The sequence below is a fragment of the Carex rostrata genome, chromosome 9 (assembly GCF_964058835.1).
Source record: "Carex rostrata chromosome 9, lpCarRost1.2, whole genome shotgun sequence".
NCBI lineage: Eukaryota > Viridiplantae > Streptophyta > Magnoliopsida > Poales > Cyperaceae > Carex > Carex rostrata.
Genome location: NC_135926.1, coordinates 12,187,248 through 12,259,336, shown reverse-complemented (window position 1 = coordinate 12,259,336; position 72,089 = coordinate 12,187,248). Strand labels below are relative to the sequence as shown.

Genomic DNA, 72,089 nt, shown 5'->3' with positions numbered 1-72,089 from the left:
AAAGAATGTGATGGCCACAAAATGACACACACAAGCATTGCCGCAATAGATCAGGTTAGCGGGTGCAGGGTAAAGTTTTTGAATCGGCAAACTGTGGAGTGTGGACCCCCGTGGCAAATTGGTCATAATCCGCATGGAGCACTGTGGACCCGTTTTAAACTAGTAACGGGGACAGGACTCTGTAGAACAATTCGAATCTTATCCTATTCATAGTTATACTTAATATTTGAATAAGTGAGACCATGGTAATATACTAATATGTATATTATATATGGATCGAACTTTACTGTGGAACTGTATCTTAATTTTTAAAATTAAACAGTCGATCTTATTTTTAAAACATATTTTTCATGAATTCAGAGTACGTCCGATATTCACCGGACCTACTTTGGTTCGATGGGCTCAATCACCGTCTAGTTTGTATCAAGATACGTGAGTTATGCTTTATAATCCGTGCGTATTTGCTTCAATTTCTGTGCGCACAGATTTTAATGCATATCGGACGGTGTTGAATTTTATTGGACCCAAAAATAGATCCGATGCCCATCGAATCTACTCCGTTCTCAATATTCATATAGCAATGTATTTTGAAATTAAATTTTACATTAATTTTTTTAAATCTTTTTAGATAATGAAATCTGAGAACTTGACCTCCACATTTATTCTTCTTAAAAAAAAAATCTTTTTAGATAGGTAGAAAATCACTGTTATATGATGATTAATAATTTTTAAATCAAAGTGTTTTTCTACTTATCTAAAAAAATAGTAAAAAAGTTATTTAAAAAAATATAAAATTTTGTTTGCAAATATATTTTCAAATGGTGATCACTATTTTGAACAGTTTAGATTAACTGTTTGGACTTTCAAAAAGAAATATCAATTCATAGCACATGCCAAAAAACTTTTTCTAGTTTGAAGATATATACATATTTTGTGCAATTTCAGTGAAAGGCAAAAGGGTTCTGAAATTTTCTGGAGGAAAAAGGAAGATAAAAAAGTTTTTGTAGGTAAAACAATAACATGGCACTGTGCCACTGGGGTAAAGTAAAGCTTTTGTCGAGAAAAATAGCCTTTTAGAATGACTTTTATTATTTATTTTAATTTATTCTCAATTCTCTGTGTTTTTTTTTCTTTTGCACATCTAATTTATTATTTATTTTAATTTATTCTCAATTCTCTGTGTTTTTTTTTTCTTTGGCACATCTAATATAATTTAGGGAACGACTAACAGTATCACCATATCAGTCCCCTAAACGTCCCCTGCACTAAAAGACAAATAACTTTCGACAGGGGACCACTAACTGACTCTAACATATGATATGGGGGTATTTATACTCTGAGTTAATAGTCAAAACATATAGTATTCCTACCTACGAATGTATAGTATTCATACTTATTATCAGAATCATTCGTCATATGTAAACACAAGCTGGAGGAGACTAGTAACGACCAGGGGGATCGCTGACGTCTTGTGACAGTCTGGATTGGGGACCGCAACCGTCTGAAAGTGACATTTGCCAAGATTGGGGACCACTACAGCGAATCTATATATTATTTATATCTAACTAAAGAAGTATTTATATCTAAACAAATGAAGTATTCATATCTAAACAAATGAAGTATTCATATCTAAACAAATGAAGTATTCATACTGACGATTACAAAGTATTCATACATGTTTGAAATAATTTATACAATTTAATATTCAAATACAGACCCTTCTTCTTGAACACATCTTCTAAGAAATATTCATATCTAACTAATGAAATATTCATACATGTTTGAAATAATTTATACAATTCAAAGTCAGACCCTTCTTCTTGAACACCTCTTTTAAGAAATATTCATATCTAAATAACATGAATGCATATCTAACAAACGAAGTATTCATATCTAACAAATGAAGTATTCATACATGTTCGAAATAATTTATACAACTCAAAATTCAAAAGTCAGATCCATCTCTCTTACCCCACCTCTTCCAAGAAGTATTCATATCTAACATGAAGTATGCATATCTAACAAATGAAGTATTCATATGTTTCACTGTGACAACCTTCGCTGGGCTAGCATGGACCCCCTCCAATGGTGCACCACGCTCTCCCCGCTGAATCTTGACGGTGCACCACTCTCTCCTCGTCGGATCTCGACGGTGCACCACGCTCTCATTGCCAGATCTCGACAGTGCACCATGCTCTCCTTGTCGAATCTCGACGGTGCACCACGCTCTTCTCGCCGGATCTCGACGGTGCACCACGCCGAGAAAGAGAAGAGGCGGAGGTCGTGAAAGACGTGAAGAGGCGGAGGCCGTGAAGAGCGTGAATATGATTTTGCTTTTTTGTTGATCGGAAGAGAGAGAGGAGTCGAACACAGTTAACTTTGCATATTAATGACAATAGGTTGTTAGGGGACTAATCAGCGGTTTGCTCTATAATTTATATTTTCTCAAATAATAAAGAAAACATACTTAGGCAGGCCCACCATCGAATAGGAGAAATTATTGATGACAGCCTACCAATAGACTTGGGACACGTAGATTCTCTGTCCAGCATCTGGGTATGGTCACAGCTGTCCAGGGGCTATGTTGTTTAATAGACTAATTACTGGACCAATGTGCATATGTTTAAAACCATTTTTTCCCGGAATTTTTATCTATAATATGCTTTTGGAAGTCAGTTTGACAATTTATCGAATTATTTTGTTGACCATTTTGTGGAATAACTGAGTATGTAAATGGACTGCTGAATTATCCAGCCGTCCAAGTCATTCTAATCCATTGAATTATTCAACGGATGTGGTGTTTTGGAAATTTTTCGAAAAACGGATGTAGATTTTGTATTTAAAAAAACAACCTTGTCGTAGATAAAAAATAATTCGGCGTTTTTTTATGTAAATTTCTCAAATGTTTAAATCTTAAATTTTTTAAAAGAAACATATATACTCGATATATAAGAAAATGTAAATTTTATTTCGAGGACAGTAGAAATTAGCAAAATTGCTGGATTAATTTTATTGGTAGTGCTTAATTCTTCTTTTGTTTTAAAAAAATATATTTATAAAAAAGTCCAACTACAAATATTTGGTCTTCTTATTTTTTTTATGCGGAAATAGATTATATCTGTGCCCGCTTGCTGCAAAATTCCCGTAAAGAGGTAGAACTGTGACAAATGTGATCACTAATCACGTTTGGACACGTTATGTTTAGTCATAGCGTGACTAACATAATATGACTGTCTTTTCGAATATAATCATGTCACAACACATAAAAATCTAATTTATTCACAACATGACACGTCATATATTTACAGCTCTATCGTAGGAAACTACTTATAATATTTTTTTGCAATTAAAAGATTCGGTGCACTTAACATTTTTAATATAGATGCTACTTTCAAAAATTGAATCTGCGTCCTTTTGAAAAAGAGACGAGGGCTTTGATGACTTGTATTAGATAGCCTCTCGTTAGAATCTGAAACCACAAGAAAGGGAATGTTTTGTAGTTAGGAAACCTCAGTCTAAATGCAAAGTAATATACTTTGACGATGTTTGTTTGGTTCTTTCACTGTTAGTGACTAATTATCTATAGTTGCTGGTTTCAGCATTTTAATTATATATGGGTTATGGGCAGCTTTCGTGCTAACTATTTTTTTTCAAAGGAGACGAAAAAGTCATAGAATTTTCTAGGACAATGTTGCCATCACTGATCAGAATCGAAAATGATAACACCATTTTCATCATCCAAATTAATTATTCTAACCATTAGGGGTGAGTAAATCGCTCATAACTCGTGAGCCGCTCATAACTCGCTCATTAAAAGCTCGCTTAAACTCGCTCATTTATCTGCTCATTTAAACTCGCTCATTTACTTAATGAGCGAGCATGAGCATGACTCAACTCGCTCATAACTCGCTTATTAAGAATTTGCCACATCTAATCCCTGCCACATTTAATCATGTGTAATTCTATGTAACATCAACCTTGCCTCATTAAAATTGATAGATAGTGAGCATAATTTCATATTTAATCCTGTGTAATATAGTGAGCACAATGTAACATTTAATCTTATGTAATATACTAATATTCATGATTTCATATTCATTTTTTTGTAAATCGGCAGAACCAAGGTTGCTTGTTTAAGATGAAGGTTTAATTCTAAACTAGCAATTTAAAATTCCAACTGCTTGTTGCTTGTTTAAGATGAATTTTCATTATTGTTTTCATAATACAAATTTGTAGGTATGTGACAATGAAATATCTATCTGTATGTCACAAGTAGGACCGTCAAAATCGACAAGACGATAGTTGTTGAATTTTTATTAGTTTCTGTTGTTAGTTTATGTTGGATTATTTTATTTTTGTAATATAATTATATTTTTGTTGAATTTTTATTATATTTTATTTTAAATAAATTATGACAATTTATTATGATGACTTTTAACAAATTTTGTTATGCGTGAGCACACTATATAATTTTGTTATGAGTCATAAGTCATAACTCGTGAACCGCTCATAACTCGCTCATTAAAAACTCGCTCATTTACAACTCGCTCATTTATCCGCTCATTTAAACTCGCTCATTAACAACTCGCTCATTTACTTAATGAGCGAGCATGAGCATACCCTAACTCGCTCATGCTCGCTCATTAATCACCCCTACTAACCATAGTGACAAATGAATTATTTGGGTTCGGTTCGGCGAGATCAAAAATTCGTGATTCGGGTATAATTCGGGAATGATTCGGAATTATCCGGACCAGAAATCTCAGTCCTGCAAGGGAGCAAAAAAATAATTGTTCTTGGAAAAATTCAGGAAAAATTCGTGAATAATTCGTAAAATTCGGGAAAAGTTCGTAAAATTAGGAAATTATTCGGGTTTAATTCGGTCAACCGAATAATTCGGTGTTCGGTTCGGCATCACCCCAAAAAAGAATTAAACGGGTATAATTCGGGTATAATTCGGGTACCTTGTCACTATGATTCTAACTAGTACAACTAGGGGTGTAAGCGAATACGGATAATCCGCTCTGTATTCGTTTCGTATTCGGAGATTATCTTAATTCAGATTAAACGAATACGGATAATTGCGGATACTTATACGGATATTTTTTGTATATGGTGAAATAATGACGGATATGGATACAGATAATTTCATGAAGGTGAATATTCGTATTCGTATATGTATCCGCAATTATCCGGATCCGAAATTACTCCCAACCGACTTTGACTTTATTGCTCCGGATAGAAGTTGTTATATAATTATCTTATATCCATTTCAGTCTTGGTTGTGAGAAAATGATAATATGATATGGTTTCTAATTTAATATCTCTTTCGCTGGTGATGGTGCTACAATAGCGCTATTTTCTTTCTTTTTTACCTTTATTTCTTCACTCTTCATTCTTTTCAATTCAAGACATTAGCCCGTGAATAAAGTATGTTTTTAGTCTCTGTTAAATTGGTTTTAACTATTATTTCAAGACAACAACAAGGTACTTTTTTTATATCTTAAAGTGTATAACTCAATTATCCGATAATTATTCGTTTCGTATCCGTATTCATAGATTATTCGCTTCGTATCCGTATCCGTTTAAGACGGATTTGATTTAAAATTTTGATATTCATTTACTATCCGTACCCATATTCGCTCATTAAAAAACGGATATAATTAGCATTATCCGCTAGCTCTGAATCCGTTCGGTTTACACCCCTATCGGGAATACATTTCGGAAACTGAGACAAGAATAAAAAAATACTGATTTAGATTAGGTAATTTAAGTTTGATTGCTGATTAAAGGGATCAATTATAAGTTTATAACCACAAACATTTACATTTTAGCAACATCCCCAAAATAATATATATCCGTGACTGCCCGCCGCAAAACCCCGTATAGTTGTGACTCGATACGTCACGGTACGGTACAATCGATGATTATTTTTTAAAAACTTGGTGACACGTAATTAGTATTGTTAGATCTTGATTGAATAGTTAATTTTGAATAAATTAATTTAAATTATAAAAAAAAATTGTTAAATGTGACCAAACGTGGTCACCAATCGTGTTTGGACACATTATCTGTGATTACAATGTGACTAACATGCCATAACTGTCATTTCGAATGTAGTCATATCACAATTCATAAAAATCTAATCTAGTCATAATACGATACGTCATATATTTACATCTCTATCGCAGGACACTAGTTTTAATATTTTTTTGTAATTAAAAAATTCGGTACACTTAACATTTTTTAAATGCAGCATTCTTTTGAAAAAGAGACGAAGGCTTTAATAACTTGTATTAGATAGTCTCAGACTCCCGTTAGAATCTGAAACCACAAGAAAAAAGAATGTTTTGTAGCTAGCAAGCTCAGTCTAAATGCAAAGTAATATACTTGACGATCGATGTTTGTTTGGTTCTTTCGCTGTTAGTGACTAATTATTTATTGTTGCTGGTTTCAGCATTTGAATTATAAATGGGTTATGGGTAGCTTTCAATGCTAACTATTTTTTTTTCAAAGGAGAAGAAAAAATAATGGCATTTTCTACGACAATGTTGCCATCACTTCAGAATCTAAAATGATAACACCATTTTCATCATCCAAATTAATTATTCTAACTAGTACAAGCACAACTGCTGAAATACTATATCTACTTAGATAAATTGATAATTTTTGTCAGTTCAAAAAAAAGAGCAAAGCTAACTAACTAGTGTGTGATGTGCTCACCAAGAGGTTTTAGTGAGCACAACTCAAAAAGTATATCAAATCAGCTTAAAACAACAAATTCAAACTGTTAAAATCCATGTACTTTATGAGTGATATATGCACATGCAAAGTTTTGAAAGTTTTGAATTCATTTGTTACAAAGTCAAACGGTCAAAAGAATAAATGAAAAATGAATATATAAAACAACTTATAAAATGTTATTTTCTTTGACCGCTTGATCTTCTAGCAAATAAATTCGAAACTTTTAAAATTTTGCATGTACATGCATTACTCGTGAAGTACATGAATTTTAACGGTTTGAATTCCTCATTTGAAATCAATTCAATATACCTTTAAAGTTGTGCTCACCAAAATCTCTTGATGAGCACATTACACTCTAGTTTTGCTTAAAAAAAACAATATAAAGAGATAAGATAGAAAACGTGATGAATTGTCACATCAAAGAGAGAACAAGTCACAAGACATACAACGAATTAATTTCTGAATATAAAATTGTAAATTATTTATTATTAATATGGTCCGTACATATAACAATTGGAATGAAGCTTTTTAATTATTGAAGCATGTGTCTGCATGTACATTCATTTGTCAGGGATTCCAATCAATCTCTCTTCCAAGTACCAATACAAAAATGTTAACCAGTAGCTGTTTTATTTTGTTTTCATTGAAGGGAGCTGCATATGTTGTCACATAGCATGCACCACAGGAGATCTTCTCTCGAGGCTCGGAGCAACAATACTGAAGTTGGTGGCGAGTCTATTTCGCTGATCTGGAATGCGGCCGCTTTGCTTCATCCGTGGGAGAAATATTTTATTTATAGAAATTATTAAATTTAGATATAAAAAAATAAATAAAGTGTTTCATTTCAAACAAATATAGAAATATCTGACTTCAAAATATACGAATTTGATTCAATGGTCCATATTTAAATATTATACTTTTACTTGATTCTCCTCTAATCGGACGGTTCGGATTCAAACTCACAAAAAAAACGTAAATCAGAATCATTAAGTCCGATTTAAATCAGACTCAATAAAACAGATATTTCTATATTTGTTAAACATGCACTCTTTTTATTTCTGTACGACTAATTTTAATATTTTCCACGGATAAAAAAAAATCCTGGAACTTCATTTTTTTGTTCTTGCTTTTTGTTGTCTGTCATTTTCGGAATTTTATCTCATTGCTTACTTTCTGTTTTCTTTATGTAATATTTGAAAGCTAGAATTGTAAATACATACATGTCTGATCTAAAATTCACTTAAATATTGTTTTTTTTTATAAAAAAAATAAGATAGGGGTCAAGCCCCTAATCTTATATTTTATCACTTAAATATTGTTTAAACTAAAATATTATTTTTTGTTACTCTAAGAAAATAATATAAATAACGTCTAAAATAGTAGTTAAAGTCATATTCTCCATCTGAGGAATTGTAGGTTTCAAATTCAATGCTGGTTAAAATTTATAAAACAAAAAACAAACTTATATATGTGACCATATGCAATTATAGTTAATGTGGTCATTAAAAAGTAGGGAAAATTTCTAGTGTACCCATACAAATTTTTGAATTACCATTGAAGAATTTTATCAGAACATGCAGTGAGATTCTTTTATGTTATTTTTAATATAGGAAAAATTACTTGACAATAAATTATCTTAATATTTTTTTTTGACAATAATTAATAATGAAATCAACCTTTCAAACATAATATATTAGGCATGGCATATATAATGATATTTAATGCATGTTAATTGTTTTACTATTCTAATGATTTTCGCCTTTTTAATGGGTTGAAATAAATAGTATTTGGTACATCACGTTTCATCCTCAAAATGTATGAAATTTGTATAGAAAGATGATTATACTATCAACAATATAATTATAAATATAAAGCGTTTAACCTTCAATTAATTTGAAATTTTTCATCAACATTATTGACATGATAATGACATCAACATTCTTTTTAATACGGGCGTACTGTTCTAAGGAGTGAAGCCAAAAATAATTTGAGAATGGGAAACAAAAATAAAAGCAAGTACTTAATTTAATCATCGTTATATTTTTTACTGAATTTAATTATTCAAATATTGTTTTATTAATGTCAGGGGCGATCCCGTGTGGTCCCAAAGGGGGGCAGCTGCCCCCCCTAGATTTTGAGTTTTAGTAGAAATCAGATGTTTAAATCAACTCTATTCCCCCCCCCCCCCTTCCAGCCCCGAACTTTTTTTTTGCTCCCCTCTGAATGTTTAATTTGTAATTCAGGTTAAATTTAATGTTAAATTGAAAATATATTTTTTGAATTATGATTGATAATTAGAATTATAGATTAGAGAATCATAAATTACAAGTTAGAGTATTGAAAAGTATAAGTTAAAATATTATTTTTTATCGAGTGCCTAATTAGTTAATAGATTTAAATTCAATTAACTATTTAAATCTGATTCAATATTATTTTGCCCTCCCAAGAATCTCCTGATTAATGCTTCCACATCTTAAATTCATTTAAGAAAATTTCTAATATTCAAATAACAAAAAAGTGATGAGGATATGATGCTATTGATCATAACACTGACAGATGGATACTAAGGCTTCAAATCTCTTATATTGAGATTCATACGGTCGAGTCGAGTCCCATTCCAAAACAATTGTACAAAATCCAAAAAATAGAAAAATGTGAGAATTGATTTTGTTAATATTTTTAGTTTGTATGAATCGAGCGAATTTAATTGACCATTTGAATCTCAAAACTAGATATTGGCAGCTATAATACCAGCGAAGGACAGATCCAAGAATTTCGTTAGAAAGAGACAAAAAAAATATCGAATCAGATTTAAACAACTAATCGGATTTAAACTCATTAACTAATTGAGTACTCGACAAAAAAAAAAAATGTTTTGACTAATATTTTTCAGTACTCTGACTTATAATTTCTAATACTTTAATTTATAATTCTAATTACAATTAATTCTAAAAAATAATTTTGATTTTAACACTAAATTGAACTCAAATTACAAATCAAACATCACTCACTCAACAAAATAAAAATGTTAGTTAAAGGTTTGTATTACTTGTCAACATGCTCATAAAAAAAACACGTCATTTTGACACTGTTGTCATGGAAATAAAGAGTTTGAAAAAAAAAAAATCGAAGCAAAAACATATTTACAATTTTTTTAAGAGTTTTTTATGTTTATCAAAACAAAATTAAAATATCATAATTCATAAAAAGTGTTATACATCTTATATAATAGTTTTATTGCATGTTATTTAAGTTCTAAAATTTTATATTACTGAATCTTTAAAATATAGATAGTGGAGAAAAAAGTCGAAGTATATATTCTCTCGTTAATTTATTTATTTATAAATTTTACTTGAGATTATTAATCTCTGTCTTTTTATCACAAATTGGTCACTCAAGTTTAATTTAGGTTTTTTTAGTTATCAAATTTTTTATTTGTTCTAATTAAGTCATTTAGTTACTTTTTTCGTGTAAAGTACTAACAAAAAATAAAATAACATGGAGATGAATGAGTATATTCCGTTACTATTTTAGATTAAAATTACAAGCTCAATGACTACAAAGCTACAAATTAAACATGTGTGACCAATTCATAATAAATGACAAAATTTAGTGATTTCTCAGACCAAATTTACCCATTATTTATACATATACCCATAATATATTATTATTTCCTGACACACAATATATTGCGGGCTAATTTATTGGTATTTTACTGTTTTAAAACTATTTTGAATCTCATTTCAAATTAGATCATTACGAAACTAATAAATATTCCTTGTAAATTATGAGCAACAAGTTCATAAACTCATTTGTTTATAAAAAAGGAAAACAAAAATAATTTTTCTTGCTTGAGCGGTTGAACCGAGATCGCCTATGCCCCCCTCGCTCGTCAAGGGAAAAAAACACCCACATACGACAAAAACAAGCTCCTATATAACAACGGGCCTATGTACTAATTCCAGCCCAAGTTGGCCACCAACATTGGCAACCAAGCACTACTTTGAAATCCTCAAAATTGAGGTAAAGATATTAACAAAGCAGTTCTTGTTCCATGCAGCGCACAAATTATATGTACCTTTTTTTATTTTATTACTTGTGCGTTGCATGAAATAAAAATTACTTTGTTAATATCTTTACCCAAAAATTGCATCTGCTCAAGAACCAATACCTTGTAATTAAATTCAGGAAAAACTGGGCCACTGTATGGGCTTCTTTAGGTTTTTTTTTTTTTTTTTTGAGGAAAAGCTTCTTTAGGTTCAACATAGAGAAATTGTTTTAAAAAATAATAATACAAAATTATTTGAGATTTAATATGTAAACTGAATCAAATATAGCAAAACAATCACCATAATAAAATCACCTTTTAAAGTTCTTGAAGAAGATCCAGACTGCTAAAAATGCAAAAGCTAAACAACATAGTGAATGAATACAAACTTCAAAAAAATTCAACTTCCTTATTACAACTTACAAGTTAGATCCACACAATACCAAATTTAAATACAAGGAGCTAACCTCCTTTAATTTGTTCTTTATTTACTTCCTTTATAATTTTTTCGGAAAAAAAGAGATAGGAAACTCCCTTTAGAAATATATACAATAATACAAGTGGCACATGATGCCCAAATATCCCAAATATATATACAAGTATATAAAATTAACACTTCTTTGAAAAAAAATATCTCAAGTTGAAGCTCAGAAAAAAAAAATTGAAATGAATAATATGCTCTCGTTTCCAGCTGTCGTCAGAAAATGACAGTAAATCAGAGCTGATTTGTTTCTGCGCTTGAATGATTAATAAAAGCCTGAAAGTAAAATAAGATGAGACAGCAATCAGTAAAAATCCAAATTTCAGTACAAACCATGTTATCATAGTCATATTTGTTTTTCAAGAAATCATCATCGTGTAAAATTAAGAGCCTCACCAAAGATTGTCAGTAATTTGCCACCATTTATTGACGCATTTCGTACATTGCACAACAGTTCGATAAAAGGACAAACACAGCAAAAAGAAATAACCTACAGAAAAAGGCACTGCATTTTGTTAGATTTGAGATTTGAAGAACAATATCAAATTATTGGAGCTTAAGCAAGGGGTTTCTGTAGATTTTCTTTCTTTCTTTTTTGTTGAATAGTAAAGGTTACTTTTTTCAAATAAAATTAATTAAGCCCTAAAAATAGATTTCATATCCTCTTCATCTATTGATTAATAATGGCAATTCATGTATTTCATTCAAAATGAATATTCTACAACCACATATTTGGCACAAAAGGATCTGGCCTATAAAACCAGTCCATTTTCTCAGAAAAAAGGAAAAAAAAAAATGCATGATCTTTCATTTTGAGATTATTTATGAAATAGTGGCCTAATCTAGTCAATAGAAAAGCATGAATCCTTACTTGAAAATGACAGAGAACTCAGGAGGTCACTACAAAGTTGAAGTAGCAATTGGTATTTACAGCCTCTAACACCCATGCATTAAAAAACTCATGTTCTTGTTTCCTTTCTATCTGAACCCAATTTTGTGCAAGCAAATCAATAAATCATCCATTAACACACTAAACTTGATGACTTCAATATGATCTTATTAAAACCTGCAAACAAATAGGAGCAAAAGTTAAATTGAAGTATTAAGTATTGTGGATTAATTTTTCCTGTTATCAAATTGATACTTCAGATTTTAAATATGAAATTCAACGGCTATGATGGTTAGAAACACCATAAAAAAATTTACAAGAAAAATACCATAGCAAGACTCTAAATTAAAACAATTAAATGGAGCTGTTGCAATTCTCAAGTGCGAAAACTGTAGTAAATCTAAATCTTACCTTCTACTATGGAAAAGGAAAATCTCTCCAAATTTCACACCATGAAAAGGTAAATGGAGAAACACCAAGTTAAAAGAAGCTTCAGTTTGCCCCCTGTTTTTTTTTTTTTTGGTGGTTTTGAATTCAGCCTAAGAATATGAATGAAACAATTAAAAAAAAAGGTGTCTGATTTAGAAAGAAATGCCACTAGTTGCAGTTTGTTTTTTTACTTTGTTCAGAGAAAGTTTGGGACTTACCAGAAAACTTGTAGGAGAAATGCAACACAATACAGTAGAATAAGGTATTTCAAGCATATACTATATATGTTCAGTAACAACACATAACCTGCAGATAACATGGTTATTTGTTAGTAACAGGCATCGGATTCAATTAATGGAAGAAATAATGTATCAGATTACCAAATATTACCATATTATAAAACCTTCTGAAAATAGTTCAATATGCCCAGTTCCTGCGGTATGAAAAGCAGAGAGTCAGTCTTAGAGAAAATAAGCAAAATATAAATAAAACTAGCAAATAATAAACATAAACTAATACTGTAAAATGATCCGCTTACCAAATTAATCTCTCAGGGACATGGGCTATTTTAGGCCAATCCTCGCCATATGTTTCCTGACACCGACTCGTCAGTTCTGGCCATTGCTCTATTTGAATAGTCTCAAGCGACTCCGGCAGCTCCGGCAAAGCTGAAATTCCCCAACACTCGAAAAGTTCGAGTCGTTTGAGTGAACGGAGGCTCTTCAGAATTAGACCCAATGATGACATGTCACACCCTGACACTTTTAGCACTTCAAGGGAATCAAGCTGCACAATCCCAAATCCTTCATTCGTGAAAGATCCAGGTACGAGTTTCGGCAGGTACATCAATTCAACATGTTTAAGCATTGGCCGGTCTAGCAATCCCTCCAGTGAACATAAATTGGGGCATTTGTACAGCACAAGTTTCTCGAGTGAGCTTGAGTGGCTAATTGAGATGGATGCAAGGCCTCTGCAATACTCGAGAGTTATGCTTTTTAGGAAAGGGAATGGTCCAGAGATAAATCCGTCTGGAAGATAACTGTTTTTTACTGTGATTTCCTCTACTGATTTGGGCAGCACCGTATCGTTCCTTAAGCAAGGACAGAAGTTTATGTTGAGAGTTTTGAGTGAAGTAACAACCCCTATGCCTCCTAGTGATGTGAGACACCAGCATTTTTCAATGATTAGTTCCCTTAGGTTGATCAAGCTTTGCATTGCAATTTTCAGAGGAAGCGTTGTGATTGTCATTATCTCGGTTAGTTTCAGGTGTGTAAGCCATATGAGCTTTGCCATGCATTCATACAATGCATCGTCGGTTATGTTGCATGCTTCTAGTTCAAGCTTGGTGATATTGGATGGTAGAAGTAGATGCATTGGATTGCTTCTACTGTAGATGTAGTTTAGCCTTTGCAAATGGCCGCGCCACCACTCTTGCAAGGCATAATGTCGATTGTTTTCTGGGGGTTCATCGTATGAGTTGTCTAAAGAAGCCTGGTTAAGGTATTTAGCAAATTCCTCATCCTTGCATATTTCTTCAATAATTCGCCATTCCCTCAGCAACACCTTGTTCATATAAATGTCTCCATGTTGCATTGTTAGTATAATAGAATGCAATCGAGATATGACAAACTGTTTTAGCTCAAAACTTATCTGATTAACACTTACATCCAGTTCATCGGTGCCAACAAATACCAACAGAGGGCAACAATCAATTCTTACACAAGTAGTGTTTGTTGGAAGAGTAGGTAACTTCCTCAGGTTCCAGAGTTTCTCAAGGAGGAGCTCGAAACTAGATGCAGATAACCCGATATTATCGGGTATAGCTTCTATGGCATCACACTTGCAAAGATACAGAAATTCTAGATTCTCAATTACTGACTGATCAAGAACCCAACTTGGAAATTTTACATTCTTGTATTTTTTAATCGTGAGGCGTTTCAAATTAGGAGGCAATCGAAGGCTCTCAATCACTTCTGCCTCGTGGTCTAAATTTTCTTTGCCATCATTTCCCCACAACAAGTGCAATTCTTCAATATTCCTTTTGTTGTTAAAGTAGGCCTCCATCGCCTCTTCTTTACTTTCGACATTTTCAAGATTCTTTAATTTTAAAGTTCCTTGTAGGTCATTGAGTTTTCCAAGCTGCCCCAGATTGTACCCATCCACTTTTCTTACCTGAAATTCCTCTAGCTGCCTGAGTAATGTTAATTTGCCTATGTAAGGTATGGAAGGCGTTTGAATTGTGATTTCATTTGTACTATCGTAAGCTTCCAGAATCCGCAATTTCACCAAGTCGGTTATGTAATTTGGTAAATGATCAATGTAACTGTTCAGCTTTAACAATTGCAAATTGTAAAGCTTGCAGATAAAATGTGGCAATTCAGTGATAGTAGTACCAGCAAGGTTCAAGTATCGGAGATGTTTCAAATCACCCTCGATCTCTGTTAAAATGGCAATGTCACCATTCAGATGTAACACCCGCAATTTTTTAAGCTTTACTAATATCTCAGCAAAAAACCCATTAAGGTCACCAAAAGATTCCTTAAGGAAAATTAAGGTATGCAAGTTTTCCAACTTTGATATACTTGATTTATGCTCCTCGACATTTTCAACTAGAACTGACAAATAACGGGTCGTGGGTGGTATTACCATTACCTTCTCATCTTCTATCCTAAAACAGTCTCCTTTAGAGAGTGCTTCTGCCAAATCATGTACTAGATCATGCATCTTGTATGATTTACCAGCAGTTGAGCCATTTGAAACCTGGAAAAAGCAGGAAGAAAACAATTCGTAAAATACCAACTTTCCTATATCCTCATTCTTAACAAATCCTTCTGCTACCCACAATTGAATCAAATTTTCCATCACAAACTCATATCCTTTTGGGAATATGCTACAGTACAGAAAACACCTCTGCAATCTCTCATCTATTTGTTCAAAGCTCCACAACAGTGATTCTGCAGTGCTGCTAAAGTTTTTGTTGTCTGCAACACCTCCCCAGAAAATTGCATTTAGATTTTTGCCAAGTTGCTTACCTACAAATTTTGCTGACATAGGTGATCCACCAAACTTTACAATTATTTCATCACCAATGGTTTCAAGCAGCTCCTTGTTGTTTGGATCTATCCTTTCAGAACCATTAAAAGCATAATATGAAAAAATGGAGGAAAGTTTTTCCTTTTCGAGCCCGATTAATGATACAATTTGTGCAGGGAGCAATGGATGAGGAAGATCTTTTGATTGAGAAGTTAAAAGAACAGTGACATTATTTGCATGAGGTTTGAAAGGATCAAGCATGCATTTCCATTGGTTCTTATCAGACTGGTCCCACCAGATATTATCCAATACAAGCAGGATTTTGTCTCTTCTGTTCAACTTTTTTCTGAGTTCCTTTTGAAGATTTTCAAGACTGCCTTCTTGTTGCAACTTTCGTCCGAAAGCAGAATTGATCATCTCTTTGGTATATTGAACAATATCGAGTTTCTGATACATGTTAACCCACATCTTTATGTTGAAATGATTTTGCACACTTTCATCATCAAAGATGTGCTGTGCCAGAGTGGTTTTTCCGAATCCACCAGCACCAACTATACCAAAAACAGAGAACCTCTTAGTTGTAGAACTCTGTGGATCGGTACCAGTGGAACCCAATATATGGCTAACCATAGCCTCTTGTTCCATTTCCCTGACAAAAATTTCGTAATCAGATACCGAGGTTACAGTATCATGGTCAGTGATGCCACTGGTTCCACTGAATGTTGCATCACTCTCTACTTGATTTTTCAGTAGTTTGAAAAAGGTGCTTCCTTCAACGACGGTGTTTTTCAAAATTTTAAGTTGTTCTAGCAACTTCATGTTCTGGGGTACTTTTCTGGTTAGCGTGTCGAAGAGGTTCTGAAGGGTTTCAAAAAGGGGATGAGCTGGGAGACATTTGCTGCATTTATTCCCATTTATCTGTTAAAAATTCATTACATATCCTTAGATTATGGTGTTTCAATGCAATAACAAAAAATGTGTCATGCCAGAAAAATATTTAAATTTGTTCAGGAACTCAGAACTTTACACCCCAGGGCACCAAACCTATATATGTAGGCTACATTTGCAATTCCATATTGAATTTGAAAATATTTTTGGCAAATACTGTAATTTGGATCATGAAACTTATTTGGTGCTAAATTTCCATGGATGTTAGTCACCAAAGTAACTTTGAAAATCAGAAACTCTGGATTGCATTGATCCATTGCAGCAATTTCTTCAGATAACACAATTCGAGTGCTTTAAACATATGATCATGGTGAGGATTCAAATCCCAAAAGGCACCTAGGACTTGTAAACCCTTTCTGCTTACACAAATAAAAGGATCCAAATGATTTTATATGAAAATTCAGATAAGTCAGGAATCAAAGATACATTGAACCACTAAATTTCCTTTGATTAATATTTTATTTGGAGGCTGAAACAGAGGTTATGAGAGAAATTAGGATAGATGCGAGGACAAGACTAGGAAAAGAAAAAAAGAAAAAACCATGGAAAAAGCAGCAGAGCTCCAGCAATTGATGATAGGAATTTTAATTTCTTTTTAATTCCAAATTCACGTTGAAGGTTTAAACAACTGAATTTATAACACAATTATGTTTATTTAGTTATATTTATTCAATGTTTACAATTTTTTTAATTTAAACATATTTTTAAAAATTTCATGTCAGAATGTAAGTTATTTTTTTAATTTTTTTTTATAACTTTCTCAAATAAAAATAATATATTCATGTCGGGTCCAAATCGTGCATATCCATATTTTAGAGAAATAAGGCACGACACGGCATGGCAAGATATTATAGGCGTGTCATGCATAAAATGTAATTATCCATCTAATTTGAAGCCAAATAAATTTTGGTTTCCTTAAAACATTAATTAATACTCTTTTGGAAATAATAAATCAGAATTTTAATCTAACCTGATGTCTAATACGCTCGTACTCATGCTCGTCAAGAAGATCCTCGACTTCATAGAGAGCGGATTTGAGCTTCTCCAGCCATTTTTTTACCCTGATTTCTTCAGATGTATTTTCAGTTGCGGTAATCACCGATTTTAGCCTCGGTAATAAATTTGTCTCTAAGTCGTCTACTTGTTTCGGCACGTCCCTTTCGAGATACGCATATCCCTGCTTTATCGTATCACAGAGTATGGCTGAAGTGACCCATTTCAGCCCGGCGAGACCCATCTTGACTTCAGCCATGATATAAAGCTTCAAGTATTTGCACTACATGGTGAGGGAAGGGAGAGAGAAGAAAGGAAGAGGAAAGAAGATAGATTTTTGAATAATGTATGCGTGAGGTGCATTTTGTTTTGTTCAAATGGAAAAACAAAAGAGCAAATATGAGACCTGGTAAAACAATTAGTATACAGTTGTATTATTTAGAGCGGTAAACAAGCATTGTTTATTTGATGCCTTTTTCTTTGAAGAAGAAATTTGGAGGTTTATTTGATGCCTTTTTCTTTGAAGAAGAAATTTGGAGGTTTATTTGATGCCTTAATTGTAATTTGTAATGATTTGAATGTTACATTTAGTTTAAAGGAGATGCATAAAATAAGTCTGAAATCGAAAATCAGCTTTGAAACAGAGGAATGTTTCAACCTTTCTATGTGAATAAGAAATTAAGAAATCTGCTTTAATATTTTAACATAATCTTCCAGATAGAGAGGGACGATGATTCCAGTAAGATAGTTTATTTTATTGTCCTTGCTTTAAAATTTGCTATATTGAAAATGGTTAAAAAATTATACTATTTATTTATAGATGACGACCAGTACTGCATTACCAACATTGGTAAAAAAATTATATAATATTCGTATATTCAAATGATTCAGAAAGCTGTCATTCTATCACAAAAAATCTCTCATTAGTGCCTTAGTGGCTGCACACAACTTATATTAATCTCAAAATTAGTAGCGACTGAATGTAATGTGTTTTCTAGGCTCTAGCCCAATTGGATTGGACTTGGAATAATGGGCCTTGGAATTGATTTCTAAAATTGGGCCTAAATGATAGCTTCAATTGAAAATTAATATTCATCTTTTCTCTTTGAGAATTAATATTAACCTTTATTATTATATTCATATTTTCTCTTTAAAAATCCAATGTAAATTCCATTAAATTTGATTGTTAGATTTGAATCAAACTTTCATATGTATTCCATAAAGAGCTTCCAGTTTTCCTATGGATTAGGCCATTCAGGGAGCAGCAAGGCATTTGACCTTACATGAACCTTTTCCCATTAAGTTTATTTTGTGCTTGCCACAATTTATTGAAGCGTCTGAAAGAAGAAAATTTTTTTTTTTTTTTTTTGGAGAATAGCCTTTCCCAATGTACACTAAATTTATTACTCGGAGAGGTGAAACTAAACCTAAATGTGAAATCAATGAAGCTAACATATTTTCCTTGGTTCTCCATCAATGGCCTCCTAACACTGGCGATAGATGTTTCTAGACTGGGATTATTATTTAATAACTTAATAACCAAAAATGGAGAACCAAAAATTGAAAGAGTGGAGATAAAGGCAATTCCGCCTGTGGATCCATATTACTAATTTTGCTCCAGATTTTCTGATACGGGTAGATGTGCGTCACACGTGTGACAAGTCACTGTGATTCTGTTAACAAGCATAGTAACAATATACGCAAATAATTCGTGTTTTATTCGTTTTTTTTACGTTTTTGAACAGAACACGAATAAATACAAAAAAAAATGTATAATATGTTTTATTCGCGAATAAAACGCGAGACACAAATTATACGCAAGGAAAACGTGATTTTTTTTATTATTTTATGGTTTTTTTTTTGCTTCCTTGTTGTACCGAATCATTTCCGAATTATATCCGAATCACAAACTTTTGACCCCGCCGAACCAAATCCAAACTATTCGTTTATCACTATGTTCACAAGAGTTAAAAGAGTCAAGAAAAAGCTTCCAAAATACAAAATTTGTGTATTTGTTGAATCAACATGACTCAACATACCGAATGTGATTGGTAGTACGGACCACAAAGGATTTAAACACCGATTTATGCTCCTATTGCAATATCCTTTATGATTTGAACTATAACCTACACAATCTTTTTTTATGCCAATTCAAGTATAGCTTTCAAGTTTACTATGGTCTCTCTCACAATCCTTTTTGAAAATGAGATGAAGGTTCTTTCTTTCCATATAATAGAGTGGTCCAAGCCACAATTTATTTCAATATCTCAAAATTCATACTACATGTAAATGATAACCTAACATGAGAATGATAGAGAAGAAGCTAGATTCTTTTTTGTGATGTCAATTTGTAACTTACTTTTAGTATCATATTAAACTATGAGTGAACAAGAATCTTACGAGGTTTATAATTTTATGTGTATGTTCTTTAAGAAATAATTTCTACATTATTATTTCATATTCGAGACGTTATAATAAAGATAAAATCTCTATTGCAAATCATACTCAGGATGCTTTTTTATGTCTATTACCTTTTCAATTTAATTACGCAATTAATTTGTATATTAATCATTTAATTGTACACATGATGTATTAAATTTTATGATTTGTAGACTTTTTATACACATCAGGTCTTCATTATATAATTCTGATATGTAGTAGTGAGAAATCTTGCAGAACTTTCATTGGGGAACACTTGATCAACTTAGCTACAGGAAGTATCACACAAGCTAATGCACAAAGAAACCGGACTCAAATTTGGAAATCTATCTGCATAGGATCACAGAAATCCCAACTTTAGCATGATTATCTATGGCGGTCGGGTCCAAGCATGTATGGAAATTTTTTAAGTGCTGGTGGACCCACATGTCTGTTACTGTATAGCAGATTGTATTAAAACATTTTGAAATAGAGGATTTGAATTGCATACTGAATATCTAAATAGAAATTAACTAATTAAACGAGTTAATCTCTGATTTGATGCACAAATTAAATCTGTCAGGCTACCAAATTTAACATGCTTAAAATGCTTAATTATGGAAATAAATTAGTAGTAATCGACCAAGAAATAATAATAATAATATTATTAAAGAGGTTGGCTACTCTATTTATATAAGCATATGAAGAAATATACTTATTAGTAGTAATTGATAAAAAAAAAATGTAAATTTTGATCTCCAAACACATTCTAATGCGAAGAATATACTGAGCACTTCATATCGACTATTTAGATATTAAAAATGTAAAAATTACTTACAAGTACAAGTATATGTCCTCATACACTCAGTAAATATTTTAACAAAGCTGTTTTGGCTACATACAGCGTATAGACTATATAAACTAAGCAGCGCCGCACATAGTTAGTGCGCTACATGAAGTCATAATTGTTCTGTTGATATTTTTACCCTGTAACCTGAAGAACGTGACAATAACAATCAAAGCAGCTGCATAACACACAAGATTGCAAATGGAAAGGGAGTCTCCATTTTGTACGAAAAGGAGAGGAATGTGTGTACAGTCTGTACTCCACATAAATAGAGAGCTGAGTTGGAAATTGATACAAAGAGAGCAAGGTGGGCTCCAATCCATGTCAAGGTTGGTCTCCTCAGATTCAGAAAAAGGTTCTATTAATGTTTTCCATTCCAGTCTAAGTCCTGCCTTGAATTAATCCAGTACCAGTATCTTCTGAGTAAGATTATTCTTATAAAAAGAATCTGGCACTGAGATATTGTATGTTTAATCTGAGTGCACTCTCTCATTGGTTCTTTTTTCTATATTCATTTTTATCTTTTCAAAAACATAATTTCTTTTTTTTTTGAGATGAAAAAACATGATTTCTACTCACCTTCACCCCCATATTGACTAACTGGAAAAGATATAATTACAATTAAATTTATTTGATAATCAATTTCAAAAATTTATTATGAAAAATTCAAATTATGATTATATTATCTATTACATAAAATTATGTATCAACTTTAGTGTAATTAAGAGTTGTGTGGTTATTAACCAAATGCGGATAATATTCAACGTTTATCTTTTGCATTACTTCATAGATGACCAACATATATTCAAATTATATCAAATTTAAAGAATGAATTTACTCAATAAATTTAATTTTGATAATCAGTGTACCGTTATTATCAACGATCGTTAATTATGATTGTCAAATAAATTGTTGTAATTAATATAATATATCTATTTAAATAAAGGTACATTATCTAGTGGATATATATATACGAGTAAGGCTACCATACATTGTAATGGATAGGCATTTTTGTACATTAGGCTATAAATCACCGGATTCAAAGTCCAAATAACCGATCCAAACCGTTCATCTTGTGCTCCATATTAATATGTGTTTGGAGACCAAATTTTATATTTATTTTGAAATTTTTTACTATTTTTTTAGATTTATTGAAAATCGCTGTTTTTTATGGCCCAGATTTGTCTGGAAAACAATGATTTTCAATAAATCTAAAAAAATAGTAAAATTTTTTTTCAAAAAATGTAAAATTTGGTCTCCAAACACATATTAACATGGAGAACAAGATGAACGGTTTGGATCGGTTATTTGGACTTTGAATCTGGTGATTTATAGTTCAATGTACAAAAATGTCTATGCATTGCAATGTATGGCAGCCTTTATATATATATATATGTATAGAGAGAGAGAGAGAGAGAGAGGGGTTGGCTATTCTACTTCCATAAGCATATGTGGGCATATGCTTATAACTCGTTTTTGCGTTTCCAATGTCCAAGTGATTAATCCGAAGCGCTCAACATGTTCTCCATATTAATATGTGCTTGGAGACCAACTTTTATATTTTTTGAAATTTTTTTACTACTTTTGCAGAATTTTTCAAAACATGATTTTTCATATTTTATTATTATTATTTTTAATATTTTCTATGACTGTTTTGAAATTTTTTGAAAAAATAGTAAATTTTTTTTTTCAAAAAATGTAAAATTTGGTCTCCAAGCACATATTAATATGGAGAACATGTTGAACACTTCAGGTCGACCATTTAAATATTGGAAACGCAAAAACAAGTTATAAGCATATACCCACATATGCTTATGGAAGTAGAATAGCCAACCTCATATATATATATATATATATAGTTGGGCTATGGTGCATTGCAATGTATAGCCTCTTTTGTACATTGGACTATAAATCACTGGATTTAAAGTCCAAATAATTGATCCAAACCGTTCATCTTGTTCTCCATATTAATATGTGTTTGGAGACCAAATTTTATATTTTTTGGAAATTTTTTACTATTTGTTTAGATTTATTGAAAATCGTTGTTTTCAGACAAATCTAGACCATAAAAAATAGCGATTTTCAATAAATCTAAAAAAATAGTAAAAAATTTCCAAAAAATGTAAAATTTGGTATCCAAATACATATTAATATGAAGAACAAGATTAATGATTTGGATCGGTTATTTGGACTTTGAATCTGGTGATTTATAGTTTAATGTACAAAAGAGGGTATACATTTCAATGCACCATAGCCCAACTCTCTCTCTCTATATATATATATATATTTCACCTATCGTACATGTGTATGAGACAAATAATGTTACTTTTGACAAGGGCATCTTAACCTTTTTTTAGTCACTTTACTAAAAAAAAAATATTTTTTTAGTCACAGAAAATATTCAATCCGTCACTCAAAATACATGATTATAAAAATAATCACCTTTTTTAGAGTGGATTTCTTTATTGATGCACATCATATATGTTTCAATTCTTGAAGCATGTGTCCCTTTAGGAATCAGGATTAAGACCAAATGCCTACTTAATTACGAGTTAAGACTTCTTAAGTAGCCATCATCGTGGAAAGTGATTGCACCGAAAGTTTTATTTATACCATAATAAAAAACAAAATCGAAACACTCTGATTTTGAGAGAATTTCACATCTATCTGGACCATCAAGTCAATATGCGGCTCCATTTTTTAAGGGACGCATATTGGCTTGCCCCCCAAAGCCCTGGCAGATGTAGAATTCCTCATAATTTGAGATTTTTTTTTAAAATAGTATAAATAAAATTTTCGGGTGATTGCATTTGATATTGTAAAATTATACTCAAACAAGCTAATTATGTGCATATATTATATGTAGTGTTTACTTGGTATATTTTATGGTTTAAGATATGTAAAATTTATTCTTGCTAAAAAGCTTCAGTTTTTGAAATTCACTTTTATATAGATTTAATATAACTTTTAGTTAGTTTTCTTTTGCTTTTGTGGTCACTGTTTTATTCGTTAGACAAAGCAAAGTTATTATTCTGTCCGAAATTTTTATTAATATCCAAAAAAAAATATGAAATTTCAGAAACTATTCAGGTTTTAGTGTTTTTTTTGAAATCTATCCAAACCATAATTTTTTTTTGCAGTTTTGGAATTCCAAACCGCAATTTTTTTTGTAGTTTAAAAAAAAACGCTATAATTTTTTGCGGTTTCAATTTTTTTTTCTAGTTTTCATATTTTTTTAGTTAAATAGGTATATTTATAATTTATTTATTTCTTGTATTGAAATATTAGACATATTTTATATATTTCTTTGAAAATAGATGGAATACTATATAATTTGATTTATTAGAAAGACTGCTACAAATAATCCGAATCAACATTTTTTATGCCGGATTTTTTGTGGCTGTAAGAAAAATTAATATATTTCTTTATGAGTTATTGGAAAAAATAAAAATGCTTGGATTCTGAGTTATTGATCCCGATTTAAAAGTCACTTCTAGATAATACAGAAAATATTGTGATCCTTCTAGTACATTTAATTTCTAAAAAGTTGTATCTATTTTGAGAATTCTTTTTTAAATAACAATCATTAAATAACTTAAACTTTTTATTTTTTTTTCAAAAATAGATATAACTTGTTAGAAATTAAAATTTACTAGAAAAATGACATTTATTTATGTATTTACTTAGATTGAATATGAAATTTTTTTTTTATGTATTTACTAAAAAAAATGAAAAAAAAATTGAAACTGCAAAAATTTATAGCTTTTTTTTTTGAAACCGCAAAATTTTTTGTGGTTTGGAATTCTAAAACCGCAATTTGTTTTTGCGGTTTTAGTCTAAATTACCGCAATTTTTTTTTGCGGTTTGGATAGATTTCGAAAAAAACACAAAAATCTGAATAGTTTCTGAAATTTCATATATTTTTTTGGATATTAATAAAAATTTCGGTTATTCTGTTGTTACAATATTAGAGATGAAAATATCTAACTAGCTTATCAGTGATGTGTTGTTGTTTATACAACTTATAATTTATTGTTTGGCCAATAAAAATTCTTATTTGTATATTTGGTTCAGATAGTCGGTTTATGACCAGTTTGTCTAGATTTGTTTAGTTTATATTTCTACAAACTGAAAAAAATTGCTTTGATTAATTTTCAACTATTTATATGGTGGTTGTTTAAAACCTTGCTAATTAATAATCTACTTGACCTCTTAATGAATTAAATCAATACTATACAAAGCATATTGCGCGGAGTTAATAAATAAGAAACAATAATATGGGTGAATAAAAAGCTACGTACTTTATCTCGCTTAAAAAAAAATAATCTTAAGAAAAAATTTGGCGGTGTTTTATAACATTTTCTACATAAATTTCTGAATTTTTTTAAAATAGAACTAATTTTAATTATTTTAATAGAACAAGTACTAGAGTAATTTTTATAAAAAAAAACAGTTCCACCGATCCTAGAGATCGGTGGATGAGGAATAAGTAGAAATGACCAACGCAGATTTCTTAAAATAAAATTTAAATTCTTTCTCCACCGATCTTTAGAATCGGTGGAGCTACTTTTTATAAAAACCAAATCAACGGTGTTTTATTAAAATATCAAAAATTGATTCTATTTTTTTTTTAAAAAAAATCTAAATTTCTTGTGCTATATAGATATCAAAAGGCTAGTCAAAAGAGATTTACTATGATAAGCTAAAGGTAAATTCTCTTCTTGACTACAACAGTATTCCATCCCGAATCTCTATCCACATCTATTAAAAAAACAATAATTAAGATGCCAACAAATTAACTAAATAAGTTGAAAAGGGTCAGATCACTTTGGGCAACTAATTTGCAACTTTCTAGTCACAACAATTGAGCAACTAAAATTTGTATTTAGGGTTACTTCCTTTATATATATATAGCACTAGCTTAAGGGATATGTTTGTGTAACGCCTTCTATAGAAATTATTCTTTTTATACTAAAGCATGTGGGACATATGATACGAATCCATATCCTCCCAGGTACCTGACCGAACTGACCGAAACGAACGGTTCAGATTTACTCTCAGTTCAGATTGTTAAACTGATATGAATCTCAAAGCATAAATAATACTGTCCTTGCGCCTGAGTAATCACCGGCTGAGAGTAGCTATAGCTAACTATTTAGAACTCTGATTCCACATGATACCACTTGTTTCCTTTAAACTATAGGACTTGGTACTTGCATAGTCTAATGATATGTTTATCATACAAAATACATTTAAGTAGTGTGTAATACTTGCAATATAGAATATTTCATTTGAAATTCATACTAAGAAACACACACAAAAGAATAACAATTTTGTAAGAGGTGGTACATCTGAAATTAAAATCAAATTAAATTCAATAGTATAATAAAAGAAAATATTTTTGCATGAGCTTGTGTATGCTTGCATACCATGTCGCATGCAAGTGCCGATATTGTAAAATGTGATGAATTATTGCACTTGACACAAACCGGATTAACACTTGTAGATGACATTCTTTGCGTCTATTTTGAGTACGCTAGATGTCAAGCGATATCCTCATTCACAAAATATTTTCAAATAATTTGAAGCATATTTAAAAAAATAGTTACTGCAGCCAAAGAAAGAAAGAAGAAACAAATTAATTAGTACCGAGATCAAAATTAAAACAATTTGGAGAATAATTACAGCAGTCAAAGAAAGGAAAAAAAAGAAGTAGGACGTCAAGATTAAATTTAAATTGTAAACTCTTTGAAAACCAGAATTTAGTATGGTAACAAAAGTCATATTCTTCGTGTGTGAGAGATCACAGGTTGAAATCAAAATGTAAAAATTATTGTGGATATTAATTAAATAATTGAGTCATTTCACCTCTAACCTTAAATATATATATATATATATATATGAGGAGGGATCGGATGACACCGTTTTTTGGTGACATCGGATAACATCGTGCATTTTTAAAGTTTTCAAAGTCCAAACAGTCGATCCAAACCGTTCAACTTGATGTATATGTTAAAATGTGCTTGCAGATCAAATTTTATATTTTTGGAATTTTTTTACTATTTATTAAGTATTTAACAAAATCGCTATATTTAGACCGTTGAATTTTTGTACCATTTTAATAAATAGTAAAAAAATTCAGAAAAATATAAAATTTGATCTACAAGCACATTTTAACATATCCATCAAGTTGAACGGTTTGGATCGACTGTTTGGACTTTGAAAATACACGGTGTCATTTGATGTCACCAAAAAACGGTGTCATCCGATCCCTCCTCTCTCTCTCTCTCTCTCTATATATATATAGAGGTTGGCTAAGATCAAAGTGGTAGTTCCTGAGCTTTGGTGCTACCAATTCGTTTTTCAATTTTCAAAGTTCAAAATGTCGATCCGAACCGTTCAAGTTGTTCTCCATATTAAATTGTGCTTGGAGACCAAATTTTACATTTTTCTGAATTTTTGGAGGTTCAACTTTATGAATGAAATTATTTAATTTTTTTACTCATAAATCATCAATGCGTATACCTAATTCAATATACAAAACAAATTAATTTTATTATGTGATCATCAATTTCTATTTCTATTTATATATAGAGTACGGCTAACGCGCTTCCTCTAGCATATGGGCCGAAATGCTTCCGGTGGAAATTTGAAATTTTAAAATCCAAAAAGTCGATCTGAACCGTTCATCTCCTTCTCCATATTAATATCTGCTTGGAGACAAAATTTTACATTTTTCTGAAATTATTTACTATTTATTAAGTCACTTTGAAAATCGCTGATCCAACGGTGGCTTAACAAAACAGTAAAATCAGAAGCCACCGTTGGATCAGCTGTTTTCAAAGTGGCTTAATAAATAGTAAAAAAAATCAGAAAAATGTAAAATTTGGTATCCAAGCACAATTTAATATGGAGAACAACTTGAACGGTTCGGATCGACGTTTTGAACTTTAAAAATTAAAAAACGAATTGGTAGCATCAAAGTTCAGGAACTACCACTTTGATCTTAGCCAACCTCTATATATATATATATATTTATCTTAGAGATGTGTAACTTTTGGAGGGACCTGTATCAAATCCCACGATAAGGCTAAGCATCACCCAATTTGCTCTCCCGACCGTGCGAGACATGATTTAGTTGGAGATAAGATTCTTGCATGCATGGCCAGTGGACCCTCGACCAGCCCTTGTATATGCCTTTTTCCAATCAAGTTTGTGTATTTTTATTTTGAGATTGTTTTGACTCCAATTTTATTGTTTTAATCAAATAATTGACTGACATAAAATAATGCAAATAAAAAAAGATTAGCAAAGTACGTATCGGAGCCACGCATTGATAAGAGAGAACACTTTTTTTTCATAGTCCAAATTAGTGATTTAAAATGCCATTTTGTTTATACATGCAAAGATCATTGTATATTGTATATATAATATGTGGGTGTATATGCAAATTTGTTTACATAATTAATAAGCAGTTTTACTATGCATATTGCGAAAAGAATTTCGATAAAATAAAACTAATTTATATCACAAGAGTTGTCTAATCTAATAGTTTGTACTATTTATCACATTTCTATAGGTAAAGGGGTCAAGTTTTTCAACATTTTTTTTTTTTGAGCTGCATGGAATATTATGTGTCCGCATGGACAACCGCATGAGAGTGTATATGCAGCCACACATTCAAATCTAGATATATGGAACTACATGACAATATGAGCGTGACCGTATACTGCATGGAATTAATATTATGAGCACGACAACATACCGCATACGTATATGCAGCCGCATTTAGAAATACTTGTCCAAATTATTTGTACATTTATGATTCAATAACTATAATTATAATTGAAAATGATTATAAAATTATGTATTTTTAATTTTAAAATAATTATAAAATTATATCTACATTAATTTTTGCTCCACATCTGAATTAGAATAGATTTTGCATTGGTGTTATCATAATGGAGATTTTAATTAGATTTCACTGAAACTATGTAATTGCAAATGAATGTTTTAAATGCGTTATGTGCATAATATTCTTGTAAGAACAAATCTTTGATTTCGTTATGAAATGGGGGGTATACTCACTACATTTGCACTAAAATAGAACTCATTTTTGTAGACTTGTAGCATTGGCATCTTACTTGAGCAGATGACAAGTACATATTTTCTATTTTGCATTTATGTTACAACTGGAGAGGTACCAAAACCTTAGTAGCTTTGGGAAAGATTTAGTAAGATCGGATGACAACACCTAACTCAAAGGAACACATGGTGATGTGCCCCAATCTATATATATTTCATGCTTATCTGATTATTTTTCTTTTCATATTTTTTTTCACATTATATACCAAGTTCAAGATAATTTATGTACAGGAGAAAGTGGTTTAATTTGTTGGAGATTTTGGCAGTTAGAACATTTCTACTTTACTTCCAAACCCTCCTCCTTTTGACATTCTCTCTCTCTCTGTTTTTTTATTTTTTTATTTATCAAAACCAGGATGAAACATGATAGGAATATAATTACCAGATACTTGTCACATTCTATTGGATCAAAGGGATTATAATATGAGGTTTTAAGTTTAAAAAATAGAAATGCACCTAATTAAGTATGTGAGGTAGTTGAGATGCTCTATTATATTGGCGCCTATTTTGGCATCAGAATTACTTTCTTTTGGACTAATTAAAGTAATTTGGACCATTTCCTTGTTGGAATATTTTTCTGATAATTATTGAGAGTTTTAATAATTAAAATCAGAATTTTAGTAAACAAGAATTCTGAAAAACAAATCAACTAATTTCTATGAATTGAATTAATTTAATAAAATCAATTCAAGACAAGCATGATTAAGGATAGAATGGGTTGTCCAACGTCTCATTGTTAATATAAAATAATATAAAATATGTGGGGTGAAGCGAAGTTACTTTTCTTTTTAATCTCCTTCCTCTGTTTTTACCACATTATTTAGTATAAATAGGAGTGAGACATGATGCTCTCAGGTATAGTACTAAAGCTGATTAATTAATTAGAATTAGTTAAACAATTAATCAAATGAAGAGTTACAGTTAGGTGTCAATGGCACCCTTTTACTCATTTACCAGACCTGTATCGTATCCGAAAACATGAGTAAGAGTAGGATTTTTTTTTTCGTTAGCTTATTGGGTACGGGTAAAGGTAACGATTTTTTTCCGTTATCTTACATGTTTTCGTATAAGATAATTTTTAAAAAGAAAATTATATATAGATATATATTTATACGAAGATGATACATGATACAATAAACTTTTGTATTTTATTAAATTTTGATAATACAAATTAGTTATATTCATTATTATTATTATTATTATTATTATTATTTTTCTTGTTCTGAAATATTTTATCAAAAGCATAAATTGAAATGTCAATGTATCTTTTTATCCCAACCCGTACCGTATTCAAAAAGACAAATAAAGATAAAATTATTATCATAACAGATACGGGTATGAAAATGTCTCAACCCGATCCATATCGTACCCGTTGACACCCCTAGTTACAGTGCATCAAAAGCATTAGATGCCCAGTCAAAATACATGGAGTTGGTCAAAGTGATTAATTAGCATTAACAAAAAGTTTTAAAACTTAAATAATATTATTTCTTGCTAACATGATTAAGCACATATACTTAGCCATATACAAAAATCAATATATACTACAGTAACTGTACAAAGAGAATCCTCTATTTGAAAGTAAAACTTGTAAATTGTAATATAATAAGTGTAGTTAAGACTAAGTACTACAACAAAATCTTCTTTATTAATTATGTCGACACCTTAGGAACCCAAGGAATACATTTAAATACTGTTCAACTTTTTTAATTCGGTCAACCCATTTAACTTTTGGATGTCTTCTGTTAAACATATAGGTGGTTATTCTTAAAATTTTATAATATAATATTACCATTTCGTTAGCTACCATAGCCTGAGGGAATTGTTCAATTGTATCCTCCGAATACTGCAGATGTACTGTTCCGACTAGTAATTGAATCTGGACCGCTCTTTTTAACATTGCAAGAATCTCAAAGTACAAATAATACTGTCCATGTGCTATTTCAAATAGGCATTGTTTTTTAGTTAATATGGGCTGTAAAGTGTAAAATAGGGAATCCTATCCGTACGGTACGTCAGAGACGAACCTAGATTAAAGGAATGGGACTCAGCTGATTTCTATTTTTAATTTTTTTTTAAATATTTATATATAATTTTTAATATAATTTGAAGTAAAATATCATGATATTATAAAATTGACCTCAATTCTTCTAAAAAAGTTTTGTATGATTAACCCCATTGTATGTTTGATCTCCATAATTCAAAAGTCTGACTCTGCTCATGCGTGCGTACGGTACTACAAAGGATACTTGTCCATAGCCAGAGATGGATGCACATGTGTTGTAGATGGAGATATTAGGATTTTAGACAGTTAAAACTTAAAAGTTGGAAGGTAAAAAGGTTGGAAGATGAAATGGACTTAAAATTTTTAAGTATTATTTCATGAAATATATATAAATCTAAAGGAAATCCAGTTGGCACGGACCGCGTGACTTCCGCCTTGCCATGTATAAAAGCATCCCATTGCTTAGCCACCTTAACTGTATCTGTCTGTGTGAGTGAGAGAGAGAGAGAGAGCTTCCTCTGTTTTAAAGATATTGATGTATATAATGATTCTATTTGAAACAGAGAGTAGACAATAGCTAGAAAATAAAATAAAAAATCAAGGACAAATGGTGCAAGATCAAGTACTACACAAGTGCAGCACTTCCAAAAACAAAAAACCAAAGAAAGAACCACAGCGCGGCCTTGGCGTGGCTCAACTGGAGAGGTTGCGCCTTGAAGAGCAGAGAAAAGCCAATGCTCTCTTCTCTTCCTCTTCTTCGGCCATCTCCTACCATAATTCCTTCCCAGGCCTCCAGTTTCTCCCTTCCCACAACCCTCCAGTTCCTCAGACATTCCTTCACCAGGTCTCTCCTTCAACCACCTGGCAGTGCCATAACTTTTCCAACTGGAGGCACCAACTGCCTCTACCTCAAGCCCCTGTTCCATTGGTTAGTTTTTTTTTTTTTTTTTTGTTCTATTATTATGTTTTTATATATATAATTTGATTTAAAGTTACTGTTTGCTTTTGTTGTAGATGAGCTCTGGTTATGTTCCATGGTTAGAGCCCCCTTCAAACCAAATTTTTAGTTCTGACAGCAACTCTACTCTGGTATCGCTTGGGGATGACAGGGTATATATGCACCAAACTTAATTTCTCGTTTCTGATTAGTATTAATTTTAAGCATTTAATATCATCACTTTATAGAAACATGTTCTTTAATTTTATCTTTTAGAGTAGCCCTTTGTAGGTCTGCAAACCATGACAAATTTCTTTTTAACCATTTAATTAACACTTCATATAACCATGTTCTTTACTCTTTTTTAGCCCTTTGTCTTGCCAAGCAACCAACCTTCAAATATATATATATATATATTCCTTTGTAGGTCTAGATATTGTGGAGTGGGGTGGTGGTGGTGGTGGGGGGGTATGGTTGTTGGGATATTTGTAATTCTTCGAGAGAGTATGTATCCCTTTTGTGCAATATATATTGATATTTTCAGGTAACATGTGAAAAGTTTCCTCCAACTTAATTCCAATTATGAAATTTATAGTGGAACTTGTGTGCAACAGGCAGTTGAAAACTTACTACTGCCATAAGATTCTCATTAAAATAAACAACAACAACAAAGTATAATTTTCTCTTAATTAAACCATTTACTAATTAAATAACCAAATATTCGGAATGTAGGAAATCACTGGCATGAAGAGAGCCCCTCATTTGCCCTTTAATTTGGATTCCCTTGCAAATCCCTTTTCCACCAAAATTCCCATTGTATCAAGCTTAGTCAAGGTGCATGGATCCTTGCCATTTGGGAACGATTATTTCGGATTCGGTTCCAGGAGTGCCACTTTCAGGTATAGAGAATTTGAGATTGCTCTTAAGTCCAAGGAATTTGAATATTCTGAGGTGTTTTCCATGATGGTTATGGTAGGATAGTTGCATGAAGTCAATTTCCAAGTCTATCCCCTAAAAAAAGGTAAAAGAAAAGAAAACAAAAATAGGAAAAAGAAGAAAATAAGAAAGCACTACTAAAAAAATGAACTCTTATTATGGTAAGCTGAATGTACCATAACTTTTGGTACTTTTTTATTAGCTGCCAATGCCAGTACCAGTACCAGTACCAACACCACTTGATATTTCAGTCAGCATCGACCGATTTTGGCACAAAAACTTCATATTTTTTTGTTTGATCCCACTGATATGTTTGACTAATATGAATTGTGAAAGAAAAAATATAGGCGTTTTTCAAAGTACTGAAATTGCATTTAAGTCTTATACAAATAGATGGAGCAGAACTTGGGTGTTTTTAAGTTCACCAAGTTCTTTGGTGAACTTAACCTCAAAATCTATCAGAATGACTTCAAATACCTAATCAAAACCGTTGAAACCGGTCTACTTCAAGAGTGATGCGTTTACATGTCAAAATTAGATTTTTTTTTTACTTAATTTAGTATGATCAAGTGGTTGGAAAAAAAATGTTTAATAGTTAATTTTCATACGTTCATTTTTCTTCTTTTTTTCACTGCTTGACTTTATAAAAATTAGTTTGAAACATAATAAATTTGACATGTAAATGCATCACTTGTGAGGGTTTAAACGGTTTGAATTTGTCGTTTGAAGTCAATCCGATAAGTTTTTGAGCTAAGCTCATAAAGAACATGGTGAGCTTAAGAACACCCTAGTTCTACTCCAAATAGATGCATAATTTGTGATCCTTTGCCTTTTTTTCTTGTAGTGCAAGCTGTAAAACTATACAGAGAGAATATAACAAAACATGCGATGGTGACTTTTTGACCTTGGGTATTACAAGTTCTCTTCCTTGTTCAAAACAGCTTCCTGTCGAACGGGCCCCATCAGCACATCTACACAGAGAAAACAATGATGTTTCTTATACTGTAAGTGGCAGAAATAATTGCTTTCTACTTACTTTGTTTGTATTCTATTTTTGATTTTGATCACAACTAAAAACTATACCATTATTAGAGGCTGGACACTCAAGTTTTATTATATTAGATCAAACTTTTGAAATTTTGATAATGGTCTAATGAGATAATTGCCATATTTATAGGAGGATGTATGAAACTTTTGCTTCCTTTAATAACATTGAAATTTCCTAACAAAGATCATAATTTTGTAATGATTTTTAGGTAAGCAATGGTGAAGTTACCTGGAATTTGTCAGAGTCACAGACCTTCTACAGTTTCTTGCCGATGGGTCCCACCTCTTGTGAAAAGCCCCCGGAAGAACAGTTGCCTACAGTAACTGATGATCTTGATCTCAACTTGAAACTTTAGAAAACTGCATCTTCAACTACATCCATTAGTCAGTTGTGTGGTGGATGGAAGATTGCTTTGTTGTTGTTGTTGTTTTTTTTTTATGTTTTCCTCTTTCCAATGTATCCGATACAAAGGGCATGCAACTTTATGATCAGAAGCAGCATTTTCCTTATGATTAGAATCTGAAAATTCAAAATATGCTGTGCGTATAGAACAACATCCATATCTCAAGTATGTTCTGGCATACCGGATCAGTGCTGGTTCAATTTAGCTTTATTGAATTTGGCCAAGAAATATAGTAACAGAAGGATCTATAGAGATATTTGGAGAAAAAAACAGCAGAATGGCACGGCACATTTACTTTACTGGTAGATTTTACCAATATTTGCTATTGTTGCCAGATTTACAGTGGAAAAATGTTGATGCCATTATAGAACTAAGGAACATTCTATTAGATATCCAAGTAAAACATTTTTTTTTTTTAAATGAAGAATTATAATAAGTAGGTTGCTGAGTAATTAATATATTTTTGCAAGGCGTAAATACACAACTGCTACACCTATCAACTGAGGTTAATAAATATTCGAATTTTGCATTACAATACTCTTTCCATTTTAATGTTTTGAGCTGCTGCCTGAAATAGAATAAATCATCAAACTCCGACTCAACAATTGAAGAGCACATGCAATGCAGGGTTTATTTTAACAAGTTTATAGATGTTGGAGAGGTTGCATCAATGTAGATTTAATCTTTTGATCAAATTATACTCCATCAGACGAAGCATTGTGGGCCTCAAAGTTGTTACCTCCCAAATTAGTTTGTATTAACATCATCAGAAACTACATCGGTTGAATACATTGTATGATACCAGATATTTTGAAAAGGGTGCAATTAAATGGGTATACAATTGGTACAGCCATACTACTGGTCATATATTTTTTTTCTTTTCACCCTATTATTTGATTAAAAATTGTAAAATAAATGACAATTGGACTTCAAGAATATGATTTCACTTATACAAGTATTAATAATTATATTTATTCCACAAAAGAAAACCACTCTCAATATGTTACTGTACCACAAGGGAAAAAAAGCCTCCATGCTGTCACTTGCAAGGGACGAGAAATTAACATGTCCTCAGTAGTCCAGACCAAAAAAAAAAAACGATCAAAAACATGCTACGCCATGAAATTAACAAGATCAACAAGTGTCAGGATCAACCAGCCTACGACCAGCCAAAAACGAAGTCAAGGATGTAGACCAGGAGAAGAGATAACGGGTAGAGGAGGTAGGCAACAAAGCAGGTCCATAGAGAGAATGTTGTGCGGAAGCTGGTGAAGAGGGCCATAATGACGCATACAAGTAGAATGATCAGCACTTCTGACGTGAAATCCCATGTGAGATCTCTGGCGTAGACCAGTGCCAGGAATACTGCCAGGCATAACGTGTTGTTCATTGTTACGCCTCCATATACCTACACACATAATAATAGAAGTTATTATTTGCTAAAGCAGAATGCGTAGTATAGAATGTTTGTTTTTAAGCAAAACAAAGTCCATATTGAATATTTAATAATGATCCTGTCTAACTTTTTCTACAAAAGATAATCCTTTTTTTTTCCGAAGTACCCCTCCAGGGATCAGTTAGGTATTTTTCCTCTGTGCGCCTTTTCTAGGATTCTACAGTATATAGTCTTATTTCTACTTTCTCACACTTAACTTGCTTTCCTTTCAGAGTAGAGAATTTGCCCGATAACAAATCTCCAAGTTTTGTTCTTTAGAAAATCTGTAGTCATTAGTTTCAGTTTTTTCCTCATATTTCTCCCAAAGGGCAAAAGAGTCAGTCAAAAGGCATTAGCAGTAGTTACTATCAATGCCGATCTATTTCTCAAAAAAATATGTTGCTCAAAGCTTTCAAAGAAGGGTCATTATAAACATTCAAGATGTGACTACAAGAAAAGAAAAAAAAGATGAGGTAAGATAAGATGAATTAGATACCTCAGAGAAGGTAAGGGAAGAGGTGCGCTGCTTCTTGCGGCTGGCAAAGATAAGGGCAGAGACGGCCTCACTGGAGTTGGTGGCAAGGGGCATGAAAATGAAGGAGATGAAGAAGGATGGGATGGAGGTTGCCAGGGAGAAGTTGTCGACAGCATCTACAAGTGGGTCGGCGAAGGCAGCTGCCATTACAGTCCCAAGCACCAACAGCAGCACCGCCTTTGTGATCATCAAGGTTGGGTTCTCCACACTCTCTACAACCTCGTCACTTCCCTCTGCCAGCTGCTTGTGCTCTGCCTCTGTTTTCTGTTGATCATACATTCATTCATTCAGATTGATCAAACACTTTGATAGAAAAAAGGGTTTTCTGTCTGTAAACTGAGGTTTTAGTGTACACACACACAAAAAAAAAAAAAAAAAAAAAAAAGCAGGTATAACCATAAACTGCAAAAGAAGTTAATATTTTAGAGCAAGGAAAAAGTCCATTGCTAGAAATACTCAAAACAAGGCCCTGCCTTTAGTCTTTGTCAGTAGTAACATTTTGGATCTGGAACAATATTACAGCACTGACATTTGTAGCTAACATGATATGCGTGTTTTTAGCAACATTTTAGTCCTTGTGACCATTATAATTTGATGTGTTAGATAGGATCACTTTAAATAACGCATCAACTAACTAATTTGTTGGTTTTAACCACATTGGTATCATAATTAAATAATTTTGTTCATGACTAATAGCAACTTCTTTTCTGAACTTATCCGAAAAATAAAGTTAAAAGTACGGTGAATGTGAACAATTTCTATAATTTGTTGAAGGAAATCATTTGCATATCTTGTTTCCAGACATCATTATGGTTGAACAAAATTGACTAACCGAATGAAATTCATGGATGAACTTGGAGGAGTTAGCGCCTGACTTGGGGACTCTACGCTTGGCTTCTACGAGATACTTGCAAATACCTCCAGTAAACTCATCAACATTGAGCTCATTGTCACCTGAACTATCAAAATCATCAATCACCTTATCCACAGCTTCATCAAGCGCCTCGTCACTGTCAAGGTCCAACTCCTTTAAGCTCATTCCAATTATAAAGGCTCGCAATTCATTTCGAGATAATAACCCATTTAGGTCTAGATCAATCTTTCTGAACAATCTGTAAAAAAATATATAAAGATGATTAATCATAAAGGCTTTTCTTTGTTTCATTACAGAACCTGAACAAAAATTCATACAAACTGAAAGGTGGAGGGAGAAATACAAGGACTACAATACAGGTGGTGGCAGCATAAAAAGCAAGTCAGTAGATAATTTGATACACAAGCAGTACCAGTGATAAATTTTGTATGCATTGTATTTTTTTTTGTATTAGTTCTAAAATATTTCTTGGTTGAGCATCTATTCTGAGTCTCTGATTAGAAGTTACTGGTAAGTAGAGAAATTTATTTGCAGTTATTTATTTTTTCTCTTACTTATGAATGACAGCAATATTAGGTTCCCCATTCTCGTTAAGCAAGCGACCAATTGCTTCCATCTGAGCATGTTTTAAAATTCCAGATATAACATGCTTGTGTTTTGCATAAGCCAGTCTTCTCTTTTGAATCGATGGTTGAAACACCTACATTTAAATAGGGGAAAAAAAAATAGGCCACAAAATATTCCACTTAGCTCAAAAGAAAGAGGCTCATTATAAGAACTCTATAAACTAAAACCCAGTATCTATATTCCCTTGAGGATTTCATTTAAATTTTAACTGAGAAAAAACTATTCCTCATTAGAAGTAAGTACTAGGTAATAATTTTGTTAACAATCATCAGGAGCTATCTTATCATTACACCACTCTAATGGTGATTAAATTATTATTGGCATCAAATAAGAGAAGATGAAATTTAACAGTATAAAATAGGAACAAAAGGACAAAGGAAAGTACCTGATAGAGGCAGTAAGCAATAACAAGAAGAACAGACAAAATAAGGGCAAGCAAGATACCAAGGGTCTGATCCATCTGGGGAAATACTTTTGGAATCTGAACAACAATGAAGGGAAGGATAGATATTCCCATAATTTTTGCTGCATCACTCGTTTGCATATCTGTTGTAACTCCTGACCCTGTATAATAAAAAACATACATCCAGTTGTTTCTCAGGAGCTAGCATGGAAGGGATTACTAACATATGTACAGTATACTTTGATTATAGTTGCATGTTTGGCTGGTATGTGCAGGCCAAACCAGCTTGGTACAATAAAAAGAGGGCATAATTTGCACAACCCTCAATATTGTCCATTCTGTCGAAACTGCAACCTAAACGTAATTGAAACTTAGTTAAAATTTAAAAACCATCACTTAAACTGTCATCACATAAAAGAATATTAATAACAACCAAAACCGAGGAATACAGAAAACCAACCCAACCCATAGCCATACCTATCCATTAGCTAAATTCGAGATGATCGAACCAGATGCCCAGAAACTGCCCCGATGTTAACAAACAGTACAAATTAAGCCCCCCATAAAAAAGGAACAAGAAACTCATAAACCGCACCTCCAAATCAAACATGAAGGATAAATACCATAAATGAACCAATACCGAAACTGGGTATGACCATTAGACCTAGAATGTTTTAAATCCTAAAATGACCTGAACTCCCAAAGGCCCTCTCCATGTAACCCAAAACCACAACCCTCTGACGTAAAAGCCTGTAAATTGTAATTAACTCAAAACAGAAAATGTTTTGAAATCAGACTGACCAAACCCAAACCCAGACGATTTACTTATTTTCCACTTCTAGTATCCCATGATACCAATTAGACCGGGCATGGTAATAATGGCGTCCCACTGTACTATATCATTAGTATGAAAATCCTGGTTTAAAATTTAAACAATGTGTTGAAAAAGAGAGTGAAATTTACCGAAAAGATTAAAGCCCTTGGTATCTTGCATGTCAAGCGAAGTATTACGGTCACCAAGGTCACATTTTCCAACAACGATACAAGAACCCCAAAGTAGGGTTATGAGCATGACTGTGGACCCCGCGAGCAGTCCCATCCCTATCAGCACCTGGCTCTGCGCTGTTTCTTTGCTCCCAGATAGACCAGACACTGAAATCACAACAAATTACTCAATTGGAAAAATGAAGTAATAAGTTGGACAGATGAATTGAATTGGTTTTTAACTCCACAACAAAGATTGCTGGTACCTAAAAACTTGATAGATCCAAATCATTCTTTCCTGGCAAGTATGAAAGAACACCTCAAGTATACAATAACTGAATTACTACTTATTTGACTGATCAACAAATCGGTCGATTGACAATGCTAAAATTTTCAATTTGTGCAATAATGTGGCTTACCCCAAGCTGCATAAACAACAGGATGAGAAAAGAAGCATACCCAGAATAAGCATAGCATCAGGTAATGCTCCGAGAATTGGCAGAAACAGCCCTCCAACAATTCCAGGTCCCATAATTTCCAGTAGCAATTCACTTCCAGACGAGAGAAAAGTTGCAGCTTTAAACATCAAAAACCCATACGCTATGATGAGAAACAAATTTCCAAGACCAGTGGTCGTGCAAGGGAGGAATCCGTACGTCTGCTCGCAAGACTCCTCAGGGGCCCGTATAAAGCCACGTGGAAGGCGTATGATCGACGCGGTCAATTCTCCATTACCGTCCAATCCATCGGAGACCAGCCGGGAAAGAAGGCGCGCGTGCGAGGTCCCACCTAAGGCGAGAAGTAGCGTGAATACAACGAGAGTGGAGAAGAGAGAAGCCGAGCATCGCCTAGTGCGCGCCATTGATGGTGAGAGAAGATTCGTGGGGGGGCAGAGAGAGAGAGAGAGAAGAAATGAATTGAAGCCAGGGTAGAAGGTGAAACAACGAATATTTGTTTGATTTTGTTATAAAAGGATCGGTCTGCTGGTATTTTGTCTTCAAAAGAAGAGACTTTTCATATCTAGTCCGTCTGATTTAATTTTAACGTTTGAGATCGGCTGGAGATTTAAATCCCGAACGGATGTAGATATGTTTGTCTAGATCATATCCGTCTAATCTAAATCAGACGGCACAAATACATAACTAGAATTCATACTCTTGTGGAGGAGATAACAGCGAATACGAACCGGGAGCATCGTCGACATGAATTCGTATTCTCTGAGATATCTCATATTTTGCGTGACTTTTTGGAGAATCTCAACCGTTTAAATACATTCTACACGAATCTCAAAGCTCAAATAATAGGGCCCCTGCGCTATCCCCGAATAGGCACCGGACACGTCGGTCAGGCAACATATGAGATATCTCAGAGGATACGCTCTCCGTCGACATCGAGCTGAGGTCTTTTTTCGGAAAGGTCCTTTCTAGATTTAGTGTTTAATAATTACTTCGCATACAGTGGATTCTACAATTAATTACTTGAGAGAATGACAACCATGTCCGTTTTTTAATGTTTGACAATTTCTATACTTACCTTTCTAATGCATCCATCTACAAATATTCCTAGACTTATGCATATTATTTAAAAACCATAGAGTGAATTATTAGTTTCTGAATGTTCTAACTTAACCGTAATTATTCAGAGTTGAAGGGCAACTTGAAAATTGTGTGCGGCAGTCGGCAGGAGATTGGGAGACAGAGAGAGAGAGAGAGAGAGAGAGAGAGAGAGAGAGAGAGAGAGAGAGGCCAGGTGATCGTCCCAATCGATATCAACAAGTCAAACGTGTGATGGTGCGATCATTGGGTTCTACCGTTGGATGACACGTATATTGTATTGACACGGGGCAATTGGAGCAAAGGTGCTCATATTAACACTAAACTTTCTGTTACCATGAATATAATATTAGAGAAAGGAAAGGTGCTGATATTAACACGGGGCAATATTGGAGCAAACGTGCTGTGATCATACGTGTTCGCCTTCATTTCGCCCCCTGTTGGTTGTTGCTCTTTCTCATTTGCAGTATATCTGTTGGAAACCGAAATTTTTATTAATAGAAAAAAATATTAATTAAATATCGAGATTAGAGGAAGCTTTTGAATTTTTTTCAGAAATAGAGAAAACGGGATAGGAAATCACGGCCACTGGGCGTTATGCTTTATCCCGACTATAGTTAGTGCTTAATTATCCTCCACTAAGCTCTAACTGGTGAACCGGGAAAAAAACAAAAAAAAAAAACCCAGTCCGTTATGGCTTGAAACGGACAGTGTCCGTGATGGGACGCTACGGCCAGGAAATAAACAGCGAAAAAAAATAAAAACCAAATCTGTCCGTGATGCGTAGTACCGGACGGAGAAAAAAAAAAGGGGGGGGGGGGGGGGGGGGGGCATGATGGGCCATCACGGACAAGGGACAACTACGAAGATATCCATCACAGCCTTGTTTTTAATTGTTTTCTCTGGCCGTTATGGCGCATCACGGACATAGACCGGTATGGTGCATCACGGACATATGCCGTTTTACCCCATAACGGACAGGTTTTTTTTTCGGTTTTTTGTCCGTCCGGTTCAGTTATTAATTAACGGTTTAGTTAGTTTACCCCATAAGCAGCTCACTATGGCCGGGATAAAGCATAACGGCCAGTAGCCGTGATTTCCCATCCCGTTTTCCATATTTCTGAAAAAAATTCAAAAGCTTCCCCTAATCTCGATATTTAATTAATATTTTTCCTATTAATAAAAATTTCGGCCGTCGGACGTGGTTCATTTTCCTTCTTTTTAATTGAATAGAATAATGGATTCAAGTGCTCAGCAGATCTACAGCTGTAACGGTTTTGGTATTTGATTCAGTATGACAGATCGTTTGTGGCAATCGAACTATAAATGATTGTGAGGTATGAATATAAATGATGCAATGAAAGGTGACATACTGTAACAACAGCGGCCATTTTTATTAATAACCCAAAAAAAAAAAAAATTACAAAAGTAACCCCAAAATCTGAGTTTTTCCAAATATAACCAAACTGCCAGGCATGCTGGCGGTCCAGTTCCATACCAGACCGCCAGGAACCTGGGCGGTCCAGTAGGGACCAGACCGCCAGCGTTCTGGGCGGTCCGCCTTTTTTTTTTTATTTTTTTATTTTAGAGATCTGATTTTTTTTCTTAATATTTTCATTTGTGAAGTTTTAGTTTTTTTTGCTTAGAGTATTTGCCAAAAAATAAAACATTTGATATATTTATAAGTGATGTCGTAACTCTTTATAACTTTAAATTGATTTGTCAGTTGGATATCACGAGTCTAAAGATAACACTAATTAAGGACTTGGTCTTGATTCACAACTTTTTTTTAAGAGAATAATTGGATTATTCACTAGTGGAGAACTTGGAATTAGTGTCGGCTGTTTATGGGTATTAGTGTCGGACATTAGGCGACACTAATCGGGCTGATACTAATACTTTGTAAATAGCCGACACTAATGTTTTTTTTTTTTTAAATAAATTTCAAAAATTCACTATAAATCATAGAAAATTCTAAAAATGAAAATTTTTGTTCTGGAATGCTCATATATTTTTGCTGAACTATATATAAAACAAAGATATCAAATAATTCATCATAATTTACAAATAACACTCACTAAATAAAATATCATCCAAATTGCTCATTTATTGTTATCATACAAACCCTAAAACAGAAAATACATAAAAGATACATAAAAGACCCTAAATAAAATATCATACAAACCCTAAAACAGAAAATACATAAAAGATACATAAAAAACCCTAAAAACTCTAAAATTATAAAGACTATACCAAAAGTCCATGAAGGAAGACTCGGATCGCGAATCTGAGCCCGCAAAATGGCGAAACAAATCATAGATTGGTTTCTGATCCGGTTTTGGGCTGTGGAGTTCCTGTCAAAATTTCAGCCTGATCCGACGGACGGATCAAAAGTTACGCCCCTTTTCGTGAAGCATGCGCAGGACCATATTGCATCACATCTTCTGGTATTTGCCTAGAAGAAGCGGCTAGGTTTGAGAAGATCAGATCGGAGAGAAGCGTGAAGCGAAGTGAAGGCTATGTTTTAAACCCTAGGCGTGCGTTTGAAAGAGGTGCGCGGGACTTAAAATGAAATTTTTTTAGCTTTAGTGTCGGCTGTTTATAAATAGGCGACACTAATAACTGAGAATTTTTTTTAGCTTTAGTGTCGGTTGTTTATAGATAATTCTTGAATAATCTCTTAGACTTTTAACTAAACAAAATACCGATCGTTGTCAGAGCTTTGAAATTCTGATGCTTCTGATGCGACGGTGCCAGTGTGCCACCCGGGCAAAATCAACAAGCTGTCAGAGCTTGAAATTTTTTGAATCAAGGCCAAGTCCTTAATTAGTGTTATCTTTAGACTCGTGATATCCAACTGACAAATCAATTGAAAGTTATAAAGAGTTACGACATCACTTATAAATATATCAAATGTTTTATTTTTTGGCAAATACTCTAAGCAAAAAAAACTAAAACTTCACAAATGAAAATATTAAGAAAAAAATCAGATCTCTAAATAAAAAAAATAAAAAGCGGACCGCCCAGAACGCTGGCGGTCTGGTCCCTACTGGACTACCCAGGTTCCTGGCGGTCTGGTATGGAACTGGACCGCCAGCATGCCTGGCGGTTTGGTTATATTTGGAAAAACTCAGATTTTGGGGTTACTTTTGTAAAAAACTTTTTTTTTTGGGTTATTAATAAAAATGGCCGTAACAACAGCATATTGTATGAATATAAATGTGCAAAGATCTTACTTTTTGTTGGTACTAGAAAATTCTGATCATCCAAAAATAAATTTTAGAATTAAAAGTTTATTAGTCTTAAATGTCATCCAAACTGTTTAAATTTTTGTTAACAGTTATACGAAGATAAAATCTGTTGTTTTCTCTTCTTCTTCCTTTTTCTCAAAATCTAAGCCGTTGAAAATATTTAAACTATTGACGGAAAAAAAAAAAACAAATTCCTGATTTTCTTGATAAAAAGCTGCTAGACACTAGTGACCCAAGCAACAGATTCAAATCATGATATGATTTTTGGAATAGTGTTTTACACTTTTACTTTTTTAAAATCATTCAAAAATATACGTAGGGCCACTAGGCTTAAATATGCTCATGAATGATATAATAAAAAGTAAAAACACGCTTTATATCAGAAAAAAAAAAAAAAAAAATCTGAAACAGAGATCCAGACTCCATCCAATTCATCCTGTTTGAAATGTCTTTCTTTGCGAGGATCCATTCAATTAGTTCCATTGAATTAATATTATACTAATATGAAAAAGAGTAAATCTGGTCCTTTAAAGATATCATCAATTTGTTATTTAGATCCTTAAAATTTTAATAATATTATTGATCTTTAAAATTGAAAATTAGTATCAAATTAGACCTACATTTTCATTGAATAAGAAATATATTCTTTGATTTATCTAGCTTTATTTTTTAGAACTAATATTAGTGAGAGCTGACATAATTATCTGTCATTAAATATCAATTAAATTGATACTAGCATTAATGTTCATCTCATCATAAACTAACTAAAAAATAATATTTACATAAATCTTACTATAAATATCATTATGGCATGTACGTGAATCTTCATCAAGTTTTTGCCGTTGATAATGATAAGATACATTAATTTGTTGCAAATAAAAAAAAACTTTAAGGACCAACATAGTAAATGTATGATACTTTAAAGAATATTTGTGTAATTTACTTTGTGAAAAATCTGTAGATCTCTTTTCTATTCTCAAAGTCAACACAATATTAAGATATAATTCCTATATCTATTAATTTTCTCTCTAGATGGAGACAAGCCCTTATTTATTTATTTATTTATTTCACCGGTGGATAGGTCTTCTCTCTCTTCTTTATTTCTAAATCCTCACAACAAAGGTCGTTTCATACAGTAATGAAACAGGTGGTACACTGCATATAACACTTTTTTTTTCAAAGAAGAACAAATCAAATACATCTTTAACTTTTCACACATCAGATGTAATATTTACACTTGCCGAGATGGTATCATGGAATGCTGTAAATCATATATGCAAGAATTTGTTTTGAGTAAAAATAATATATCAGGAGCAATGTTGTAAATAAAGGTATGTATTTGTTGGACAGATAAGATATTATTAAGCAATTAATTAATTAGCATACAATTGATTAATCAAATTTTTGAAGATAATTTTACAGTTTTATTAATATTATGTGCATATAATTATAATTTATTAAAAATATTAATTTAACTTATTAAGTTATCAATAAATTTATTTTAACTTACTTTTTTTATTAGTTAATAAAGTTTTATGAAAATTTTGTTTAGAAAAGATAGACAAACAAAATATAGTGCATATAACAAATACATTCAAAAAAGAATAATAAAATAACTAATTAATAGACCGTATAAACAAAACAAAATATGATTAGTTGGATCGTTTAAATGGAAAACGGACGATTAATCAGACAAATTGACCAATTAGTCGATCTCATCTGCAAATATTTTCTAATAAATATATTCATGACGGTTTAGTAACCACTACTAACTAATTCGTTGATTGGTCAGACTAAATGACTGTTTTTTACAGCATTGACTGGGAGCTATTTGGTACTCTTATTTGGTGAAAAGTAATGTACAATATATAAAAGAATTATTTTTGATATAGTTATAAATGGAAACACTTTTTATGTGAAAGATAGTTCAAAATCTAAATAAAGAGGTTTTTATGAATATTAAATCAAAGTTAGTAGTTATATACTCCTATTTAAAATTTATAAAAGCATCATAGGGCTTACAGGCTGGTTAAATTTGACTGGAGTGATGCACATATAATAAACTCGGCCATTTTTATTAATATTTCTAAAAAAAAACTTAATTTTAAAAATGCCCCTGTGTGCAACTTTTTTTTAAATATGCCCTGACCGCCTGGACTTCGGGCGGCCCAAAAACCCTGTGAGGCGCCAGCCCCTGGGGTGCCCCATAAGGCAAGTGAGGCGCCAGCCCCCAGGGCACCCCATGGTGTTTTTTTTTTTTTTATATATATATATATCTTAGTATTTTGATTTGAAGAATTTTGTGAAGAAAAACGGATTAATCTGGACCGCACATCTTAATGGGTAATTTGACTAATCTAGACCGCTCGCAGGGGGCTGCTGCCCCCCTGCCACCCCTCGCATACTCCTAGAATCAGGCCCACATACATAACATTAAGAACTTGGCATTTATTATGGTTTTTATAATATATGTATAATATATATATAATATATACATACACACATACACACATACATATACATATACATAAAAAATAAAATAAGTTTGAGGGATTAGAGATTGAGTGCGTATTTACATCCCACCACGATCCAAAGGAATCATCCCATCCATGAAATGATATATTTTTATATGTTTCCCAACTTTTTTTTTTCTTTTTTTCTTTTGCTGAAAACCGTAGGCAGATATGTTTCCCAATTGCATAGGCCGGATGAAGGTTCTGAAAATCCTATGGATATATAGATCTCGCCACTAAACAAGCTAACTAATGATTGCTTGGATATGCTGCTTCCTGCAGGAAAATCCTACGAAGGTTTAGGGAATTTTTTATTCATAGTAATTATAAAAAAAGATATACGGAAACAGATAGAGTATCTCGTTTTCAACTAATATAGTAAGATTGTCAGTACGGATCACGATTCACATTTTATGGATCTGAGGTAATGTCCACGATTCATAGGGGTGCAAACGAATTGGATACAGATCGGATAGTGATAAAATCATATCTGTATCTATTTTTATTTTCCGGATACGGATACGGATCGGATATTAGACGGATACGGATTGGATATTAACCGGATACGGATACGGATATCCGTTTTTTATAATAGTGAATGACATAATTTTTTTCAAAATACATATTAAATTATATAATATATATCTATTATTTGAATACGGATAATTAAAATTCAAAACCGTATCCGTATCCGTATCCGCACGGATATTCGGATATCGGATATCCGTATTAAATTTTCGGATACGGAGTCGGATACAGTCGGGTAATATCCAACCCGTTTGCACCCCTAACGATTCATCTTTTTTTTTAAACTTAGACTGCACTACAGTTTTAAACCGTTTTACACAAAAAAAAAAGGATGGTTCATGGACATTGCCTCAGATCCATAAAATGTGGATCGTGATCCGTGTTAACAATCTTAATATATTGGTTGAAAACGAGGTAATCTACCTCTCTTTTTTATAATTACTATGAATAAAAAATCTCCGAAGATTTACGGTACTGGGTCCCACATATCAGTGACCTACTGTTTGTCACTGGCCGTATAGTATCTGGGCTTTCAATTAATTGTCAATGCATCTGATTTCCTTGTCAACACGTCACACGTCACATGGTTGAACGTTTATTTTCTACCCATGAGGCCATGAACTTGGTAATGTTAAGAGCGGTTGCACCGAATACAATTTTTTATTCCGAAAACAAATTTTTAAATAAACGGATGAAGTAACCCTTCTTTTGCTTGAGGTCCCTCCCAGCAGCAGCGCACGTGATCGATGAACAATATCTTATACTAGGATGTAGAATTTCAAAATTTTGAGTTACAATTTAGGTCTTTGAATTAAATTTTTTTTTTTTTTTTAATTTAGGATTTCTAGCTTAGGCTTGTACATTTTGCTGGTGCCATTAACACTGCTCTTAGTATATTCACACAGCCAATTATCCTTTGATGTAACGGATGTATACAATTACATCAAACCTGTTTTGTTCATCGCACCTCCGCTGATTTCATTAGTATATGGAATAAATTGCTTTCCATTTTAATGAGATCAATTTTACACTGGAAACATTACAGAAGTGAGCAAATCAATCATTTCTGCGCCAGAATCACTTTGCAGTTTGCAACATCAGAATGACAAATCTCCTCTTTTTTTTTCTGATGCATGGTAGATCTAGTATATCTTACATGCACAATTTAAATAAGAAATATAAAAGATGTGGAAAAATAGAAAATCTAACTTATACTGAGAAGTACATCTAAATTTCTAGAGGACTACATTTGTCAGAAGAGAGCAGGGTTGGGCTTTCTAAGCTGATAAAAATGTGGAGCCGCCTCGATAAGCCAGGCAGGGTCTATCGCTATTACATTTCGTGCATATTGCTTGTCGGTCAAAACCAGAGAATGGTAAACAACCCACTTGGGGTTTACTCTGCATGGTAGTACAGAACAGGTCATGAGATTGTATTGCCAAACTAAGACATAGGCATTGACTACAGCATACTAGTTAACCTAACTCTGACAAGTTAGTGTGCTGGTGAGTCAAAGATTCATTCCTTATAAAATGTGGTCAGGATATCAGGTTCACATCAGCGAGTTCTCATCCAAACCAACCAGTTAACTATCAATGAAAAACTTTGCTGAAATAAGGGACACAAGTTTCCAGCTAACAAAAAAAAAGGCATGTATTCAAAACCACTCGAGGTTTTGTATTATTATGATTTTTTTTTTTTAATTTTGGAATATTGGCATCTGACTTGCGATCAAGTAAAATGTCAGATTGGATCCAGATTGGGTTTCCAACTCTTGGTTGGTCAGGTCAGATCTCACCATTCTTATCTTTTAATAAAAAAATTCACAACCAGACATGCCATGTGGACCATTAACTACCCAGGAAGTATTGGAGAACAGTACAATACCTGAAGAGAACAGAAGAAGGATGTATGTAGACTTCTTGAGAGCTCCTTAGTGTTTTGTACATGCCATTGGGGCTATACTCCTACAAATCCACAAAATTATAATAACTAATTTAATATTGTTGTTAAAATAAGTGAATATCTGACAGAAATGATGGAAATGTTCTCACCTCTAATTGGCATGCATGAGCAAAGAATCCAGAAATTATCGCCTTTCTTAGCATCTGAAAAAGTATTTGATCGATTATGTGCATACTTCCCAATAGAATTGACCATTTTCTTGTAAATTTTTGGTAGCATGGATACCAAAAACAGACTTTTTATGTGTTTTGGCCATCTGACACTTGGAGTACAATGGCCACAAATTACACAACCAGACACCAAAATCCCCTCAAAACAAACAGAAAACCACAAACTTAAGAGATAAGGATGGTAAGTACTTTCAAATCTCCTTCACATGACTTTAAAGTCAAGCCAAGCCGTTTCAACAACCTAACAAGCTGCTCTCTTATGTCAATAGCCTTCTTCTGCAAAATAAATATACCAAAAAATATCTTATGTTAACAAAAAGTATTAATTAGTTAAAGAGGAGGGTTCAAATGCACCCAAATTTTTGTGCACCCAAATGCACCCTATCTTTCAAATTTTTTTTCTCCGTTTTCAAAGTCCGAATAGTCAATCCGAACCGTTAGAGGAGATCTATATATTAAGATGTGCTTGGAGACCAAATTTTACATTTTTTTGGAATTTTTTTACTATTTATTAAGCCACTTTGAAAATCACTTTAAAAGGCCCTTGAAATATGGAGCAATTCCCAATGTACAGTCAGTTGAGTTTAGAATGTATGGATAATTCAAGTCTCTGAGGTTACCAAGTTGTATTGTCCTGGTCCACTATTAGAAATAAAGATGGGAATATCATATGCTTTGAATAAATTGTTTCCTCCAAAATAATAGGATATAGTGCATATAGCAGAATTTGAAATTATATTTAAATAAATCTTCCCAAAGACCTAAATGAAACAGCATTCAAAATCTGAGGATAAAATTGGTAAATTTAAGAAGTTTAAAAGACCATAATAAACAATATGTTAAAAAACCATGACAAAAAGTGATACAAACTCGAATGAGAATCCTTATTTTTTTTAGAAAAAATGCATTAAGAAAATGAAAACACATGATGCAATGCCCCAATGATTTTTCTATTAAAGCACATGCACACCATGGCTTGGTAGTTTATGAAGTTACGGTAACACCATTGTGAAGATTTGCCTGATTGCAAGAATCCTTTGTAGACATTTAGGTATGCCACGTGATCACCCTGCACAGAGACGAAAGATCATTAAAGGTCATCGAGGTGTCATTTGAGGACTACTTAATTGCACCTTTGAGGATGAAATGCACAATTGGAGTTCATTGAGGTTCAATGGGACTTCTTAATTAACAAATTAGGGGCACTGGTACACTTTGGAGAAGTTAGTACAGGTGAATATTTTTTTTTCTGCAAAAGCAGCATGAGATTTTCTAAATAATAATAACTAAAGAACACTTCTCTTTTTTTCCGTATCTTAAATGGATAAGCATTCAGAAGCACATTCTAATTCCACAAGAAATGAAAAATAGTACTCTTGAGTGCTTTTTCCATAACAAAAAGATAAATTATGATGATTATATGTGACATTGCACAGTCCAAAGTCTTCTTGTACAATAGCATTAAAGAAAGTGTACATATTATGCAACATTCTTAAGAAAGAGTAAGATATCAAAAAGACAAAATAACAAACCTCAGCAACAGCGAAACGAAGCTTAGCTTCATCAAATTCCTTGTGCACTCCCCTTGTAGCCACCCAGATAGACTTGGACACAAGAATAATAAACAAATTACAAAGAGTAAAATAGGAAGATTTTCACATGGATACCTACTGAACCTCAATTTATCATGTTGAAAAATAAGGAGCACAAGAACCCTATACAAAGATGGAATCTGCACCCCCAGTATCATATTTCTTGAAGAAATACCCAATGTATATCCCTCTTCTTTGGGCAGACAGTTCTTAAGATCAACCATCCTATACAAGCTGCATAGTGTCTGCAGGAGCTTTGATTAGCTATAAAAGCCAGCTCATCCGAGTTGTTCCCAGTTTGAGCTGAGTATAATCTGAGTCACCAAAGTCTGACATAAATAAGTCGAATACCTTATTCTATGAAGTTAGCCAGCCTTTTGAGCATATAAGTGATTTTTGTTGTTTATCAAATAGTCGACACAAATACAGTTTCTTGTTTGTGCTTGTATATGCAAAACTCTTATTAAAAAGTTTAAATATGCGATCATCTTCTCAGTAAGGATGAGATTAGTGTGCAGTGTGCACCTAACATAATTTAAAAATATCTACTGTATCCCATATTTACTAAGAAAAAAAAAATGTTTAAGAAACTAGCTTTATTTTCCGAGTCAGCCATCCTATTAGAGTCTGCTGACTACTGAGCCCCATGAGGGGCATTTCCAAACCTGCTGTAGTGGAAGATAGACAGGAGGGGCAGTTTAAAAACCCTGAGAAGAATACAATGGCTTTGTGCGGGCAGATTTTTTTTTTTAAGTTTTGCAAAGGTATGTCGCAGCTTCACATTTATTTATATTTAATGAAAAAAGATGGAGGGAAAAAGATACCTGAACAGACAGCATAGCGGCTATGATCACAATCTCCTCTGAGCAGCCCAATTCACACGACGATAGAAGCATTTTTGATACCATAGGATCCTACAAACATTGATAATTAACCTTTATTAAACCCTTCATACATAAGCAACGTCAATTTCATGAAACCGCCTCTTGAAAAATAGTTGTATTATCGCTTAGTAAACTCAGTCGCACGACCGACTTAAAGACGGTGATATGTCAAAATTAAAAATAGATTGACATTTCCATTTAAATCATTAATTGAGTGATGCTGAATATAACGTCCAACATTACATATTCACTGTGTTAGGATGACAATAGACAGGCAAATATACCAAACAAAAATTGCTATGTTCTCAGGGTACCAGTTACCTAAATGCCCCTAATGTAACCAAATTAATCACAATAACAGCAGTTACATATCAATTTGACTGTTTGGAATTAGATTAAGATCAAAACCAAGCTTCAGTTATAAGTTGTTTTGAAATTCAACAATTTTTGCACTACTGTCAATCAAACAACAAAAACAAGCACAGGAAAAAAAAAACAATATGGGTGGAGAATTATGGTTAAAAAGTAGTCAAATAGCACCAATATACAGGATCTAGTCCCTGGTAGTACGATCACTCTTCTGTTTCATTAATTGAACCTGCACAATTGGAGAAAAAGGAAGAAATAGTACCAGGGGTAACTCAGCAACTTGAAAGCCTAGTGGTGAGGTAAGCTTTGCATCTTCATCAAGTATCCCCAGGGAGTACAAAACCTCCAATGCACGCACCATTGCCTCAGTTGAAGGAGATGACAGCCAATCAAATCCCAGTATATTGTCTATTCCTAGTGCCTTCATCTGACACCATTTGAATTATGATATTAACTTAAGTCAGCCAATCTGTAGTAGCATTTGGGCATCTGAAAGCTATTTTCTTATTTTTTTTTCCTTTTAAATTGTGTTATTGATGCAGTCTCAAGCTCAGAATAAACCTCTAACTAATGAGTAACACATAGATGTGAATTAATTTAAATTGGAATAATGAGCAATGCAACTCCATCATAGAGAATTTTCAGCCAGTCTGGTGCTGAAAAATTGAAACTATTAAGTCTTTACTAGCTTCAATACTGGTCATAGGATAGGACCAAGATGTTACTGAATCTCCATTATAAAATTACACATGGCAAGCCTAAATTTATGTTAATTTGTAACTAAAAAGTACTTCATTTAGGCAGAAAAAATATTTCTTGTAAATCATGACAACCATAAGTATATTCTAAATATAAGGGAAACAAAAATAATTTAGAGGAATACCTGAATGATACAGGAGACAAGGTTTGACCTTTGTATTTCTGGAATACCCTCTGATGGCATATCCTTTAGATAATACTCCTCAGTATAAAGCCTATTTTAGACATAATTGAGAAATTATCATTGCACGAGTAATAAAATAAACAAGAATAGAGAGAAAAGTTATGGGCTAAACATCAGAACTGAGAAATTATCATCGCACGAGTAATAAAATAAAGTATAGAGCAAAAGGTTAAGGGATAATAAAATGGAAACAAACAAAATTAGTAAAAAAAAATATTCTCATTTTTATAATAAAATTAACATTTTTCTTGTTATTAATATTAAAATAACAGATCTAATATCACCTTCAATTTTCGTAGAATTTTATTGAACATATTTTATATATCTATCTGAAAGGACAAGGACCAATTCAGCCAGTATTTGACCTGTCAACTGTTTATTTCATTGGTTTTTTCTCTTCCTCTTTTGGTTTATCTTGGCTTCATCAAAGTTAATCATGATTAAAGTCCACTAGGATTACATAATGAGGTCTGGCCAGGACACAATTGCACAAATGGCTCGTATTGAAATTAGCTTCTGAGATTTAGTGTACCAGCACGCAAATATGTTCAGGTCAGAATCAGTACCAGCACAAAATAGAAAAATGAAACTCTTTCTGCATAGTATTAATTTGCTACCTAAAACACTTGCCAGGTCGAAGTCTGCCGGCTCGACCAGCTCTTTGCCTAGCAGAAGCCTTAGATATGGGTGCCGTTACCAAGCTCTCTATATCAGAGATCTAGTAGGTAGGAACAGAATAAGGTAAGTAACAAAAAGCATCGATATATATATAATTAACACAACTTTTCAAAGCACCAATACTTAGGAAGAGTTCAAATTACCGGATTGTAGAATTTCTGCTTTGAGAAACCACTATCAACAACATACACCACTCCCTACAATTAGAAGGAAAAAAGAAGACAACATGCCAAAAAAGATTCTATTACTGAAGTTTTAAAAGCCAGTACAATAAAGGTACTACACCAGTATAACCTGTAGGAAGAAGAAACCCACGGATATGTAACTGACATAGACCATTTGATTGTTTCAGTTGGGAATTCAATTAATGATACGAGGCTTACTCCCAACTGATTAAATGTACTTAGTCTTGTGTTTTTACCGCAAAATAAAATTAAACAGAGAACAATCATACACAAGTAAGAACATAGTTACCTCCAAAGTCAAGGAGGTCTCAGCAATGTTAGTCGATATGACAACTTTCCTCTTTCCCCTAGGTGTAGGAGCAAAAATAAGATCCTGAAACAATAAGAGGTACTGTAATATTAAGCATGCATCTTCAATGCAAATAATAAAAAATTAAAGTCCTTCAACAATTCTCAAGTATATTCCTTACTTGGTCACCACGAGGAAGGCCAGAGTATAAAGGCAAGACCAATAAATCTGCAAATAAATGTCATCGTTTATTTGAAGCCCATAAATATTAGTATATACAGACTAACAGCAGTAGGATTTTAACAATACCAAAAACTGACCAACTGTTCTGCATGGAAATTAAAAGATGGAAAGCTTGAGTAGATGTGATACAAGAAAAATTGCAAACTAACTGCAAGAGACGAATGCCTCATTGGGCATCCAACACCCAAGTTAAATGGATTAATTGCAAACAACTCCCAACCACCAAAGCTATGGCTAAATAAAGCACAAAGCTATGCCTTTTTCACTTTTGAGTATAATCGTCATGTTTTTCCCTAATTTCAGTGGCATCAGAGCCAAACATCCAAATTGATGAAGTTATATTATGGTTCAATTTGCCTGAAGAAAATGTTATTCACTAGGCTGGAAGGATATAATTGTCAGCATTGAACAAACAATATCTTTTTCACTCATGCAGTCCTAACAGTTGGGTGTTGATTGAAACATCTTAAAATATGTACTAGGTGTTAGTAGCAGAAAGAGAAATGTCAGGTACTAGCTGCTCAGAATAAAATATTAGTTGTCATTTGCATTGATGAGATGCATGTTAAAAAATACAATTTGGAAGTAGATAAGGTGAGTAAATACCAGATGAACGACTGCGGGAATAATTATATTCATCAGTAAGCATCTTCACTGCAGCCTCGATGTCATCTTGCCCGGTCAGAAATACTAGAACATCTCCAGGTCCCTCCTAGTTGTATCAATAACATCTGATATTAATTCCTCATTTCTCCCCGCTTTTACCCAGCTTGTTTTTCTTGACATTGTAAATTTTGAGAGAGATTTGTTTCCTTTTTAAGGGTAAGAGCACACTTTCCACACTTTCCACACTTCCATTTAAGAAAAAAAGGAAAAGTATGGTTTCAAGAACAAAACTTAGCTTTCTGCTCAAACATGCATAATAAGTAAAGCACTAATACTCGTTTAAAAAAAGGAGTATGTCATTAATGATGAAGATGAGTGAGGTAGTTTACTTTGTCATGAATAGAAATCACGGTTTCAACCGAAGCTTGTAAATAGTCAGACACAGGCTCCTCCACATAATGAATCTCCACAGTATACCCTTTACCCTGTATCGTAACAAAAACTATTACAACTGGTTCTATTTTTTACTACTAACTGTGATACAGAGGGGCGGATTTAAGAAGTACATGGAGCTCAACTGACCCCCAATTTAAGAGAACATGTCAATGTTAATATGCACACTTTCTTCACATTTAGTTATAAATTGCCAATAATCTCCCAAATGACTCCCATTCCCTTATAAAAGAATTTACTATTTAACCCCATAAGCAACCAAGTAAAAAATTGACAGTTAACGTAGTATCACAAATTGCTTGACCCCAATACCAAAAAGATCCTGGTAATGGAGAAGGTGAACAGGGGAGTACTGTGTCCAATAATATGTGACAGATGGATAACTAAGAAATCAAATGATAATTAACAGTTGCAATAGGTGATTATCCAACTGTCGTACATCTGAGCAAGTATAACACTGTAGAGGGCATTGAATTAGAAAAGATTGTCAAACATCTAAGTATAATACTGTAGAGGATATTGAATTAAGAAAGAGGACTAAATATTCTAACCATAAACTACTTTTGCATAAATTATATCCCAAAATCATTAGTTCTTGAAATCTTATCAACTTAAACTAAACACAATGAAAACCATAAATATTGTGACTTACTGAACATCTCATTTTTTTAACAAGAACTAAGGTGATCATTATCCAAAATAATAGGATCTTTATTGTTACTCTAGCCTTCACTTTCTTCGAAAATTTAAACATACTGAAAAATCTACATGTTTCCATAAGATATTTAAACTATGCATTTGTTAAAGAAATGAATTTTCAAAGCACAAATTCAAAAATTCGTTCTACTGAAGCACCATCAGACCGAATTTAATGTGATAATTTCTCTATATCAAACATGTAGCACTCATTACATTGAGGCATCTACATGTTCAAATACATTATTGTGGCTTACATATGGTTTTGCTTTCTTGGGTAAATATTACTAGCCCCATTTCACTTGAGCAAGGTAACTTTAGAATGTGAATAATGAATACATGTTCCTGTAGTTATATTGTACTGTTACACAATACCCTAGTATATCTTAAACTACTAAAGAGAGCACAAAAAAAGGAAGAAAAGAGCATACTTCGACAGAAAGTATGGCAGGTTCTTGATTTGGCGCAGCATCTATTGCATCATTTCTGAGATTCTTCCTTCTGCATCAATATAGAGACAGAATGAGCAAGGCATAGTAGTGTCTGACTTGAATTTGATTTAAACCCCGTGAATTTGGAAGTAGTAAGAAAACCAGTTGTTGGCAAAGACAATTACAATTTTGGATATAGGACAAGTACCTAATATGGAAAAAAGAGGCCATGGATTTGGCCTCAATTGTTGCAGATGAAATTACAAGCCGCAAGTCAGGCCTCCGACGCTGAATCTACCAAATAAAAAGCAAGCAATATGCATTTTTTTGTAGAGCATATATATAAGTAGACAAAATGGAAAGTGAAAAAAGATACCTCTAGCTCCTTTTCTTTCTTTTCAATTCACGAAGTAAATGTTTAACTACAAAATATTTTTTGTAAGGTTTATACAACTAATTGCATTGATAAAAGAGAAGTGTGTAAAATCAATTACAAACCTTCTTCAAGAGGCCAAGTAAAATGTCAGTTGATAATGATCTTTCATGAGCCTCATCCACCATAATTACACTAGCATAACAAAAACAAAAGAAATTAAAAAAATCACAGGACTTGGCCCAATGGTTTGAAAGGAGAAACATTGCATTAAATTAAGCACCACGTGAGGTAACTTGGAGTTATATGCCATCTTAACAGAACAAATACACTTTTCAAAAAGAAGAAAAATTGTTAAAATTTGCATCAATATACCCTCAGTTGGTCTCACTTTGTCCACCCCAATAACCCAAATTTTGAATGATCTGGTCTTCAAACCTTATAGAGGTATAATACCCATTAGGTCATATCAGTTATTACTTATTACTAGCATCAAAATCTAACTTTGCAATTCACATGTCTCAAGTACTGGTCCACAGCTTAATTCAAAATAATAATAATAGCAATTACGTATTGGTCTACAGTTGCACAGCACTACTTTTGACAGAAAAGCAAGGAAGCTTTTTATAGGCAAAATGAAAAGGAAAGTATACTAAAAGCTACATAGGCTTCTATTAATCAAATAATACAACACAACAGCAATATAGCTATCACATAATCATTTATTCCCATCCTTTTTAAAAGAAATAAAGAGCATTATATACCTATATTTTGTCAGAAGAGGGTCATCCATCATTTCCCTGATCAATACTCCATCTGTCAGAAATTTGATCATGGTTAAACCCTGCCACAGAAAATGCGCACAACAATCAATACAATTAATATGAAATAAAGATGCTTGAATGATGTGAAATTTCCACAAGGCACTTCAATTCGTACCCATAAAACCTCAATTAACACAAATACACCTGCAGAAAAATCATCTGTGTCCCCGCAAGACACAAGACAAAGCCTTGTTTATATAGATTTAAATAACCATTTCTCATATTGCAAGGCCATACAAAAAGTAAGAAACTCTCATTCCACCAAACTGAAAGGGTGCTGCCAAAAGTAAGAAATTCTTACTGGATTTGTTTGATCTTCAAAACGAATTGTATATCCAACTTCTTCTCCAAGCTTGACACCCATTTCCTCAGCCACTCTTGATGCAACTGACTATTTGAAACAACAATTAGAATACAAACAATCTTTTGCAGTAAAAAAGAAATAAAAAAGAAACAACTGTGTATCAAGGTAAGTACTTGTACAAATCATGAACCAATTTAGTTTTCAAGATATGAGAACCAGAAGAGATACCAGAGTTTTTATAACTTTTACTCTCAAATGTAACTACCTACTACCTAGACATAAATAAGCTAAGAAGAAAAGAGAGACAAACTAAAAGATTGATACCTGAACAGCCAGTCGCCTAGGCTGAGTACAAGCTATAACTCGACCACCCTCTGCCCATCCTGCCTCCTTCAGATACTAGCATATAAGGAAAAAAAAATAGAAATATTGGTATCGAACAGAATAGTAATGTTTGTGAGCATAGGTATACCAATAATAATCATTTCAATTTCAACAAATTACAAGTACTGTTATCAGTTCAGTATATGAGTTGTTCCAGTGCATTAAAGTTCAAACCTCCAATAAAAATGCAAGAGTAGCACCTCATTGAATACAAATATATGCAAATTCTAGCTAGCTGTTTGCTTTGAGGAAGCCTCTTTGATTGGTTTCTAAAACTTCCATTCAGGTATAAAGAGAAACGCATCTAACCAGGGATGCCCACAAGGTATTCGACGAAAAGCCACAGAGAACAAACCTGGGGAATTTGAGTGGTTTTGCCACTCCCAGTCTCCCCAACAATTATAGAAGTAGCATGGTTCTCAACCAAGTAGAGGATGGCTTCGCGGTACTTGTACACAGGCAGCCTCTGTCTCAGCCTCTCCAACCTTTTGCAAAGAGAAATTAACTTGAGCGTTCTTTTTGGGTTCAATGAAGAAATCAAAAGAAACTGATAAAGAGAAATGGAGATGGAAATTAAAATAAAGTACTGAGAAGAGGAAGATGAAGAGGTGGGGTTGGAAACGAAGAGCACGCCGCCTTCTTCATCGTCTACGAGGAGAGGCGTCGGCCGCTCCGACCCCGGTTTCCAGTACTTGGACATTAAAACCTTTTTACTAGAGATTCCAGAAGTTGGTTCCAAGGCTCCAAGCTTTTATTATGTTTATTAATTTATTAACTTGTGTCTTTTTCCCGAAACATGATAAGTTAGTTTCTAAAATATTTAATTTTGAATTAAAACAAAATCAAATACAGAAACTCGATTGCAACAGCTGCAAACCTGTAAATACATCCGATTTTTCTATTGATAGAAAAAACAAAAACAAAATATTGATAATGGGGTAAAATTTAATGAAATTTTGAAATATAGAAAGAACATCATAGTTTATAACGTCCAGGATAGTGGTTTGCAAACGGGCTGGGCTGACCGGGCAAAACCCATAGTGGGCGACAGGTAGAACAGGCACGGGTACACAGGTACAACGGGCACGGGTTCACGGGTTTTTTTTTCAAACTCGTTTCAAACTCGTGTCCGTCTCGGGTTCGGGGGCAGGGAGGTCCGGGTTCACGGATAGGCCGGTCCGGTCTGGGTTTTTTTTCCTTTTTTTTTCTTTTTTTTTTGCTGGTTTTAGGTGCTGAGTTGCATCCAAAGGTTCAAACAATCCAGAATTCAATATGTACTCATTTAATTTGTTAAAAAAATGTTTTCGTCCCAATTTCGAATCGAAGGTTCGTAAAATATTACAATGCGTACGAATATTATTACGTGTTTATAATTCGACTTTTAAAATCTGAATAGTTCAATATCAAATAGTATATATATATATATATAGAGGAGGGATCGGATGACACCCTTTTTTGGTGACATCGGATAACATCTTGCATTTTCAAAGTTTTTAAAGTCCAAACGGTCGATCCAAACCGTTCAACTTGATGGATATGTTAAAATGTGCTTGTAGATCAAATTTTATATTTTTTAGAATTTGTTTACTATTTATTAAGTATTTAACAAAATCGCTATATTCAGACCGTTGAATTTTTGTACCCATATTAATAAATAGTAAAAAAATTCAAAAAAATATAAAATTTGATCTGCAAACACATTTTAACATATCCATCAAGTTGAACGGTTTGGATCGACCGTTTGGACTTCGAAAATGCACGGTGTCATCCGATGTCACCAAAAAAGGGTGTCATCTGATCCCTCCTCATATATATATATATATATATATATACATAAAATTATCAAGTCACATCTTTATAATTTCTAAATAAATAAAATTTGTAACTAATATATAAAAAAATTTCGTGCGAAAATTTGTATATTTATTGGGCTAAGTACAAATCTATTTATTTATTTCTTTACACAAGTCATTTTATTTTATTTTCAAATTCTCATTCTAATTATATAGTTTCATAATTTCTTTATATCTCGAAATTTTTAGTTTACATTTTAAATTGATAATATATTTTCTAAACGTTCTTTTAAATTTATAATATATTTTTTAAACGTTCATTTATTTTTAATAGGTTAAATAAAATATAAATAAAAAATATCTTAAATCAATCACTTTAAAACAATAAAATATAAATCAAAAATTTCTTAAATCAGTTACTTTAAAAATAATTATGAATTATTTTAAAACAATAGATTAAAAAATAAAAGTTACCCTCCTCTTTTATTTCGAGCTTGGGATCGGCTATGTAAAATAACATATGCGGAGTTATAACTATTTTTTTGTTAGTAATTCTTCTTTAAAATGAATAATTTAAAAACTAATTGAAATGTTTAGAAATTATAATTTTAAAAATAACCATAAAGATTAAAAGATGTTAGAAATTTATACCGACACTACCTATCTAGAAGTTTGAATTCAAATACCATTGTTCACTCTCTTCCGCACCGTCTGAATCCGAATTAGCCTCGGCCGTGGCTCGGTACCGCTTTCTTTAGTGTCGACTTCGGATGATGATGCATGTTGATCTCGATGTTGCTTGTGATTTTCAGCATCAATCCAATCTTTCAAGCACACAAGTCTCTCAAAAACATGTGCACCCAACTTACTACGTTTATCGGAGAGGATCCTGTTTGTTGAACTAAACAACTTTCGGAAGGGACGGTTGACACGGGCCATCATCGTCAGCGTTGGATAGGCCCTTGCATTCCTCTTCCACCACGCGCATGATTTCAACGTGTTCACTTTCGTTGAGCATCGACATATAGCTCAATAACTCATTTGTGGATGTGTGTGGTTTGCTCTCCGACTGAAAATCTGCTAACAATCCACCACTGCTAGTGCTCCTGGAAGTGGAACTATTAAAAAATAAAAAAATTTAGTGGACAAATAATGTAGATATTATAAATAATAAAGATTAAAAACACATGTATATTTATATTCTTACCTAGCGGCGGCACGGAACGAAGACGGGTTTTGGTTGTCACTCATTCTTGAGTTGTATAAGTTAAACATCTCATCGAATTTCGAATTCACGTATGCCTCCATCCCTATTTTGTCTAAATGTAAATTCTCTTTGTACGTTTCAAGTATTCTGATCGTGTAATACTTCTTGTATGCCGGGTTGAGGCAGCTTGCGATAGTGGCCAGGAGGGGTACATCTTCCCAATATTTTAGAAATTTTTGTTTCATGGTATCTACGATCGGCGTGAGAGATTTATTGTAGGTTTTAGCTTGTTCCAATTCACGATACACCTTGGAGATGCTATAGAGATGTTTGAGCAACTCAAATAACGTCGGTGAGTACGAGCAGGATAGTTGGACGGTTGCTGTAAAAAAGGTTCCTAGGAAATTTCTAAGCCTTTCTAGTTGCTCCCATTCCCCATTGGTGGGTTCCAATGCCATTCCCTCGGGGGTGGAGTTTCTTAAAAACTCCCCTATGACAGCTGAGTAAGGAAGGCATCGGTTCAAAAACCTATAGGTAGTTCTGTTATCACATTATTAGACCTATCATTTCGACTTGTTTCCATACGAAAATCTATGTTTTGAACCAACAAAGGGTGCCTTTTACATTGAACATCCATAGAATGTGGTACTGCTAAGTTTTGGTTCTTACTTTGCAGGAATCAGGCGAAATTGGGCAAAATCAGGCAATTGGCAGACTTCAGGAAGTTCTGATGCGAGTCGCATTCATCTGGTGCGAGTCGCATCCAAGCCCAAAGCGACCTGCGATGCGACCCTCACTGCTCTCTCTTGAAGACCGTCTGATGCGAGTCGCATAAACTGTTGCCGCCCAGTTCAAATTAAATCTGACAAGCCCAAAGTCAACTCTGTTGCCTATATAAGGAGGTCCTATGCCAGAATTCGGGGAGCTTTTTCCCCCTTTAGATTCGAGTACACTTAGAGAGCAGAGATCAAGAGAGAAGAAGGAGATTGGAGCTTGATTGAAGAAGAGGAGAAGAAGGGAAGATTTCAAGATCATCTCCAATCCACCTTGGATCTTCGAGCTTCATTATGATCTGCCTATTCTATCTCTCTTTTATGCTTTCTTTTGCTATGCTTGAGTAGATCTCTAGTTCTTAGGGTTAGGATGTAGTCTCTAAACCTTGTCTTTGAGTTGCATGATGATTCGATCTAAGTTTGAACTTGTGTGATTGTTGTTTGAGTATTCATTGTTTGCTTGATTGTGATTTCTTGATTGATTCTTGATTGTCTACTGTTAGATGTCTATAGCATCTCTTCTAGTAATTTGGCCTTGATGTATCTTGTAATTGTGATTGAGCATTTGAGGTAGATCTAAGATCAATAGTAGCCGAGAGGTGAAATTTCTATTATCGAAAGGTTGTAGATACTTCTAGTTAACCAGACAATCAATTTAGGTTAGATACCAGTAGGCGAGAGCCACAGGTTGAAGCCTCGCACAAGAAATCAACTTAGATACGAACACATGTCAGCTCTGCTCGAGGGCCATGCGACCCGCATCAGAGATGATGCGAGTCGCATCATACGGGTCGCATCAGAGATGATGCGAGTCGCATCATACGGGTCGCATCAGAGATGATGCGAGTCGCATGATAGGTCCAGAGAAGGCAAAGTTTGGGATGAAACCTGAAACCCTAGGAACGCCTTTTATCATTGTTCAAAACCAAAACTTTTAATTGCTTTCATTTACTGTTAATTGAATTGACACCCGAAATTAGGAAATTGAAACGAATTCAAACCAAACCCTTCACACTTCTAGTACTTAACTCGGATTTGTAGAAATTTAGAATCGAATTAAACCGTCCCTGAGGATCGATACCTTAATATACTACACGGATAGGGTTGTGCACTTGCAACCTTAGACGAGAGTAAATTCAAGGTTTAAACTGGTACAACTTGTTGTACCTGAAACTTTGTAAGCACACTCTGAGAAGCGAACAAGTTTTTGGCGCCGTTGCCGGGGACGGCTATCAATTCCTTTCTAGATTTACACTTTTCTTAGTTAATCTAGATTTTAGTTTGTATCTTTTCTTTTGCTTTACTTCTTTATTACTAAAAACTGGCTTTCATCCCCCCTCCTGCAGGTAAATACAAGCTGACTTACCAACTGAGGAGTAGAGGACCACTCTTCGACGAAACACCTCCAGAAGACACAGTTCCTGCCCAGACATCGACTGAAGCGACTCGCACAGAGGTTGACGCGACTCGCATCACAACCGAAGCGACTCGCATCACTACTGAGGCGACTCGCATCACAGAGACAATGTCAGAACATCCGAGCAGGGAGGACAGGGATGCAGAAAGAAATAGAGAGCGAGAAGACTTGACTGACCAGTCTGACGACGACATGGATGTCTTCATGCCAAGGACCTTGCGAGAGTTCAATGTACCAAGGGCTGGAGATGTGAGAGGCGCAATCCGGCTGCCGCGCATTCCAGGACAACAACCCAACTTCAATCCGGGAGTTGTCAACATGGTGCAGCAGAACACCTTTCATGGACTCGACTACGAGGACCCGCACTCTCATCTCCAAACATTCCTCGAATGCATCACGACCATCAAAACCAACGGTGAGAATGCTGATTACACCAAACTTGCTCTATTTCCTTTCACTCTTAGGGACAAAGCAAAGAAATGGTTAGGATCTTTACCTAGGGACTCAGTTTTGACTTGGAGGGAATTGTCCAAATTGTTTCTGACCAGATTTTTCCCTCATAAACGAACTGCCAAGGTAAGACATGACCTGACCAGCTTTAATCAAATTTTTGATGAACCCCTGAATGAGGCATGGGAAAGGTTTAGAGAATTGCAATACTCTTGCCCACACCACGGTATACCAGACTGGCTCTTGATCCAAACATTTTATGACGGCTTGAACGAAAGCACTCGTGCTTACGTCGACGCTGTTGCTGGAGGCGCGCTGATGTCGAGGGAGCCTTTAGAGGCTATGAACTTGATAGACAGCATGGCGCAGAACCAGCAATGGTCCGGCCGTGACAATTCAAGACGAAGAGGAGGCCAAGGAGGTAGCCAAGGAGGTGGCAAGTACGAGGTGGATCACATCACAGCTCTCACCGCTAAGATGGACGCCATGCAGAGAGCGATGGACAAGCTCAGCGTCAAAGCAGTTGAACAGCAACCTCAAGCATGCGTCATGTGTGGTGATGAGAGACATGCTTACGAGCAATGTCCATTGGTGCAAGCTGACGAGGAGAGCGAGCAGGTAAATTCCATCAACAATGAACCTTCCTTTTTTCCAAAACCTCCCTTCAACCGATCCTACTCCAAGGATCCAATGGAACAACAGAATTGGAATAGGAATCAAAACAACCCTGCGCCTTTCAACAATGCTCCCAGGCCCCCTTTCACCAACCCCACCAACAACCATAACTCCTTCATCAATCCATCATCCGGCAACAACTGGAACAATTCTTCTGGAGGAGGCAACAACAGAAACTTCTACCAAAACGCCTCCTTCCCCAATCAGAACAACCGAGCACCTCAAGCTGGCCCTTCCAGACCGTATATGCCTCCCTATACGACGAACTTCACACACGAGCAAGGGAAGATGAACCAGATGATGTGGGAGCAAATGCAATCAATGGCAACTCAAATGGCCACCCAAAGCAAATTGTTGGAGCAACTGAGTCATACCGTCACTTCTAGCCAACCTCAACCTGGCAAAATGCCAGCGCAGCCAGAACCAAACCCCAGAGGAGAAGCTAAGGCGATCACACTGAGGAGTGGGACCCAGTACGATGAACCAGCTTTCCCAACTGATCAGATTCTAATTGATGCAACTGGCACCACCCCTGATGCGACTGGCATCAACCCTGATGCGACCTGCACCACCACAGTGCAACTCGCATCGACTCCAGAAGAACCTCTGGATGCGACTCGCATTGGTACAGTGCGACCCGCATCAAAGGAATCTGACAAGTCTGACAGAGAGAAAGGGAAAGGAGTTGAAAAACCTTACAGACCACCTGTGCCCTTTCCTCGACGATTAGCTGAGAACAAGTTGAACGCACAATTCACGAAATTCACTGAGGTGATCAAAGGCCTGCAAATCACGATCCCGTTCACCGATGCCTTGACTCAAATGCCCTCCTATGCCAAGTTCCTGAAGGATATTCTGTCCAATAAGCGAAGCTTGGGGGGAAATGAAACGGTGAAGTTGACAGAACAATGCAGTGCCATTCTGAAGAACGACCTACCTCCCAAATTGGACGATCCAGGTAAGTTCTCCATTCCTTGCATCATAGGAAAGGCGACAATCAGGAAAGCTCTCTGCGATCTAGGAGCAAGCGTGAGTCTCATGCCACGCACGATCTACGAGCGAATGGGGGTAGGTGAGCTCAGACCAACGCGAATGTCATTACAACTAGCAGACTCCTCGGTACGACTACCACTTGGCTTTGTGGAAGACGTACCAGTTCAAGTCGGTAAGTATTTTGTACCTGTCGATTTTGTTGTCATGGAGATGGAAGAGGATAAGGAAGTCCCCATCATCTTGGGACGACCTTTCCTCAGAACAGCAGGTGCAATCATCGACGTCTCTCAGGGAACGCTGACCATGAACTTTGGAGGAGAGAAAGTGTGTTTTCAAATCGACCGCGCCATGAAGTATCCTTCAACCGAATCTTGTTTCCGAGTAGATGTGATCGAAGAATGTTTAACGGATTTGGTAGAAGACTACCTTCTTGAGCGGACCAATGAGAGTATGAACGAGCACTTCGAATTTCTGTCTGAAATGCAAGTTGAAATAACGAATTCGGAAGTATGTGGAGCAGATGTGAAAGCAGCTGCCTTTGGTGAGACTGGATGCGACCCGCATCAACCCCATGCGAGTCGCATCCCAAGGTCTGGAGAATTTGGAGCTAATAGAGGCGACTCAAGTACACCTGATGCGACTCGCAAGGAGTGTGATGCGACTCGCAAGGAACATGATGCGACTTGCATCAAAGCCCAGGCAGAGAAACCCACTCTTGAGCTCAAGCCTCTACCAGCCAACCTCAGGTATGAGTACCTTGGACCAGATCAATCCCTCCCCGTTATAGTAAACGCCGAATTGAATCCCGAACAAACAGCCAAGCTTTTGGAGAAATTGACACTTCATCGAGAGGCGATTGGGTATTCGATCAACGACTTGAAGGGGATCAGCCCGTCCATCTGCTCACACCGAATCTTCTTGGAGGATGATCACAAGCCATCTGTTGAGCACCAAAGACGGCTCAATCCGAACCTGAAAGAGGTAGTCAAGAAAGAAATTCTCAAGCTTCTAGACGCCGGTATTATATACCCTATCTCTGACAGTAGGTGGGTGAGCCCAGTCCACGTGGTGCCAAAGAAAGGAGGGGCAACGGTGGTGAGAAATGCGAAGAATGAACTGGTCCAAACCCGTGTGGTGACGGGACATCGCATGTGCATCGACTACAGGAAGCTGAACGCAGCCACACGCAAGGACCATTTCCCTCTGCCATTCGTTGACCAACTCCTCGAACGACTTGCAGATCACTCCTACTTCTGCTATCTTGATGGTTACTCTGGTTTCTTCCAGATACCGATTCACCCACAAGACCAAGAAATGACCACTTTTACCTGTCCCTACGGTACGTACGCGTACCGTAGGATGCCATTTGGTCTGTGCAATGCACCAGCAACCTTTCAAAGAGCCATGATGGCCATCTTTTCAGACTTCATTGAGAAAAAGGTTGAAATTTTCATGGATGACTTCTCGGTGTATGGAACATGCTTCGACACTTGTCTGACCAACCTGTGCAAGATCTTGCAGAGATGTGAGGAAGTCCATCTCATTCTGAACTGGGAGAAATGCCACTTCATGGTCCAGTCAGGAGTCGTCCTTGGACATGTCGTGACCTCAAAAGGCATAGAAGTCGACAAGGCCAAGATCGAAGTGATCGAGAAACTAGAGATTCCGACGAGCGTCAAAGGAGTTCGAAGCTTTCTTGGACATGCTGGATTCTACCGTCGGTTCATCAAGGATTTTTCCAAGATTGCTAAGCCATTGACCAATCTACTCATCAAGGAGTCTGACTTTGTCTTCACTGAAGAATGCGTCAAATCTTTTCACAGCTTGAAGGAGGCTCTCATCTCAGCACCTATCCTGCAACCACCTGACTGGTCTCTTCCCTTTGAGATCATGTGCGATGCGAGCGACTACGCAGTAGGAGCTGTTCTTGGGCAGAGGAAGGGAACGATGCCATGTGCCATCTACTACGCTAGCAAGGTGCTAGACCCTGCCCAGATGAATTACACGACTACCGAGAAAGAACTTCTTGCTGTTGTCTTTGCTCTTGACAAGTTCAGATCGTATCTGGTTGGTTCAAAGATCATCATCTACACCGACCATGCCGCGCTCAGGTACTTGTTGAAAAAACAGGACGCAAAGCCTCGGCTGATAAGATGGATTCTTCTCCTGCAAGAATTCGATCTTGAAATCAGAGACAAGAAAGGGGTCGAAAACACCGTAGCCGACCATCTCTCCAGACTCCGTTTGGATGACGAGAGTTCTGCCGACTTGCCAATCGATGATTCCTTTCCTGACGAGCAGCTTTTCTCCGCTTCAACTCTGGCTCACCTTGATGCGACTCGCATGGAGTGTCTTGCGACTCGCATCCTTCATGATGAGACTCGCATGGGAGTCAATGCGACCCGCCTGAGCAGGTATCCAGACCCTTGGTATGCAGACATGGCCAATTACCTTGCCTCTGGGATCCTACCAAACGCCATGACTTACCAGCAGAGGAAAAAGCTAAAATCTGACGCAAAATTCTTTTTCTGGGACGATCCCTTTCTTTTCAAGTTAGGGATCGACAACCTCCTCCGACGCTGTGTACCACATGAAGAGACACGTTCCATTCTCGAGCACTGCCATTCATCCGCCTATGGCGGACATGCCTCGTTCTCCAAAACGGCCGCCAAGGTTTTACAATGTGGTTTCTTCTGGCCATCTATCTTTAAGGATGCGAAAACCTTGGTGATGTCATGTGACAAGTGTCAACGCACTGGGAACATCACTAATCGCAATGAGATGCCTCTCAACTCCATTCTTGAGGTCGAAGTCTTCGACGTGTGGGGCATAGATTTCATGGGACCATTTCCAGCTTCATGTGGAAATGAGTACATTCTAGTTGCGGTTGACTACGTTTCAAAATGGGTCGAGGCAGTGGCCTGTCGAAGAGCTGACTCAGACGCGGTGAAGCGATTATTCAATGATGTCATCTTTCCTCGCTTTGGAGTGCCAAGAGCTGTCATCAGCGATGGAGGGAAGCATTTCATAAACCGTCAATTCAACAATCTCCTGCAGCGACATGGAGTGACGCACAAGGTCTCCACCTCTTACCATCCTCAGTCGAACGGCCAAGCTGAAATCTCCAACAGGGAAATCAAATCTATCTTGGAGAAGACCGTGGCAAGAACAAGGAAGGATTGGTCTTCGAAATTGAGTGACGCACTCTGAGCCTACCGTACAGCATTCAAAACACCGATTGGGATGAGCCCTTTCAAGCTGGTGTATGGAAAGCCGTGTCATCTGCCAGTTGAGATTGAGCACAAAGCGTTCTGGGCCACTCGTGCTATCAACATGGACTTGTTAGCAGCTGGAGAGAAGCGTATCCTCGATTTGCACGAATTGGAAGAGATGCGTCAGCACTCATACGAGAATGCGAGGATCTACAAAGACAAAACCAAACGAATTCATGACAAATGCATCATGTCTCGTGACTTCAAGGAAGGCGATCTGGTCCTCTTGTTCAATTCCAGGTTGCGACTCTTTCCTGGGAAATTGAAAACCAGATGGTCAGGTCCGTTTGTGGTACGAAAGGTGCACCATTTCGGCGCGATTGAAATTGGGAATGACACATGTGGGGATTTCAAAGTGAACGGTCAGCGTCTCAAGCACTATGTGGCAGATCAGGATTATCAGGAGCGGGTTGTTCAAGACCTCTCTGACCCCGACTCACCGGAGGATTAGCACAGAGAAGGTCGAGCTTGAGACCTGAAACAAGCGCTTCTTGGGAGGCAACCCAAGCCTTTTCAGTTTACTTTTAGTTAGATTAGTTAGCTATTTTTCCTTTTTATCGAAAAGAATTACCAACTTCCACTTGATGCGACTCGCATCATCTCAGATGCGACTTGCATCACTCGATACGACTCGCATCCCACATGATGCGACTCGCATCAATGCGAACCGACGCAGCATCAAAAGGGTGCGCCCAAACGACGCGAGTCTCACCATATAACCCTCACCCGCACCCCCTGTTCCTTTCTTCTTCCTCTGCCCAGCGAACCCCACCTCTCCTTCTTCTTATTCTTCTTCGTTGCGACTCGAATCACCTCCGTGCGAGCCTCAACGAAACCCTCCACCGAAACCCTAAACCCTTCTTCTCCTACTCGCCGGCCTTCACCTCCTCTCCATCGATCACACCCATCTCCATCTCTCCCTGCCGAAACCTCCTTCTCACTTCCCTTTTCTCCATTGCCACGATCACAACCCTCTCATTATCTCTTCTTCCGCCTCTGCTAGATCGCCTCTGCCGCCAGATACCAGACAGTGCGACTCGCATCACTCCCAGTGCGACTCGCATCATCTCAAGGCGACTCGCATCAACAACAGTGCGACTCGCATCACAGCCATGTCAGATGCACCAGATTTTCCCACATTCAACGAGCGTCACACCAAGCATAACTTTGAGCGACGTCAAGCCGAGCTCCGCCGACAGAGGGATCTCCGTATCCAACAGGGGATACCGGACCCTACTCCCTCTCCTTCAGAGTCTGAGGACCACGACTGGTCTCAGCTAGGCACCAGTTCAGCTCGCACCAGTGGTAACTCCTCTCACTCTTCTTCTTCTCATTCTTCTCAGTCTTCCTATCACCCTTCTCCCGATGGTGCGCACCCTTTTCAATGAGCACCCTTTTCAATGAGGAGGACCTTTGCCTTATGGACCACATGCTCCGTCCTGAGGCTGAGTTGGTGCGACCGGACCTGATGTTGTTCATGGTCCGTCACTGGGTGGATCTCCAGCGCAACACGAAGGTGGGTGGCGCTGTTCGCATTGGCGCCTATGTCACCCTGATCGCTGACAGGCTTGGCGTCTCGACCGCAGGCCTCACTCTCTCTACTGGCCATCTCACCCTGGATGCCAGGGCATACGAGCGGACGACTTTTCTAAAGATTGAGCGCGGTCCTGCTGGCCACCGTTCTCGGTACTTCTGGGCTCTGAAGGGTCATGGCTTGCATCTGATGCCTCTCCGCCTTGCACCCTTGTCTTTCGATGATGAGAGCACCTGGTTTTTCACCGAGCCCCTGCCAGACGAGCCGGCGCCACCTTCTCCTCCTATCCAGCCCACTTCTCCAGTCCATGATGACGTCGCCATGCCAGATGTCCCTCTCTCTCCTGCCCACCCTTACACTTCTCCTATGCACTTCCATGATTCCACATTCCAGGCAGCCACATCTCCCTTCCAGGCAGGCACATCTACCTATCATGCTGGCCCCTCCACTTCATATGCCGGTCCTTCCTATCCACCACCAGTTCCCTCACCCACTATCCAGGATATCTACAGCCTCGTCTATGACATGAGGTCTGAGCAGGGTGCCATTCTCTACGACTTACAGCGCAGAGTGGGTGACATTGAGGATGTTTTGCGCGATTGGAGGTTCGACCCCTCCGATGACTGAGCAGGTTTGTTTTTCTTCTCCCCTTCCCTTTGCTTTATCCTAGAGTCTTGAAGCATTGAGGGCAATGCTCAGACTAAGCTTGGGGGGGTGACTTTAGGATTTTTAGGATTTATTCGTTCTCACTTAGGCCATGTTTACTTGTTTATTGCATTTTTAGGTAGGAATTTGTGTGATTGTGTAAATTGGAAACTTTAAAACACAATTGTTGGTGTTGATCAGGATGACCCTAGGAGATTCGAACTATCCCATAATTGACCAACAAACTGATGAGGACGAATGTTTTGACCATTTGTAATGATGAAAACTTGAAATGCATTGAGAAACTCATTTAGAAATTGACCTGTGCCTTCTCAAATAGGGAAATGGGGGTTATTGAAAAAGAAAGTTTGGGATATCATTTGGTATGAATGAATATCAAAGGATGTGTGTATTCATGATATGTGCAAAAGAATAAAAATATAATAATAGATGGAGAAACCAAGAGTACTGGCAATAAGTCCTTTTTAGGGCGCCTTTGAGCTCATCTCCTAAATAAAACAAAAAAATATAAAAAAAAGAAAAGAAAAGAAGAAGAAACGAAAAGACGGAGAACATAAGAGTACTGGCAATAAGTCCTTTTTAGGGCGCCTTTGAGCTCGTCTCCCACTTAAAAAAAAAAAAAAAAAAGAAACTTTTGCACATATCAACACGCGAAGTCTGCAACTTTCTAACCTAAGCTTGTTCCAAGCTTGGGGGGGGGGTTAAAAAGGGAAAATCTCCACAAATGAGGACAATAGTTAAATAGATAAATGATAACTTGATTGATTCAAGTGCTCAGCTTTACAAGTATTCAAATATTTCAGAATTTGAAGTTTGGTTGGTCGATTTGTGTGGAGAATCAAGGTTAAATAGGAAAGTCCAAGTTATACCAACATGATTTTTAAAGTTCCCAATTGAAACAACTCATATAAAT

General features: G+C 34.9%; 5 protein-coding genes across 6 annotated transcripts; 2 read left to right on the top strand and 3 right to left on the bottom strand.

Moving 5' to 3' along the window:
* Nucleotides 1–12,332: 12,332 nt before the first annotated feature.
* Nucleotides 12,333–17,906, bottom strand: LOC144559960 (disease resistance protein RGA2-like). The gene is made up of 3 exons (XM_078309126.1): nt 17,534–17,906; nt 13,130–16,542; nt 12,333–12,339 (listed from the first exon to the last, which is right to left on the bottom strand). Exons 1-3 carry the CDS (start codon nt 17,822–17,824, stop codon nt 12,333–12,335), a joined length of 3,711 nt encoding a protein of 1,236 aa, XP_078165252.1. The 5' UTR covers nt 17,825–17,906.
* A 13,552-nt stretch (nt 17,907–31,458) lies between these two features.
* Nucleotides 31,459–34,256, top strand: LOC144559582 (uncharacterized). Its single transcript, XM_078308645.1, has 5 exons — nt 31,459–31,908; nt 31,995–32,090; nt 32,650–32,816; nt 33,698–33,857; nt 34,110–34,256. The coding sequence occupies exons 1-5, from the start codon at nt 31,588–31,590 to the stop codon at nt 34,254–34,256; spliced, it is 891 nt and encodes a 296-aa protein (XP_078164771.1). The 5' UTR covers nt 31,459–31,587.
* A 976-nt stretch (nt 34,257–35,232) lies between these two features.
* LOC144559347 (sodium/calcium exchanger NCL1-like) lies at nt 35,233–40,099 on the bottom strand. The gene is made up of 7 exons (XM_078308364.1): nt 39,622–40,099; nt 39,142–39,330; nt 38,161–38,339; nt 37,703–37,848; nt 37,107–37,386; nt 36,236–36,538; nt 35,233–35,712 (listed from the first exon to the last, which is right to left on the bottom strand). The coding sequence occupies exons 1-7, from the start codon at nt 40,022–40,024 to the stop codon at nt 35,464–35,466; spliced, it is 1,749 nt and encodes a 582-aa protein (XP_078164490.1). The 5' UTR covers nt 40,025–40,099; the 3' UTR covers nt 35,233–35,463.
* A 7,849-nt stretch (nt 40,100–47,948) lies between these two features.
* LOC144559165 (RNA helicase family protein) lies at nt 47,949–59,153 on the bottom strand. Of its 2 annotated transcripts, XM_078308146.1 has the most exons (23): nt 58,984–59,153; nt 58,752–58,881; nt 58,337–58,411; nt 58,010–58,099; nt 57,649–57,728; nt 57,010–57,079; nt 56,720–56,805; nt 56,512–56,581; nt 55,321–55,416; nt 54,932–55,037; nt 54,264–54,310; nt 54,083–54,166; nt 53,752–53,805; nt 53,548–53,648; nt 52,871–52,961; nt 52,250–52,414; nt 51,559–51,648; nt 50,675–50,746; nt 50,113–50,211; nt 49,332–49,418; nt 49,062–49,115; nt 48,895–48,974; nt 47,949–48,407 (listed from the first exon to the last, which is right to left on the bottom strand). In XM_078308146.1, the coding sequence occupies exons 1-23, from the start codon at nt 59,094–59,096 to the stop codon at nt 48,260–48,262; spliced, it is 2,088 nt and encodes a 695-aa protein (XP_078164272.1). In that variant the 5' UTR covers nt 59,097–59,153; the 3' UTR covers nt 47,949–48,259. The 2 variants fall into 2 exon arrangements, with proteins under 2 accessions (XP_078164272.1, XP_078164273.1); XM_078308147.1 differs by lacking the exons at nt 58,752–58,881; nt 58,984–59,153 and having other exon boundaries at nt 58,010–58,095; nt 58,337–58,371.
* A 9,794-nt stretch (nt 59,154–68,947) lies between these two features.
* On the top strand, nt 68,948–69,427 carry LOC144559959 (uncharacterized). The gene has a single exon (XM_078309125.1). The coding sequence runs from the start codon at nt 68,948–68,950 to the stop codon at nt 69,425–69,427; it is 480 nt and encodes a 159-aa protein (XP_078165251.1).
* The last annotated feature ends 2,662 nt before the right edge of the window (nt 69,428–72,089 follow it).

What these genes read in the sequence shown, in the direction of transcription:
- LOC144559960 (XM_078309126.1), bottom strand. Translation starts at nt 17,824, where the DNA reads ATGGCTGAAGTCAAGATGGGTCTCGCCGGGCTGAAATGGGTCACTTCA. An exon ending in TTAGACATCAGGTTAGATTA is followed by an intron (nt 16,543 to 17,533) that starts AAATTCTGATTT and finishes AATTTTTAACAG; the next exon opens with ATAAATGGGAATAAATGCAG.
- LOC144559582 (XM_078308645.1), top strand. Translation starts at nt 31,588, where the DNA reads ATGGTGCAAGATCAAGTACTACACAAGTGCAGCACTTCCAAAAACAAA. An exon ending in CTCAAGCCCCTGTTCCATTG is followed by an intron (nt 31,909 to 31,994) that starts GTTAGTTTTTTT and finishes CTTTTGTTGTAG; the next exon opens with ATGAGCTCTGGTTATGTTCC. An exon ending in TATCGCTTGGGGATGACAGG is followed by an intron (nt 32,091 to 32,649) that starts GTATATATGCAC and finishes TTCGGAATGTAG; the next exon opens with GAAATCACTGGCATGAAGAG.
- LOC144559347 (XM_078308364.1), bottom strand. Translation starts at nt 40,024, where the DNA reads ATGGCGCGCACTAGGCGATGCTCGGCTTCTCTCTTCTCCACTCTCGTT. An exon ending in TCATCCATGAATTTCATTCG is followed by an intron (nt 36,539 to 37,106) that starts GTTAGTCAATTT and finishes TATGATCAACAG; the next exon opens with AAAACAGAGGCAGAGCACAA. An exon ending in CTTCCCTTACCTTCTCTGAG is followed by an intron (nt 35,713 to 36,235) that starts GTATCTAATTCA and finishes TTATGTGTGTAG; the next exon opens with GTATATGGAGGCGTAACAAT.
- LOC144559165 (XM_078308146.1), bottom strand. Translation starts at nt 59,096, where the DNA reads ATGTCCAAGTACTGGAAACCGGGGTCGGAGCGGCCGACGCCTCTCCTC. An exon ending in CCTCTTCTGACAAAATATAG is followed by an intron (nt 57,080 to 57,648) that starts GTATATAATGCT and finishes TTGTTATGCTAG; the next exon opens with TGTAATTATGGTGGATGAGG. An exon ending in TACTTGGCCTCTTGAAGAAG is followed by an intron (nt 56,806 to 57,009) that starts GTTTGTAATTGA and finishes TTTATTTGGTAG; the next exon opens with ATTCAGCGTCGGAGGCCTGA.
- LOC144559959 (XM_078309125.1), top strand. Translation starts at nt 68,948, where the DNA reads ATGAGCCCTTTCAAGCTGGTGTATGGAAAGCCGTGTCATCTGCCAGTT.